This window comes from Oncorhynchus mykiss, chromosome 15 (assembly GCF_013265735.2).
Source record: "Oncorhynchus mykiss isolate Arlee chromosome 15, USDA_OmykA_1.1, whole genome shotgun sequence".
Lineage (NCBI taxonomy): Eukaryota > Metazoa > Chordata > Actinopteri > Salmoniformes > Salmonidae > Oncorhynchus > Oncorhynchus mykiss.
Window position 1 is genome coordinate 41,719,189 of NC_048579.1, and position 63,933 is coordinate 41,783,121.

Consider the following 63,933-nt stretch of genomic DNA (forward strand, 5'->3'; position numbering starts at 1 on the left):
GAGAAGTACTGTACCTGAGTGTATGAGATTTTACTGCAGAAGAGTTAATGGGGCGGTGATATTATTTGTATGAAATAGTGATAAATAGGTGTAGGGTTAATTGTTGGTGCAAGTTTTTCTTTTTAGGAACAGGACAGGCCTACCTAGTACAGTAGGTGGCGGTATACCCAATCCCAAAGAAGAAGAAGAAGAAGACATAAGTTGTGTTCGAATACCCATACTAACATACTGTGTACTACATACTTAATGAGTATATACTACATACTATTAGTTCATTTTAGTATACTGTAAATGCATGTCTACCGGAAGTTGATGCTGTTGCTATGCAACCTCTTGCTAGCTAGTTAGCATAACAAATTACTAGTTAGACATTTTACGACTTTGGGTGTGATCTTAAATACAATCTGGAGTGCCTGAGTGCGCTCGGAAATTCAGAGCATTGTCAGATTGTCCGTTTGTAAATTCAGAGTGTTTCGCAATGTCCATTGAGAATGCACAATGACTATACCATATAGCTAAGCTAAGAATGACGGGAATAATCAAGTCAATAAACATTGTGTAGTTAGTTAGCCTATAGTCCATATACTGGCAATTTGATGTATAAGTAGCCAACTAACATTAGGTAGCTAACAACATACTGCTGGAATGATATGCTATACGGTTCGTAAGGACAGCGTAGCTAACAAATTGTCAGCCAATATAACGTGTAAGGTAACTTATTTGAAAAGTTATTACTTTATTACATTGCTCAACATTTTCTTAACGTTTGTCATAGTTAGTTAAAGCAATGAATCTGTAGCTGCTCTCATTGTACTTCGACTGCATATTTTCCACCATTTTCTTCAAATCTGGAAATGATGTGAAGCCACGCCCATTTTCTGAAGAATTGCATTACAGGCCCTAAAGTATGGGAATAGTGTCCATGTCCCGCCCTGGCCTTATTATTCTTTGTTTTCTTTATTATTTTGGTTAGTTCAGGGTGTGACATGGGTGATGTATGTGTTTTTCCTCCTGTCTATGGGTTTTGTATGTCTATGGGTGTTTACTAGTCTAGGGGTTTTGTATGTCTATGGGTGTTTACTAGTCTAGGTGTTATGTTTGTCTATGGTTGCCTAGATTGGTTCTCAATTAGAGGCAGCTGTTTATCGTTGTCTCTGATTGGGAACCATATTTAGTCAGCCATATTCCTAGGGTATTTCATGGGTTATTGTCTATGGTTAGTTGCCTGTGTCTGCACTTGTTTATATATAGCGTCACATTCGTTTTGTAAGTTTGTTTAAGTGTTCTTTGTTTCATTAAATAAGAAGATGTATTCGTCTCATCCATACAAAGAAAGTGACAGTCCACTGCGTGTATACTTCATATTTTGGCAAATTTAGTACGACATCCGGGAACTATATCCACACTATGACCAATAAGCATACTATATACTCAATTCACATCACAAATAGTATGGTTAGTGCAGTTAGTTAGAGTATACGAACACAGCTATAGTGAAGTCAGCACATCCCTAATTCAGAGGACAAGCTCCTTGCAGAAAAAGAGCCCAGACAGACCATGTTTTGCCGAGTTATCAACAAAAAGTGGTTTTGAGCGATGCAAGTTAATAAACGGACCCTGTGAAGGGTGTTTAGGGTTGTACAGTTACGTTTAGTTTGAGGTTCCAAAAATATTTCATTTTCTTAACCCATCTGTAAATGAAAGCGTAGGTTTCAAGTATCATGCTAGCTAGGCTTGGGTGTTAGTCTGGGAGAAGTTACAGAGGAGACGGGTGGGACGAAAGTAACATAACGTTAATTGATGACCTGGAATAAAATGTAAAAGACATTTAAGGACAGGCCATCCTATAGTTCATATTGCTTTTATAATGTTAGCAAAATATCAAAGTGACAGAATGTTTGAAAATGATATATGACATCATTAGAATGATGCCTTAATCAATTGACATGATGGATCAGCTTATCACAAGCTTTTATGGACAGGTTAGTGGTTAAAACATATATCTTTATGATTCTGGGGGTCAATTACCTTGTGTCAAGCCATGGAAATGTGATGAGCATGATGAGAATAAAAACGTTTATTCTATCAAGACATGAGGAGCACGCATGACATGGACAGCTGGAGCACCTGATTGGTAGGGCTAAGCATGACATGGACAGCTGGAGCACCTGATTGGTAGGGCTAAGCATGACATGGACAGCTGGAGCACCTGATTGGTAGGGCTAAGCATGACATGGACAGCTGGAGCACCTGATTGGTAGGGCTAAGCATGACACGCACAGCTGGAGCACCTGATTGGTAGGGCTAAGCATGACATGGACAGCTGGAGCACCTGATTGGTAGGGCTAAGCATGAATAGTTATTGAAAATTGTGAAAAACATCTACTACATTCCCATTGAAGTGAGATGAGAAAACTGTGGTTAATATAGCTAATATGTAATGCATTTTAGTCTGATTAACATTGTAAGGCAAAATATTGTGGTTGCGCAATGTTGTGATGTTGACGCATGGTTCATTTTCATAAATTTAGAACCTATAGCATACAAAAAAAAATGTATTTAGACAGCCACCAATTGTGCAAGTTCTCCCACTTAAAAAGGTGAGAGAGGCCTGTAATTTTCATCATAGTTACACTTCAACTATGACAGACAAAATGAGAAAAAAATCCAGAAAATCACATTGTAGGATTTTTAATGAATTTATTTGCAAATTATGGTGGAAAATAAGTATTTGGTCACCTACAAACAAGCAAGATTTCTGGCTCTCACAGACCTGTAATTTCTTCTTTAAGAAACTCCTCTGTCCTCCACTCGTTACCTGTATTAATGGCGCCTGTTTGAACTTGTTATCAGTATGAAAGACACCTGTCCACAACCTCAAACAGTCCCACTCCAAACTCCACTATGGCCAAGACCAAAGGACACCAGAAAAAAAATTGTAGACCTGCACCAGGCTGGGAAGACTGAATCTGCAATAGGTAAGCAGATTGGTTTGAAGAAATCAACTGTGGGAGCAATTATTAGGAAATGTTAGTTAGGTCAGGGTGTGACTTGGGTGGGCAATCTAGTTTTCCTATTTCTTTGTTTGGCCTGGTATGGTTCCCAATCAGAGGCAGCTGTCTATTGTTGTCTCTGATTGGGGATCATACTTAGGCAGCCTTTTTCCCACCTTAGTTTGTGGGATCTTGATTTTGTATAGTTACTGTGTAGTCTGCAGAACGTTACGTTCATTTATTTTTTGGTGTTCATCTAATAAAGAAAGATGTACGCTTACCATGCTGCACCTTGGTCTCCTCATTCAAACGACGAGCGTAACATGGACACTTTATAAGTGTAAGGGTGTAGCAAGGATCGGACCAAGATGCAGCGTGGTAAGTGTCCATAATGTATTTAATGAAGACAAAATGAACACTAGAACAAAAACAATAAATGATGACGTGAATTACAAAAGCCGAAACAGTACCGTATGGTGAAAAGCACAGACACGGAAACAATCACCCACAAACCCGAACACAAAACAAGCTACCTAAATATGGTTCCCAATCAGAGACAATGACTAACACCTGCCTCTGATTGAGAACCATATCAGGCCATACATAGAAACGGACAAACTAGACACACAACATAGAATGCCCACCCAGCTCACGTCCTGACCAACACTAAAACAAGGAAAACACAACAGAACTATGGTCAGAACGTGACAATAAGTGATAAAAAAATGTTTTTTTGCTGATACAGAATAAAGATATCACAGGATATGATCAGATGATAAATTGGCTTTATTCAGTGCCAAATGCATGGATCATGAATTACATCCAAATTCAGGATAGGAATCTTGTTTTTTAAAAGGTTGGTGCCATTGAATTTCTCCCAAAATGTAAGTTTTAGCTAAATAAAATTCCCCTTAAATTATCCAATTTCCATAAGCAAGTGTTACTATCCTGGTTATGTATGCAACAAAAGTTAAACATTCATCTTCTGCTACCATTTCTGTCAAGCCGTCTATGCATAGTTTGATGCATATGTTATATAAATCCAACATATGCACCACACAGAATGCACTGCGACTGCCTTGGCAATGCAATGCTGCAAGGCCAACTCATAATGTACTTCTGGTGGACCAAAATGCAAAGACAGTGTTGGTGTGACCTAGGTGTTATATTTTGACACGAGGCATTAGTTCTATTTTTGAAGCGTGATGTGCTGCTAGTCCCGTCTCTCCCATCTCCTCATTGGTTTTTAGTTGCATATACCCACGTGGGTGATTGAAAGATGAACTGAGATCCACACTCCAGTCCAGTTGGTGGTGGTATGCACCTTAAAGTTTCGCCATATAAAGTCCACAGAAGAAGAAGACTGAAGGAGGAGTGATCAAGATAAAAAAAAAATAATAATAAAAATAATTACTAGAAACTAACTAGGATTCCCCTTTCATCTGTGGATTACTTGAGAACACATGATTTTGTGACTCAAAATGGGTCAAAATTCTACAAAGATCCAGGAAAAAGGACATTGTATATTTCAGTTAAAATAACCCAATGTTTATATCTCAGGACAAATTAGCTAGCAACAGAAGGCTAGCTAGCTAAATGGCCATCAACTTATTATGTATTTCGACCTGTCCCCAAATTAATATAGTTTGGTCAGAGTTTGTTTTGATATTTCAACCTGCGTGTCCTGATCGCATCTGGTGTGGGGGGACAAAATCAACATGCGTACGATGGCGCACGCATGCGTGTGCCTGGTCTAGTCAGCATGTAAGAATAGGGCTCGAAATGGATGTTGATGATGAAAAAGACAATAACATATCGCAATGTACCAAGAGAGATATGGAGAAAGAGATGGAAAGAGATTGGGGCAACATGCTTCTCAAATTTCCTTTACTAAAATGCTGGATGTCACAAAATGCCCCTGTGTCATGCAGGGTTGGGGTGATGGGGTCAAGTCAGGAAGTAAATTGAAATTCCCATTCCCATTTTTTCCTCAGAGGAGCTTTGATTTCAGTTTACTTTCAGAATTGAAAAGGAATTGACTCCAACCCTGGTGTCGTGTAATATATTGGTGCAAGGTTCAGCTCGTATACTCTTCATCTTCCAGTATTAATTGCACTGATTGGTTAGAGCGTTATCTGAGATTATGATCACAATTAACATGACTGCTACTGAGTGTAAAGCAATGAGAAGTAATTTACTCCCTCTTAATACCTTTTCATCTATGCTCTCTAACCTTCTCCATCTCTCTCCCTGTCTACATATAACTTTTGTGGAGAAACTCAACCCTGTCCACAGTATAAAATTAGGAATTATAATAAAAAAAATTCAGAACAGTAATTTAATAGGATCTCTATGGTCCACAGTCTCTCTCTATCGCTCTCTCTCTTTCTGAGCCTTCTCCCATCTAGTATGGACTGTGTTGATTTTTAAAGAGGGTTTGCAATGGAGGGTCCACAGAGATTTGAACACAGTTGAATGGGACACATGTAGAGGAAAAGGGAGAAAATGACAAAAAGAAAACATTCAATTCCAACAACATATTCACTCACTCATATACACACACAGGCACACACACTCAAACTGATGTGGAAAAGAACATATGAACAAAATTGTCTATTTAATGGGGATCAAGAGGAGAGAGAGCTGCATCCACACTGATTTTCTTCACTGAAGAAAGTACAGGCGCCACAACACTGGCGACAGACAGACAGAAGGAGAGCTATGCAGTTACAACCATATCCCTCTCAGCACCACCGGTCTTTCTCTTAGCCTCTACCTCCTTTCCTCCTACTCCACCACCCTCCAGAACACCTGCAGTGAGGATCAGCCCTCTGGATAACACATCACATGACATCAACGAAGAACTCACTGGGGTTGCCCATGGCCATGCGGAATGATTGTCGTGAGGCGGTGAGTTCAGGGGGCACGGAGGCTAGGTCTCGGCCCGGGGGCGACCCAGGGGGGGCCGTGATGGGGAGGGAGGGCGGCGGCTGGGCTGGCAGGCCGGGGGGTCCGTACACCAGGCTACCGCTGTGGGAATGGGTGCTGTGGACACTGTGGGCCAAGCTGATCAGGCTGTGCATGCTGTGCTCGTTAGGGGGCACCGCCACTGAGCGATCACTGGGGGCATTTTCCTTCCTCAGCTCTGATTCGCTGCCACTCCCTGTGTGGCCTGTGGACTTGGACTCGCCACCACCAGCACCACCGCCTGCCCCCCCAGCAGCCTCTTCCTTCTTACTGCCACTGCAGTTGGACCCGCTGCTACGACTCTCTGCAAAGGAGAGAGAGAAAGGTTGAGAGTTAAAGGTGTATAGTCTACACAGAGTATTAAGGTGTGTACCCTGCATTCGGAAAGTATTCAGACCTGGTAACTTTTTCTTCATCAATGTACACACAGTACCCCATTATGACAAAGCGAAAAACGTTTTTTAGAAATGTTTGCAAATTAAAAAAACAGAAATACCTTATTTACATAAGTATTCAGACCCTTTGCTATGAGACTCGATATTGAGCTCAGATGCATCCGCTTTCCATTGATCATACTTGAGATGTTTCTACAACTTGGAGTCCACCTGTGGTAAATTCAATTGATTGGACATGATTTGGAAAGGCCAAACTGAGCAGTCGGGGGCAAAGGGCCTTGGTCAGGGAGGTGACCAAGAAACCAGTGGTCACTCTGACAGAGCTCCAGAGTTCCTCTGTGGAGATGGAAGGACAACCATCTCTGCAGTACTTCACCATTCAGGCCTTTATGGTAGAGTGGCCAGCCGGAAGCAACTCCTCAGCAAAAGTGATTAATCGGATGACTGTTATTTATTTTATCAACTAACTATGTTTAATTGTTATCTGATTAAATTAATCATGTAACAATTTATTCCTTATGAGTTTGGGGTGTAACGGATGTGAAACGGCTAGCTTAGTTAGCGTGGGCGCTAAATAGCGTTTCAATCAGTGACGTCACTTGCTCTGAGACCTTGAAGTAGTAGTTCCCCTTGCTCTGCAAGGGCCGCGGCTTTTGTGGAGCGATGGGTAACGATGCTTCGAGGGTGACTGTTGATGTGTGCAGAAGGTACCTAGTTCGCGCCCGGGTATGGGCGAGGGGACGGTCTAAATTTGTACTGTTACATTGATGCTGTTGACCCGGATTACTGGTTGCTGCGGAAAAAGAGGAGGAAGGTCAAAAGGGGGGTGAGTGTAACGGATGTGAAACGGCTAGCTTAGTTAGCGTGGGCGCTAAATAGCGTTTCAATCAGTGACGTCACTTGCTCTGAGACCTTGAAGTAGTACCCCTTGCTCTGCAAGGGCTGCGGCTTTTGTGGAGCGATGGGTAACGATGCTTCGAGGGTGACTGTTGATGTGTGCAGAAGGTCCCTAGTTCGCGCCCGGGTATGGGCGAGGGGACGGTCTAAAATTATACTGTTACAGGGGCACCACGGGAAAAGTTGTTTAATGAGTTACTATCTCCTGACTTAAACTCTAAAGATATCTGTATATCTCTTACATCAATAACAGTCACTTATGAATCATTATTACCTCATATCAGTCTCATTTTGAACGTAGCATAGTCCTTGATATCTGCAAGAACCCTAACCTTATTGAGGAATCAGCAATACACAAATGATTTATTTACTAACTAACTTAATAATAACACAGAATACATAAACACACACACGGTATCGGTTATTGATTACTAACGTAATACAATGAAAACAGGTCCCTAGTGGACTAACAAAAGCATGGCCGTTTGGTTATAAAAGATGGAGGGATGGAAAGAGAGGGAAAGAGAGAGACAAAGAGAGTCAACAATCGTTGTTACATTTGGAAGCTACGCTCACGGAAATACGAATACTTAGCACCCTAACCACCGCTCATTCGGATTAGAAATGCAATATATATTTATGCGTCGCTGTCTATCTCTGTTTAACTAGATGGGTCCTATGGTGAAGTTGTTGAGGGATGTAAGACTCTGGTTTATCCACTAGAGGTCACAATGTCCTTTGTAGAGCTTCTCTGGTAGTGGAGTGTTTTTTAGACAGATACATCAGATGTACCAATGGTTGTCATAGAGCCGTGGTTCCCAAACTTTTTATAGTCCCGTACCCCAAACATTCAACTTCCAGCTGCGTACCCCCTCTAGCACCAGGGTCAGCCACACACACAGTTTATTGCCATCAGTGTAAGCCTGCCACACACACACACTATACAATACAGTTATTAAACATAAGAATGAGTGTGATTTTTTGTCACAACCCGGCTCATGGGAAGTGACAACAAGCTCTTATAGGACCAGGGCACAAATAATAATAATAATATAATAATAATTTTGCTCTTTATTTAACCATCTTATGTATAAAATCTTATTTGTTCATCGAAAATTATGAATAACTCACCACAGGTTATGAGAAGGGTGTGCTTATTAATAGGATGCACATAACTCTGTAATGTTGGGTTGTATTGGAGAGAGTCTGTCTTGAATCATTTCCCACACACAGTCTGTGCCTGTATTTAATTTTCATGCTAGTGAGGGCCGAGAATCCACTCTCACATAGGTACGTGGATGCAAAGTGCATCAGTGTCTTAACAGCGCGATTTGCCAAGGCAAAGATACTCTGAGCACAGCCCTATCCAAATATCTAGCAGTGGCTTCTGTACTTCTTAAGGCTAGGTAGCAGTACTTTGACGTCTGGATGAAAAGCACGCCCAAAGTAAACTGCCTGTTACTCAGGCCCAGAAGCTAGGATATGGGATGTAATTGGTAGATTTGGATTGAAAACACTCTAAAGTTTCTAAAACTGTTAAGATAATGTCTGTGAGTATAACAGAACTGATTTGGCAGGCGAAACCCCGAGGACAAACCAGCCAGGGAAAATGAAATTTGAGGTCATAGGATTTCCCAATTGTTTTCTATGGGAAGCCCTATTTATGAGGAACCTGGTTGCAGTTCATTTGGCTTCCACTAGATGTCAACAATCTTTAGAAATTGGTCAATGTTTTTCTTTTGAGAAATGAAGAAGTAGTGCTATTCATTCCATGTGTCACTCTGAAGGTCCCTACTATTTTGGTTCGCGTGAACAGGAATTGGAAACAGATTATCCCGTCTTAAATTATATTGATTATTTACATTTTAGGATACCTGAGGTTGGATTAGGAACGTTGTTTGAAATGTTTGGACCAAGTTTACAGGTAACTTATTAGATAATTTGTAGTCATGTTGGGCGAGTTGGAACCAGTGTATTTCTGAATCAAACACGCCAAATAAATTGACATTTTGGGGATATAAAGAAGGAATTTATCGAACAAAACAACCATTCATTGAGTCAACGAGACATTTGGGATTGCAAAAAGAAGATCTTCAAAGGTAAGGCATTTATTATATCGTTCTTTCTGACTATTCAACCTGCCTGGTTGAAAAAGCCTTTTTGAAATCTAACACAGCGGCTGGATTAACAAGAAGTTAAGCTTTATTTTGATGTATTACACAGATATTTTTGTGAATGTTGAATATTAATATTCTTGTTGTTTGAATTTGGTGCTCTGCAATTTCACTGGATGTTGTCAAATCGATCCCGCTAAAGGGATTGGCGCGTGAAGGGATCACTAAGAGGTATTAACAAAGTTAACCATTTTCACTGTAGTGTCCAAAACGTCTTTCAAGCTGTCAGGCATTCCCTTGGCAGCAAGAGCCTCTCGGTGGATGCTGCAGTGTACCCAAGTGGCATCGGGAGCAACTGCTTGTAAGCGCGTTACCACTCTACCATGTCTCCCTGTCATGGCGTTTGCGCCATCAGTGCAGAAAACAACACATCTTGACCACTAAAGTCCATTTGATGTCACAAAGCTGCCCAGTACTATAAAAATATCCTCTCATGTTGTCCTGGTTTCCAGTGGTTCGCAGAAGTGGATGTCTTTCTTAATTGACCCCCCATAAACCTAACGGACATTTACCAGGAGCTGTGCCAGGCCCGCCCTGCCTGTTGACTCATCCAGCTGTAATGCATATAATTCACTGGCTTGTATGTGAAGCAGTAATTTACATTTACATATATTTAAGATATTGACATATATGTAATTCATTAACAGGGGTCTGACTTTATAGTAAGTACAGCATCCTATGATACAAGGCATTTATGTAATAAATTACAATGGGTCTGACTCCAAGGAATGAGTGTTACACTGAGGCCTGTACTCTGGAGCGGGATCGATTTGGAGGTGGAGGGTCCGTCATGGTCTGGGGCGGTGTGTCACAGCATCATCGGACTGAGCTTGTCGTCATTGCAGGCAATCTCAACGCTGTGCGTTACAGGGAAGGCATCCTCTTCCATCATGTGGTACCCTTCCTGCAGGCTCATCCTGACATGAACTCCCAGCATGATAATGCCACCAGCCATACTGCTCGTTCTGTGCGTGATTTCCTGTAAGACAGGAATGTCAGTGTTCTGCCATGGCCAGTGAAGTGCACGGATCTCAATCCCATTGAGCACGTCTGGGACCTGTTGGATCGGAGGGTGAGGGCTAGGGCCATTCCCCTTAGAAATGTCCGGGAAATGGCAGGTGTCTTGGTGGAAGAGTGGGGTAACATCTCACAGCAAGAACTGGCAAATCTGGTGCACTGCAGTACTTAATGCAGCTGGTGGCCACACCAGATACTGACTGTTACTTTTGATTTTCAGCCCCCTCCCCCTTTGTTCAGGGAAACATTCCATTCCTGTTAGTCACATGTCAGTGGAACTTGTTCAGTTTATGTCTCAGTTGCTGAATCTTGTTATGTTCATACAAATAATGTATGGACTAACATCCCACGTTTTCTGGCCTGTAGAGTTTAAACCATTTGTCATGTTCAGCCCATGCTGTACATTGGCTGGTCCCGTAGTGGTCTCAAGGTTTATTATTCAGGTTCAGGTTCCCGACAACTATACACACCATCATAAAAAAAGTAGATCTGTAACAAAGAGGTTTCAGTCTGCCCATACTGGAGAGTTTCTGCAAACTATTTATGACTGGCTGTTAAGTCATAAAACCGGCCCAACAACTGCCTCTCTCCTAACCTGTGGGAGCGAGGGGGGTCTGACTATCTGTCAGCCACTGCCAGGTGATCTGGCACCTTTGATCATCACCAAGGAGAGAGAGTCATGAAACCGCTTGGAGTTTGCCAAAAGGCCCCTAAAGACTCTCAGACCAGGAAACCTGGCACCATCCTTACGGTGAAGCATGGTGGTGGCAGCATCATGCTGTGGGAATGTTTTTCAGCGGAAGGGATTGAGGGAAAGATAAACTGAGCAAAGTACAGAGATATCCTTGATGAAAACCTGCTTAGGACCTCAGACTGGGGTGAAGGTGAACCTTCTAGTAGGACAACGACCCTAAGTACACAGCCAAGAAAACGCACCAGTGGCTTCCGGACAAGTCTCTGAATATCCTTGAGTGGCCTAGCCAGAGCATAGACTTGAACCCGATCGAACATATCTGGAGAGACCTGAAAATAGCTGTGCAGCAAGCTCACCATCCAACCTGACAGAGCTTGAGAGGATCTGCAGAGAAAAATGGGGGAAACTCCCAAATACAGGTGTGCCAAGCTTGTAGCGTCAAATCCAAAAAGACTCGAGGCTGTAATCACTGCCAAAGGTGCTTCTACAATGTACAGAGTAAAGGGTCTGAAAACGTATGTAAATGTGATGTTTCCGTTTTTCTATTTTTTTTATTATACATTTGCAAAGAATTTGAGAAACCTCTTTTTCTTTGTACTTATGGGGTCCTTATTGTGTGTAGATTGATGAGGAAAAACAATGAATCCATTTTAGAATAAGGCTGTAATGTAACAAAATGTGGAAAAAGTCAGTCCAGTCATTTGGTTTGCCTTTCTGTGTGTGTCTCTCTGTTAGTTTGCGTGTATGTGTAGCGGAGCATCTCACCTTCGCTGTGCTGGCTGCCTGCACTCCCCCCCCTTCCAGGTTGGCTTTGGGGAGGCTCGTGCAGAGGGTGTGGGTTGTAGGGCTGTGGGATGGGGTACTGGTAAGGGAAAGCCAGGGGCCAGGGGGCAGCCCCAGGGCGGGGCAGGGGAGCAAGGGTGTCTTGGTCGGACGCCCCACTCGACCAATCGTGGTCTCCCAGTGAGAGGTTAGCCATATCTGAGAGAGAGGGGAGGAGAGGAGAGAAAATGGGAGGAAGGGAAGGGAGAGAGTGGAGGAGAAGGGGAAGGAGTGGAAAGGGACAAACGTGTTAAAGAAGAAAGAGTAAAGGAGAGGTGAAGAGTCATAAAGAAAGCTATCTTGTGGAAGACAAAGGGATAATAAGACTCATTGCCACAGAGGTCTCCGAAGATGGAGAGGTGAAGAGTCATAAGGAAAGCTATCTTGTGGAAGACAGAGATAATAAGACTCACTGCCACAGAGGTCTCCGAAGATGGAGAGGTGAAGAGTCATAAAGAAAGCTATCTTGTGGAAGACAGAGATAATAAGACTCACTGCCACAGAGGTCTCCGAAGATGGAGAGGTGAAGAGTCATAAAGAAAGCTATCTTGTGGAAGACAAAGAGATAATAAGACTCATTGCCACAGAGGTCTCCGAAGATGGAGAGGTGAAGAGTCATAAAGAAAGCTATCTTGTGGAAGACAAAGGGATTATAAGACTCACTGCCACAGAGGTCTCCGAAGATGGAGAGGTGAAGAGTCATAAAGAAAGCTATCTTGTGGAAGAGATAATAAGACTCACTGCCACAGAGGTCTCCGAAGATGTAGTAGCACTGCTCAGAGAAGGTGATCTTGTTGACGGTGTGCCGGATGTAGCCGGCCTTCAGCAGGTTGCTGGCGTACTTCCTGGCCTCACGGCGGTCAGTGAAGCCCTCTATGTGATGGTAGAGCCAGTCCACCACGTCCGAGCCTGGGACAGAGACAGACAGATGGAGAGGGTGAGAGAGACCTTAACAATAGTCCCTATGAAAGCGAGACAATACAGACAGAAGAGCGAGTGAAGAGAGCAAAGTAAAGAGAGAAAGAATACCTATGAAGGCGGAGGGGATTGTGATCTTGAGCCACATCCTGTCTCGCACCTCCAGGCCAGACTCTGGATTGGCCATCGCTTTGGCAATTGCTGCCATGTCGCTGTGAATGGATAAATGAAAGTCATCGAGCCCTGGGAGGGAAAGAAGGAAAGAGCAACAGTCAGATAGCTGCAGCAGTGAAACAACCCAGCAGGCAAAACTGTAAAAAACTGGTTGAAATGACATCCTAACAACATTATTTCAACCAGTTTCTGGTTGTAATAATAATTTCACCCAGTCTTGCCCACTGGGAAACACCAAGGGAGCCATTCATTCATTCATTCAGCAGCAAGCGGGAAATGAAGTAAGCAGAAGTGGCAGTCGTGCAGCAACCCACTAGGGAAAATGTATCGACAAGATGGCAGGATTGACTTTTCTGTCATCAGGGTCAAGTTATACGGACTAAAATAGGACACATTTTTCTACACGTCTTTTTAGAGACCAGAAAATTACGTGTTTGCCTGGTTGTAATCTGGGACGTTGCTTCGACCAGAATACAAACCCAAATGATGTTATTTTCTATCAGATGTCTTGATGTCGTCACAACCAGATTTCGACCACAAACTTTTGTCATTGGGTTGTCCCATGCCAACTTTTGCCCGCTGGGGATGGTGGAGAGGGAACGGGAGGGGTGACTTACGCTCAATCTCAGGGATGGAGCTTGTGATGGAGGAGCTGGTGGAGGTGATGGTGGTCAAAGAAGGGCTCATACCATACACTGGGTACGCCCCCGTCATTGCTGCGGTGTGGGACACCCAGGCAGCAGGGTCTATGGGACGGATCGGCTCACCTACACAGAGAAAGAGTTGTTTTGTCTCTGTGGAACATGGTAAAACACATTTACATCGATTCCCCCCCCCCATAAAAGCAAATTAAATGTCAAATCTTAGAGGTGACATTTGATCCTCCCAAGAAGAAAATATATCCATCTGAGGAAGTTTTTACAAAGTCATTACGTCTAATTACATGATGCTGTGTGTGAGTACTCACTTCTCGGCAGTGTGAAGCATCCTCGGGGGTTAGGATCCCAGCACTTAGCCACAGTCAGAGTAATAGGGCTGTCAACAATTACACACAGCAAACACTCAGTTTACACACAGTTTATACACACACAAACCAGCAGCAATGTGTGATACTCAGCACGTATCAGTGTGTAGGTTTCAGTGTGTGTGAGACTGCTCCTTACCCTGGCTTATTCACAATCCCCCTCAGTACTCTTACTGCATCATCACTGTGTGATACTCAGCACGTATCAGTGTGTAGGTTTCAGTGTGTGTGAGACTGCTTCTTACCCTGGCTTATGCACAATCTCCCTCAGTACTCTTACTGCATCATCACTGTGTGATACTCAGCACGTATCAGTGTGTAGGTATCAGTGGGTAGGTTTCAGTGTGTGTGAGACTGCTCCTTACCCTGGCTTATTCACAATCTCCCTCAGTACTCTTACTGCATCATCACTGTGTGATACTCAGCACGTATCAGTGTGTAGGTTTCAGTGTGTGTGAGACTGCTCCTTACCCTGGCTTATTCACAATCTCCCTCAGTACTCTTACTGCATCATCACTGTGTGATACTCAGCACGTATCAGTGTGTAGGTTTCAGTGTGTGTGAGACTGCTCCTTACCCTGGCTTATTCACAATCTCCTTCAGTACTCTTACTGCATCATCACTGTGTGATACTCAGTAGGTTTCAGTGTGAGAGAGACTGCTCCTTACCCTGGCTTATTCACAATCTCCCTCAGTACTCTTACTGCATCATCACTGTGTGATACTCAGTAGGTTTCAGTGTGTAGGCTTCAGTGTGTGAGAGACTGCTCCTTACCCTGGTTTATGGACAATCTCCCTCAGGACTCTGACTGCATCATCATTGCTCATGTTTTCAAAGTTAATGTCGTTCACCTGGAGAAGAGGGGATGAGAGATGGGGTGATGTAGAAAAGGGAGAGAAAGAAACCAGGAAATCCTACCAACCAAGTCCAATTAAAGACCCCAAAACCATTCCTCTTATTCTCACTTTCTTTGCCACTTAAAAATACTTTAAAGCACGACTTAAGTCATTTTTTGGGGTATCTGTATTTCACTATTTATATTTTTAGAACATTTTACTTTTTACTCCATACATTTTCCACTGACACCCAAAAGTACCCAAAATATTTTGAATTCTTAGCAGGACAGGAAAATGGTACAATTCACACACTTATCAAGAGAACATCCCTCAAAATCCCTACTGCCACTGATCTGGCGGACTCACTTAATTTGTAAATTATGTCTGAGTTCTGGAGTGTGCCTCAGAAATTACAGCCCAAATAAATGCTTCACAGAGTTCAAGTAACAGACACATCTCAACATCAATTGTTCAGAGGAGACTGCGTGAATCAGGCCTTCATGATCAAATTGCTGCAAAGAAACCACCAGGTCACCAGGTGCACGGTGTTTCCTCCGACACATTGGTGCGGCTGGCTTCCGGATTAAGTGGCCATCATGTCAAGATGCAGTGCAGCTTGGTTGGGTTGTGTTTCGGAGGATGCACAGCTCTCGACCTTCGCCTCTCCATACGGGAGTTGCAGCAATGAGACAAGACTGTAACTACCAATTGGATACCACGAAATTGGGGAGAAAAAGGGGTAAAAGTTTAAAAAAAGACAACAAAAAAAGAATAAGACTTGCGTGGGCCAAGAACAATAGAGCAATAGACATTAGACCGGTGGAAATGTTTCCTTTGGTCTGGAGTCCAAATTGGAGATTTTTTGTTCCAACCGCCGTGTCTTTGTGAGATGCGGTGTGGGTGAACAGACGATCTCTGCATGTGTATTTCCCACCATAAAGCATGGAGGAGGTGTTATGGTGTGATGGAGCTTTGCTGTTGACACTGTCTGTAATTTATTTAGAATTCAAGGCACACTTAACCAGCATGGCTACCACAGCATTCTGCAGAAATACGCCATCCCATCTGGTTTGGGCTTATTGGGACTATCATTTGTTTTTCAACAGGACAATGAGTGATAACGTGCTGCATCAGATGACCTGGCTCCACAATCCCCCGAGCTCAAGCAAATTGAGATGGTTTGGGATGAGTCGGACCGCAGAGTGAAGGAAAAGCAGCCAACAAGTGTTCGGCATATGTAGGAACTCCTTCAAGACTGTTGGAAAATCATTCCAGGGGAAGCTGGTTGAGAGAATGCCAAGAGTGTGCAAAGCTGTCAACAAGACAAAGGGTGGCAATTTGAAGAATATCAAATATAAAATATATTTGGATTTGTTTAACACTTTTTTGGTAACTACATGATTCCATATGTTATTTAAATATAATTTCAGCAATTACATTAACTTTTGATACTTATGTATATTTAAATCAAATACTTTTAGACTTTTACTCAAGTAGTATTTTACATGATCACTTTCAATTTTAAGTAAGTCATTTTCTATTGGTATCTTTACTTTTATTCAAGTATGACAATTGGGTACTTTTTCCACCAATGTTAAACACAAACGCTCAACAAACACCTGCAACAGCATGTCTCCAGGCTCGATGCGTCCGTCGGCGGCCACCGCCCCTCCCTTCATGATAGAGCCAATGTAGATTCCTCCATCTCCTTTCTCGTTACTCTGACCTACAATACTGATGCCCAGGAAGTTATACTTCTCTGCATGAAGGGAGGGAGGAGGAGGAGAGGAGGAAGGAAGAGTAATGACAAGAGAAAGAAAGAGTGTTGAACAAAACAAAGGATACCTTCCCTACAGATGTAAACCAATAGCCAGAGTGAAGGATACATATGAATCCCTCTGAAAGGGGAGTCTTTGGCCTCTGATGTAAACCAATAGCCAGAGTGAAGGATACATATGAATCCCTCTTTGAAAAGGGAGTCTTTGGCCTCTGATGTAAACCAATAGCCAGAGTGAAGGATACATATGAATCCCTCTTTGAAAAGGGAGTCTTTGGCCTCTGATGTAAACCAATAGCCAGAGTGAAGGATACATATGAATACCTCCTTGAAAAGGGAGTCTTTGGCCTCTGGGCTCGTATACACAAAGCGTCTCAGAGAAGTTCCGATCTACTGGTTGAATCAACGTTGTTTCCACATCATTTCAACCCCAAAAAACAATGCGATAGCGTTGAAGCAAAGGGGGAAACTAACTGGATTTGCAAAAAGTCATCAACGTCAGGGCATTTCATATTTTTTTCACCAGACTTTTAACCTAAATCCAATGGCATGGTGAAATGTTTTGTTGATTTCAAGTGGAATTCACGATAGTTGACAACTCATCCAAATGTAAATCCAAATTAGACGTTGAGCTGACTTCTGTGCCCAGTGGGTGGTCTCTGAATCTTGAAGTCAATCCATAAATCACCAATGATATATAAAATATCATATAGATGTAAAGTTATATACATTACACAGATATAGATGAACAGTACCACTCACCCATATTTAAAGTGACAGTGATGATGTTCAGTGACATGGTGGAATCTGTGACGCTGCTGAAAGAGGACGACTGGACAGGAGGAGAGGGAGGAGTAGAGGAATGACTGAAAGAGATAGAGGTGAGGACATGCACAAGGACCACTGAACACAAAGCAAACTGGCATCTGTGTGGTCTGTGTGTGTGTGTGTGTCTTACCCTCTCCATCCGTGGAGCTTTGGGTTTCCGCCGCCGCCGCCGATGTCGTCTCATGAGCCTCGACGAAGTGCTCTGCTCCGTGGAGCCACTGAACCTGCGGGTGATGACATCTCAGCGGCGATACAACTCACTGTGGTGTCATGACACACAATGCACACTCATCTGCCAGTGGTTGATTGGCCACATGTGACTCCATCCATTTGAGCCAATCTTAGCTGTGGCCATTGAGCTCAAAGGGAAAAGCAACAGTCTTTTGTATGGCTTTTCTAGAGCATATGATTTGTGGGCACTTGAATAACAGTAGATAGCGATCACGTAGAGTGGATACATCAAATGGATTATGTCATGTTTTCATGTGATAGGACACCTTTTTAGTGTCTTGGGTAAATGTACACTACATGACCAAAGTATTCGGCCACATGCTCATCAAACATCTCATTCCAAAAATCATGGCCATTAATATGGAGTTGGTCCCCCCTTTGCTGCTATAAACAGCCTTCACTCTTCTAAGAAGGCTTTCCACTAGAAGTTGGAACATTGTTGCGGGGACTTTCTTCCATTCAGCCACAAGAGCTTTAGTGAGGTCAGGCACCGATGTTGGGCGATTAGGCCTGGCTCGCAGTCGGTGTTCGCATTTCATCCCAAAGTTGTTAGGTGGGGTTGAGGTCAGGGTTCTGTGCAGGCGAGTCAAGTTCTTCCACACCGATCTCGACAAACCATTTCTGTACGGACCTCGCTTTATGCACGGGGCCATTGTGATGCTGAAACAGGAAAGGGCTTTCCACAAATTGTGACCACAAAGTTGAAAGCACAGAATCGTCTAGAATGTAAGTGTACACTGTAGTGTTAATATTTCCCTTCACTGGAACTAAGGGGCCTAGCCCAAACCATTATTTCTCCTCCACCAAACTTTACAGTTGGCAATATGCATTGAGGCAGTTAGTGTTCTCCTGGTATCCGCCAAACCCAGATTCATCCGTCGGACTGCCAGATGGTGAAGCATGACTCATCACTCCAGAGAACGTGTTTCTACTGCTCCAAAGGCGGCGAGCATTACACCACTCCAGTCGATGCTTGGCATTGCACATGGTGATCCCAATGAACCCATTTCATGAAGCTCCCAATGAAAACCATTTCATGAAGCTCCCAATGAAAACCATTTCATGAAGCTCCCGATAAACAGTTATTGTGCTGACGTTGCTTTCAGAGGCAGTTTGGAATTCGGTAGTGAGTGTTGCAACCGAGGACAGATGATTTATTTACACGCCAAGCGCTTCAGCACTCGCTGGTCCTGTTCTGTGAGATTGTGTGGCCTACCAATTCACGGCTGAACCGTTGTTGCTCCTAGACGTTTCCGTTTCACAATAACAGCACCTACATTTGACCGGGGCAGCTCTAGCAAGCCAGAAATTTGACGAGCTGACTTGTTGGAAAGGTGGCATCCTATGACGGTGCCACGTTGAAAGTCACTGAGCTCTTCAGTAAGGTCATTCTACTGCCAATGTTTGTCTATGGAGATCACATGGCTTTGTGCTCGATTTTATACCTGTCAGCAATGGGTGTGGCTGAAATAGACAAATCCACTAATTTGAAGGGGTGTCCAAATACTTGTATATACAGTGTACGTGAGTGTGAGTGTAATTGGTCCTAACCCGTCAAGTCCTATTTACAACCAACACTGGCAGCAATGAATGAGGTGATCTCTTCGTATTTAAGGGATGTTCCACTCAAATGACAACTTAACCCGATTTTTCCATTTATCATACTAGCTGTAGTTGTTTTGGGATATTTAGTCCCCTCACTGAGATAATTAAAAGCCATTTTTCTGTTGATCCGTGTGTGTGTGTGTATGTATGTGTGTGTGTGTGTGCGTGTGCGCGTTTGTTTGTGTGTGTGTGTGTATGTGTGTGTGTGTGTGTGTGGTGCTCACCGACTAGATGCATCATCGTCTTCAGAGTTGAAAAAGCTTGTTGTCTCCAGCTCAGAACTCATCAGCGTGGATGAGCTCTCGTACCCCGCCAGCTCCGGTCGCCGCGTCTCCCGCTCTGGACGCGTGTGACCATTCAGCCTGCCACCTGAGGAGGACGCCAGGCAAGCGGAAGAGAGGAAAAGTCAACCGAATAGTGTTCAGTAGAAACAAATCGGAAGAACAGAGACATGGGAAGGGAATACCTGAATGCAAATTTTCATTTTCAAAACACCAGTTTTTTGTAAGCAAAATGTTTTGCCATGGTATGCTCTAATAAGAGTATGAATACTAATCATTATGAATACTACATAATTACCTTTTCATACTATGTGCCAACCCAACCGAACTGTGCTGGTTCCGATATTTTCTTTTCAGCACGGTTCAACTACGGTCTAACCAGGCAATCTCAGTATAGCTTGGCTTCGCTTGGCCCAGCTAGGTTCAGAATATACAGTGCATTCAGAAAGTATTCAGACCTCTTGACTTTTTCCACATTTTGTTACGTTACAGCCTTATTCTAAACTTGATTAAAAAAAACATTTTTTTTCTCATCAATCGACACACAATACCCCATAATGACAAAGCGAAAACAGGTTTTTAGAAATTCCTTATTTACATAGTTATTCAGACCCTTTTCTATGAGACTCGAAATTGAGCTGCGGTGCATCCTGTTTCCATTGATCATCCTTGAGATGTTTCAACAACTTGATTGGAGTCCACCTGGAGAAAATTCAATTGTTCGGACATGATTTGGAAAAGTACACACCTGTCTATATAAGGTCCCACAGTTAACAATGCATGTCAGAGCAAAAACCAAGCCATGAGGTCAAAGGAATTGTCCGTAGAGCTCAGAGACAGGATTGTGTTGATGCACAGATCTGGGGAAGGGTACCAAAACATTTCTGGAGCATTGAAGGTCCCCAAGAACACAGCAGCCTCCATCATTCTTAAATGGAAGAGGTTTGGAACCACCAAGACTCTTCTTAGAGCTGGCCGCCCGGCCAAACTGAGCAATCAGGGGAGAAGGGCCTTGGTCAGGGAGGTGACCAAGAACCCGATGGTCACTCTGACAGAGCTCCAGGGTTCCTCTGTGGAGATGGGAGAACCTTCCAAAAGGACAACCATCTCTGCAGCACTCCACCAATCAGGCCTTTATGGTAGTGGCCAGATGGAAGCCACTCCTCAGTAAAATGCACATGAGAGCCCAAATTGAGTTTGCCAAAAGGCACCTAAAGGACACACAGACCATGAGAAACAAGATTATCTGGTGTGACGAAACCAAGATTGAACTCTTTGGTCTGAATGCCAAGCATCATGTCTGGAGGAAACCTGGCACCATCCCTACGGTGAAGCATGGTGGTGGCAGCATCATGCTGTGGGGATGTTTGTCAGCGGCAGGGACTGGGAGACTTGTCAGAATCGAGGGAAAGATGAACGGAGCAAAGTACAGTGAGATCCTTCATGAAAACCTGCTCTAGAATGCTCAAGACCTGGCGTGAAGGTTCACCATCCAACAGGACAACGACAGGTGTGCCAAGCTTGTAGCATCATACCCAAGAAGACTTGAGGCTGTAATTGCTGCCAAAGGTGCTTCAACAAAGTACTGAGTAAAGGGTCTGAATACTTATGTAAATGTGATATTTCAGTGTTTTATTTGAATGCATTTGCAAACATTTCTAAAAACCTGTTTTTGCTTTGTCATTAAGGGGTATTGTGTGTTAATTGATGAGGGAAAAAAACAATTGAATTCATTTTAGCTGTAACGTAACAAAAGGTGGAAAGGGTCAAGGGGTCTGAATACTTTCCCACTGTAGTGTACATATTTTTTATTCCTAACATCCTCTCTCTTCGACTCCTTCTCAGTGTCAGAGAGAATCATACAGGGCATTGGAGGAGAAGACCCCCACCCCCCCCCTGACATTTTGATAAGGAATCAAGGTGATTTTGAGGTTCACCCATTGACTCTTTGGGGTTGGGTGGACTGGACCGTCGGCATCAAATGAACACACATGGGCACCCATGATTCAAACCCTGCCATTAGGCACAGATCTAGGATCAGGTTACTCCCCCTACGTCCTTTAAGGGAGAATGCAAAAAATGACTAGATCAGCATCCATGGGCAACTTCCTCCTATTCCTCCAATAATGGCTAAATGTGGTTATCACTGCATTATATGTTATGACTCCTATGCAGTTAGTACATTTATATATCATTAACTTCATAATACAACACAAAGTAAGGTATGAATCAATTGAATTCTTAATGACATCTCTATGGACCCACCTTGGTGGTTCAAATGTAATACATGTATGCATTTTGGGGTACATCGAGACAGAATAGGCAGTATTGGGATGCACTCTTGTCACATGGTACCCTACATGTTAACGACACCACATTTCACACAGAACAAGGCACTCACTGGGCAAGTTTCTTTTGCCATATAGTCATCCCAGCAGCCTATTTTCAAGATGGCCGCCATTAACTTCAATGGGGAGGAACTGTATTGATTTTGCATGACCATAACTGAATAAGTAATTGGTGTAATAAGACAGAAAATGGCTTCAAATATTTGTTACAATGAGGGTAACACAAAATCGGCCCAAGTATGTAACTTTCTAGCAAAATATTACCAGAATAGTAGTAAAAATATGCCAAAAAAAGCAGTCTGAATTTTGCAGCCATTTCAAATATTTGACATTAAAACACTTAGAAAATGTTTTAGGAGCATTCACTGTTGTCTATTTATAAAAATTATATATGATTCTATAAATTGTGTTAACATCAAGAAATGCGATGTGAAACCTGCCCAGTACATGGCAACCTGTATAAAATCCCAGCAAAGAGGTACAGGTAACCCATTTTTGCAAAATGCATTCATTATGAGTGCACCAAACTTTACATGAAGCTGGGAAATGTCTAAACAATGTTGCCTAGCTATTGGTTATTTATTCATTGGGTACACATTTTCCAATATGGCCATCAACAGGCTCTATTGGTTTTAATTGGATTGGTCTGACATTTCCACAACTCACAATAGGTGGAATACTCCCTAATGATAATACCAAAAATATTATAGTTATGGAGATAATGCAACCAATTTAGCCAGGTTTGCAAAATACTGTATATAATCTTTGTAAAATTACAATCATAATTTTTCCCCAAAATATGCCAAAAACGCTATTCATATAACTGTTTGTGATCAGTATTTGGATCTCTTATTTCTATATTTTATTTTCAAAAAATTAAAAATGTATCTATAATATTCCTAAAGGGATCTTTCACTCATTTGAAGTGATTTTAATGATAGACAATATTGAATCCATATACACTAGATTCCAACATAACATTCTAACAAACTGCCTTACGATGAGGGCATCAACTTACATAGCTGGTAAAGTATTAAAGCCTTCGGTTTACAACCTTTATAGATTGTGTCTAGTTACACTATTTATGGATTTGTTTTTATATTTAAGCAATAAGGCCTGAAGTGATGTGGTATATAGCCAATATACCATAGCTAAGGGCTGTTCTTACGCACAACACAATGCGGAGCGCCTGGAAACAGCCCTTAGCTTTGGTATATTGGCAATATACCACAAACCCCCAAGGTGCATTATTGCTATTAGAAATTGATTACCAACTTAAATAGAGCAGTAAAAATAAATGTCTTGTCATACCCGTGGTATACGGTCTGATATACCACGGCTGTCAGACAATCAGCATTCAGGGCTCGAACCAACCAGTTTTAGGTTGGTTTAGGCAATCACTGAACTGATCAATTACAAAGATTATGGATATACTGACAAGATTCATGTCTCTCCGCTGTAACAATGGGAGTCGTTGTCCACAAAGCGGCATGGCGGTCTGTCTAGCTCCCGCTTATCCTTTCTTTGGATTGGTGGATACATCTCATCAGGGGTGCAACTTTCACTGGGGACGGGGAGGACATGTCCCCACAACATTCTGAATTTGCATTTTTTTGTCCCTGCAGTTTTATCATCGGAATATGATGCAAAACAAGGCAACGGTTTGCTTTAGGACCATGCGGGGATGCCCCCGAGTGGTCGAGTAGGCTGTTTGAAGTGTTTATCTGACTGGATTAAAACTAAAATGCCCCTCCCCCCACCACACACTTCTTAAACAAAAGTTGCGCCCCTGCATCTCATTATTGTAATCCTTTTTAAAATATTAGATGAGGGTTGTTGACATCAACCACCTGTATTCAATGGAGAGAGATGCTTTGCTACTCGCCTCAGGCCATGAATATGCCTAGCCATCTCGAGACAACTCCAATATGAAATGTTTTTTTTTTCTCAAAGTTGCCGGGATGTCATGTGTCCTACTTATATCAGGGCACTCGTGTCAACTTAAGCATCACAAAACTTCCATTTGATCAAATAAACATCACATAGCAAATAAGCCATTCATTTTTACCTCCACACAAAAACTCCTTGAAAGAAACACCAAATGCTGGAGGGAGACAGATTTTCTATCGAGTTTGGGCCTCTTCCTCTTCCTCTCTGTCAATTAGCTCAGCTGGTCAGGTGTAGTGCCTAGTTGGAACAAAATCCAGCAGTACCTGTGGTACTCCAGGAACAGAGTTGCTTAACATTGGTATAGGGCCTACTGAATTGTATTGGTTAGTGGCTGCTGAGGGTTGTCGAGGGCATCAGCAATAGCTCAATTGCTAAAATATTGGATTTTTTCTAATCACCAATTGCATAATTTCAATAAAATGGGACTGAGTCACTGGCTTACTGGTGTTCTTCCATGCCGTCCATAGGAGGGGTGCGTCACTTGAGTGGGTTGAGTCACTGACGTGATCTTCCTGTCCGGGTTGGCGCCCCCCCCCCCTTGGGTTGTGCCGTGGTGGAGATTTTTGTGGGCTATACTCAGCCTTGTCTCAGGATGGTAAGTTGGTGATTGAAGATATCCCTCTAGTGGTGTGGGGGCTATGCTTTGGCAAAGTGGGTGGGGTTATTTCCTGCCTGTTTGTCCCTGTCCGGGGTTATCGTCGGACGGGGCCAGACTGTCTCCCGACCCCTCCTGTCTCAGCCTCCAGTATTTATGCTGCAGTAGTTTATGTGTCGGGGGGCTAGGGTCAGTTTGTTATATCTGGAGTACTTCTCTTGTCCTATCCGGTGTCCTGTGTGAATTTAAGTATGCGTTCTCTAATTCTCTCTTTCTCTCTTTCTTTCTCTCTCTCGGAGGACCTGAGCCCTAGGACCATGCCTCAGGACTACCTGACATGATGACTCCGTGCTGTGCCCACTCCACCTGGCCATGCTACTGCTCCAGTTTCAACCCTGACCTGTTCACCGGACGTCCTACCTGTTCCAGACCTGTTGTTTTCAACTCTCTAGAGACAGCCGGAGCGGTAGAGATACTGACATTTCCTCCTGAGGTGCTGACCTGTTGCACCCTCGACAACCACTGTGATTATTCATATTTGACCCTGCTGGTCATCTATGAACATTTGAACATCTTGGCCATGTTCTGTTATCTCCACCCGGCACAGCAAGAAGAGGACTGGCCACCTGTCACGGGTGAGCGCTACTGGAGGAGAAGTCAGGTGCAGGAGAGCAGAGAGTTGTGAACAGGCGCACACTTTATTTAGACAGGAGCAAACAGCAGACGGATGCTACTGCGTCAAAACCTCCAGCAAAAATGGCAAATGTGCAAAGCGCGAAAACAGTCACAAAAGCTATAGTTTACCAAATAAACATACCTTCGTGAAATAAACACGAAACATGGAAACCCAGCCTGGCGCAACACATAAAACACGTAACAAAACAATTCCACACAAAGACATGGGGGGGGGACAGAAGAATATACAGCAATGTAATTAAGGAATGTAAACCAGGTATGTAGGGAACAAGACAAAACAAATGGAACAATGATAAATGGAGTGGCGATGGCTAGAAGGCCGGTGACGCCGAACGTGGAAGTCGTGACACCACCCCTCATAGCCTGGTTCCTCTCTTGGTTTATTCCTAGGTTCTGGCCTTTCTAGGGAGTTTTTCCTAGCCACCGTGCTTCTACACCTGCATTGCTTGCTGTTTGGGGTTTTAGGCTGGGTTTCTGTACAGCACTTTGTGACTTCAGCTGATGTAAGAAGGGCTTTATAAATACATTTGATTGATTTGTAGGTCATTCTCCCTGACCTCCATAACAGGTATATTTATTACATTATTTCAATAAAGAGTGGGAGCATGCTTTTGGTGTCTTATGGTACCCTGTAGGTTTTCTACGGTCTGAGAGTTTAAAAAAAAAACAAGAAACGGGAAGAACCAGGGAGAAAATACGACTCTTTCAGATCTTGAAAGGAACGAAGCCCTTGCAGGTTGAAAATATCCTTAAAAATAGACCAATGAGCGAATGTAAAGCACATAGAGGCCAGATAAAATAAAATTGTTATTCCAAATAGGAGATAACTCGTGAAAAGTACAGGTTTTGCCCAGATAATTATTGACTTGGAAACAAACCGTCAATAAATATTTCCCCCCAGTAGATCCCATAAAAAGATTAGGCAGTTTTTGCTTTATCCCAGAAGGAAGGTCCTGAATTCTAATTGAGTGGGACTTGCCCTCCTCTATTATTTCCCAGTACGACCAATATCCCGAAAACAAATACAGTTGAAGTCGGAAGTTTACATCCACTTAGGTTAGAGTCATTACAACTTGTATATCAACCACTCCACAAATTTCTTGTTAACAAACTATAGTTTTAGCAAGTTGGTTAGGACATCTACTTTGTGCATGACACAAGTAATTTTTCCAACAATTGTTTACAGACAGATAATTTCACTTATAATTCACTGTATCACAATTCCAGTGGGTCAGAAGTTTACATACACTAAGTTGACTGTGCCTTTAAAACAGCTTGGAAAATTCCAGACAATGATGTCATGGCTTTAGAAGCTTCTGATTGACATAATTTGAGTCAATTGACTGTGGATGTATTTGAAGGCCTACCTTCAAACTCAGTGCCTCTTTGCTTGACATCATGGGAAAATCAAAAGAAATCAGCCAAGACCTCAGAAAAAACATTGTAGTCTGGTCTATCTTTGGGAGCAATTTCCAAATGCCTTAAGATACCACGTTCATCTGTACAAACAATAGTGCGCAGGTATAAACACCGTGGTACCACGCTGCTGCCATACCGCTCAGGAAGGAGACGCGTTCTGTCTCCTAGAGATTAATGTACTTTGGTGCAAAAAGTGAAAATCAATCCCAGAACAACAGCAAAGAACCATATGAAGATGCTGGAGGAAACAGGTACAAATGTATCTATATCCACAGTAAAACAAGTCCTATATCGACATAACCTGAAAGGCCACTCAGCAAGGAAGAAGCCACTGCTCCAAAACCACCATAAAAAAGCCAGACTACGGTTTGCAACTGCACATGGGGACAAAGATCGTACTTTTTGGAGAAATGCCTCCTGGTCTGATGAAACAAAAATAGAACTGTTTGGCCATAATGACCGTTGTTATGTTTGGAGGAAAAAGGGGGAGGCCTGCAAGCCGAAGAACACCATCCCAACTGTGAAGCACGGGGGTGGCAGGATCATGTTGTGGGGGTGCTTTGCTGCAGGAGGGACTGGTGCACTTCACAAAATAGATGGCATCATTGGGCAGGAAAATGATGTTGATATATTGAAGAAACATCTCAAGACATCAGTCTGGAAGTTAAAGCTTGGTCGCAAATGAGTCTTCCAAATGGACAATGACGCCAAGCATACTTCCAAAGTTGTGGACAAGCCCTGACCTCAATTCGACAGAAAATTTGTGGGGAGATCTGAAGAAGCCTGTGCGAGCAAGGAGGCCTACAACTCTGACTCAGTTACACCAGTCCTGCCAGGAGGAATAGGCCAAAATTCACCCAACTTATTGTGGGAAGCTTTTGGAAGGCTACCCATAACGTTTGACCCAAGTTAAACAATTTAAAGACAATTCTACCAAATACTAATTGAGTGTATGTAAACTTCTGACCCACTGGGAATGTGATGAAAGAAATAAAAGCTGAAATAAATAATTCTCTCGACTATTATTCTGACACTTCACATTCTCTAAATAAAGTGGTGATCCTAACTGACCTAAGACAGGGAATTTTTACTAGGATTAAATGTCAACAACAAGATATATAAAAGGTGTTAAAAACATAGAAAGCGGTTATCATATATCAATTTGATCAGGGGCTTGTGGGGAACAATTTAATACCATCAAACCTTTGCCACACCAAATTGGACACATGTTTCTGCTGGCCCATGGACTATAAGTGGGATAGGCTGTGACATGAAGGCAGATGGACAGACACTAAGACTTACCATGGTCATGAGTGTCTTTCTCTTTCCTTCGCGGCCTCTCCCTCTCCCTGCCCCGGTCTCTCTCCCGCTCCCTCTCTCTCTCTAGCAACACGACTGACTCAGTCTCTGTCTCATTGTCCTGAATGCCGGCAGCGTTCGCACTGATGGGAAGGTTAAATAAAAGGGGGAGTAAAAGAGACGAAAGAGAAAGAAAATAAATGAATTCAAAGAGAAGGGATTATATTTATTTTCCCTTCTCCTACACACAACTGTCTGACAGACACACAAAGGCAAGTCTTTGTTGCAGACCCATGCCGTTTAAGTGTCAAGTGCTGCTATCAGAATGTCAGTATGTTTTAGTGTCAGCCTCACCAGAGAGGAGCTAGCTACAAAGAGAACGTGAGCGCCAGTCTGTCTGTAACTGCTGCATGCATGTGCACACCATGTATGTGTGGTTATGTACATGCATACACGGACACACACGCGCATATGTGTGTATTATGCATGAGGATGAGCATATGGGTGTGTACATTTGAGAGCTGCAGTGGGCAAAATGGCATTAACCAGTTCTGACCAGCAGAGGGAAAGGGGTGTTCTCTCTGTGTGTGTGTGTGTGTGTGTGTATGTTGTGGGTGTCTGATTAAGACCTTCCCAGCTGGCTGATTTAATATTGACCCCGAGCTCCCAGGGGGTAGGCAGAGAGAGACACAGACATACAGATAATAGATATGATTTCAATAAAATACAAAAAATCACACACAGAGACACAGAAACACACACAGTATTTAGCTCTACACCTCACCATAGCTAAGTCAAGGCCACTTCCACAACACACGAGAGGGAGGAGGGGGGAGGGGGGGGGGGGGTTAGGTTAGATGGTCAACTAGAGTCACACACATGCATACACAAACACACACTTTGCAGATACTGACTGAAAAGAGGGGGGTCTTGAGTCTCCGATGCCACCGGTCCTCTCCAAAGGAGGTGGCAGCTCTGCCTGGCTATCTGCACACACAGAACCCCCATCGGAACCCCCATGAGAACCATCTGCTGACACCAACTGGGGAGAGAGAGAGAGAATGACAGAGAAAGTATTATTATTGCTTGTGCTTACTTTGGCACTGTAAGTGATTTCACTTTCCATGTCCAAAAAGTATATTGAATTGAGAGAGAGAACGTGAATGAGTGAGTGAGATAATGATGGCGAGAGAGAGAGGTGAAGGGGACTTAGACAAACCTCAAGGAAAACCCTTTTCCCTATTATATTGCACTACTTAATACCAGAGTCCTATGTTTGTCATTATACTACTAACTTTATTCTCTGTCTAGGGCTTTATTGAAAAGTAGTGCTCTATAAGAGGAACCGGGGAATCCTTCGAGACACAGACACAGTGAGACACATACAGATAGTGAGTAACAAAGTCAGTCATGATTTTGAGTATAAGTGTGTATGCGTGACAGTCTGTCGGAATTGTAAATGTGCTTATTGACTAGGTGGACACAAGACAGACACACATACAGTCCTCCATTGACAAACACACACACATGCCCCCTTTTCTCAGATTCAATAAGTAAGGCCCAGGATATTTCAGGAGCGTTGTGGAGCATCCTGTGATTCCAGTTAGCTAATCTAATCAGCTGGGGAAGTAGGGAGACGTGTTCTGGTCTGCCTCCTAAGCATCCACCAACATAGTGCAGGACGAAAGCACTGGGGAGCAGCTTTATACTATGTGCGGGGCTAATTATTATTTTATTTTTTATATATACACTACCAGTCAAATGTTTGGACACACCTACTCATTCATTTTTACTATTTTCTACATTGCAGAATAATAGTGAAGACATCAAAACTATGAAATAACACATATGGAATCATGTATTGTAGTAACCAAAAAAGTGTTAAATCAAAAATATATTTTAGATTTTGGATTCTTCAAAGTAGCCACCCTTTGCCTTGATGACAGATTTGCACACGCTTGACATTCTCTCAACCAGCTTCATGAGGTAGTCACCTGGAATGCATTTCAATTAACAGGTGTGCCTTGTTAAAAGTTAATTTGTGGAATTTCTTTCCTTAATGCCTTTGAGCCAAACAGTTGTTTTGTGACAAGGTAGGGGTGGTATACAGGAGATTGCCTATTTGGTAAAAGACCAAGTCCATATTATGGCAAGAACAGCTCAAATAAGTAAAGAGAAATGACAGTACATTAATAAGACATGAAGGTCAGTCAATACGGAAAATGTCAAGAACTTTGAAAGTTTCTTCAAGTACTGTCGCAAAAACCATTAAGCACTATGAAGAAACTGGCTCTCATAAGGACTGCCACAGGAAAGGAAGACTCAAATGTACTTCTGCTGCAGAGCATAAGTTAGTTTCTAGCCTGTAAAGAAGGTATCTGTTTTTTAATTTTTAATACATTTGCAAACATTTTGGAAAACCTGTTTTTGATTTGTCATTATGGGGTATTGTGTATAGATTGATTGCTGAGGAGGGAAAAATGTATTTAATCCATTTTAGAAGAAGGCTGTAACGTAACAAAATGTGGAAAAAGTCAAGAGGTCTGAATACTTTCTGAATGCACTGTAGCTGGTCTTGGCTGAGTCATTCCATCTCAGACAGCGATGGACTTTGGTTTCTAGAGCACAACCGAGAGTACACAAATTAATGACAAAAACCAACCAACTACACACACAGCTCTCAAATGCACACACAAAATCATCATCACACACAGTTGCAAACACACAGCAGGAGAGACACACAGACACACAGCTCCCAAATGAGCGAACCATCTGAAGCCAAAACAGATCCCACCAAAACCCAATTAAACAAGTGTGTTAACTGTTGCCTAGCTAGTAAACAGTCACACACACACACACACACACACACACACACACACACACACACACACTGTTCATCTCATTCCATAATTCCACACATGCATCCTATCAAGTAGTGTTTTACAGCTGAATTCTGATAATAATTGTGAGTTATACCGTCATGTGACCTTTACATAGAGTAACACCACGGTGTGATGCATTTCAAAAGTGTTAGGAGTGTTAACATACACAGGCCTCTCTCTTCCAGACCTCCTGATGAGGGACGCCTGCATACAGAGGGTTCATGCAGACATACGGAGAGAGAGAGGGAGCAAGAGAGACCGAGAGACCGATGGAGAGAGAACGAAGAACCGGGCTGTGGTTGAAATGAGTGAGAGAGAAACACGGAACTGCGGTGGAATTGAGAGAGGGCATAGGTGATGACGGTGATAAACATGAAGAACAGTTGCTCACCCATGACACGACCCGGCCGTTGAAACAGGGAAGTTTGGCATTGTCGTCTGAGATCTCCTCCTTCACCACCCTGAGGGGAGAAAGGAGGGAGTCAAAAATCCACCGGGTTACACACATCACAACATTAAAGGCAACCTAATATATATATATATATATATATATATATACTATACAGTGGGTTCCGAAATTATTGACACATTTGATAAAGATGAGCAAAAAGGAATGTATACCTAATAAACTGGCCACTGAGTGTGTGTGTGTGTATATATATATATATACATACACTGCTCAAAAAAATAAAGGGAACACTTAAACAACACAATGTAACTCCAAGTCAATCACACTTCTGTGAAGGTGTCATATTGAAAGGTATTGAAAACAGAACTTCCGGTTCCGGTGGCATGCAACATAACTATGAGTTAACTGACATATTTTCAAATAATTGTCAACATATAACACCACATTAAGGTTTGGGACGTTCACTGTATTACAAGGAGCAACAGCAGCTCTATTTCACTCCAGCAGGTAGCATAATCTGTCCATTCACAGTTCACCTGTGGGAAACATGTCAGCTATCAACACCCGACAACAGAAAGAGTTGGCCGCTACTATCAGGAAATTACCTCTGCCCTCGACTCGCAATTATATCCGGTAAATGAATATCTTGCACTGCTTACTTCTAAAGTGGATAACGACTCAACTAAAGCGGAAAGTTTGGAGACAGCGGTCAATGTGACAGAGGGGGACTCCATGACCTGCAAACAACACAAACTAACCCTTTACAGCCTGAGCGAAATGATCCATTTCTTGCTGGATCATGAGCCCTGTGTGCATTAATGAGCTCTGCGTGCATAATTTGTTGGTGTAAAACCATATATGAAAACATGATACATAATTTGAAAGCTGAGAAACAGCCCTTTCAACTGATATGACATCCCCATCAATAAAATTGTAATCAGTCAAGAAATAACACCTGTGAAAATGTATCTTATATAAAAATCAATACTTTCCCCCCCCCAACCAACTGCCATTTACACAACTGTATAATGAAGATAGAGAAAACCTTATTGAGTCTTCCTTGTTTTGTAATGATTGAACATCTGCAATCAGAATAGAAATACCTTTTACTGTGAACACGTTACAGCTGTTTTAGTGACCGATCGCATTTTCTATGTAATGTTCCTTGATCAGACACTTTATCTGGATAGTATATTAAACAAAAATCTGCACCAAAAATAATTACAAATAGCATTTAGTCTTACATTTGACAAAGACAAACAAGTACTATAATATTAATAAAATATGAACTTTATTGAAAGAACAAGGTTAGGGGGATACATTGTCTCATTCACACCTGTAAAAAAAAAAAAAAAAGGTACAAGTTATCTCCATCATAGCCATAACGTTACAGTATATACAACATTCATCTCAGGGATATTGCAATCAACATTGATCTGACCGAGGATCGACGCTGGGCAGCATCTTAGACCTGGAGGGTGGGGGAGGGGGACAGGCATCAGTTGGCATGGAATCAAGCATTTCTAGAACTTCCCTAAACCAGTGTGAGCACAGTGGTCGATCTATTTTATTCAACATCAATATGGAGTATAATCTTTAATATTTGCATCATGTGTCTGGACATACTGAGCCATCTGCTCGTGGGATGCCTTCCTCAAGTTCTCAGTCTGTTTGACAGCCAGACCTCTGCCACGACCCAGCTCCTGTAGTAGAGAGATTTATTCCTAAGGTAACAAAGAGGGAATTCTTGCATGAAATTGATGAGTACCTTCGGGGGCTGCCCTACACTCCTCTGTCAGCTTAGTGTAGGCCAATGCCAGGTTCCGCCTGAACAGGAGGAACAATAGTTTATCATCTTTCAATGCTAGGGATGCGTTCCAAATGGTACCTTATTTCTTAGATGGGGCATCAGTGTAGACATCTCTAATAGTAACCGGATTCAAACTACCTGGAGTGCCTCAACCTAAAACAATTTTGGTCCTCTGCTATGCATAACCGCTTGTCCTCGCATTCAGGTGCTACTCAAACAAACCACATCCTATTCTCCTTTCTATCTATCCTGTAACAACACCAACATATTCTAAAGTAGTCCTCCAGTACATTGAAGTTTCATTCTTTCTGTTCAGCCAAATGTTAGTGTGGTGCCATTTAGCCAACTCCTATGTATAGCCAACTTCGATGGTAACATGGCATGACAACATTCATTCAATAGGATAAACAGATCTTAGTCAAGGCTAGCCAAATGTTGATTCTCTGCCAGTCAATGTTCAACTTTCTGTCCTGTCCTGTGTGTGTGTTCTGTTACCCTGGCTTATTGTATTGTGCTCACTTGGGCAGTGAGGGTGTGTCCTGTGAGGGTGTGTCCTGTGAGGGTGTGATTGTCCCTCAGCCCTTTCTTCAGGATCAGCATGTTGTCCAGTCTCTGCCTGTCCTTGTCACCGTGGGGACAGCTTCTACAGTGTCCTCCTCACAAAGGTCTGAGAGCTGACAGTCCACCACACTGTCCTACAGAAAGAGAGAGTATTTAAAAATCATAGACCTGCGATAGAGAGATAGGAGAGAGAGATATATAGAGAGACGTACCAGTCAAAAGTTGAGACACCTACTGATTAAAGGGTTTTTCTATATTTTTACTATATAGAATAATAGTGAATACATCAAACTACGAAATAACACATATTTCAATCATGTAGTAAGCAAAAAAGTATTAAACAAATCAAAATATATTTTAGACTCTTCAAAGTAGCCACGCCTTGATGACAGCTTTGCACACACTTGGCATTCTCTCAACCAGCTTCAACTGGAATGCTTTTCCAACAGTCTTGAAGGAGTTCCCACATATACTGAGCACTTGTTGGCTGTCCAACTCATCCCAAACCATCTCAATTGGGTTGAGGTCAGGTGATTGTGGAGGCCAGGTCATCTGATGCAGCACTCCATCATTCTCATTCTTGCTCAAATAGCCCTTACACAGCCTGGAGGTGTGTTGGGTCATTGTCCTGTTGAAAAACAAATGATAGTCCCACTAAGCGCAAACCAGATGGGATGGCGTATCGCTGCAGAATGCTGTGGTAGCCATGCTGGTTAAGTGTGCCTTGAATTCTAAATAAAATCACAGACAGTGTCACCAGCAAAGCACCCCCACACCATCACATCTCCTCCTCCATGCTTCATGGTGGGAACCACACATGCGGCGACACGGCGGTTGTAACCAAAAATCTCAATGTCCATTGTTCGTGTTTCTTGGCCCAAGCAAGTCTCTTCTTATTATTGGTGTCCTTTAGTAGTGATTTCTTAGCAGCAATTCAACCATGAAGGCCTGATTCACGCAGTCTCCTCTGAACAGTTGATGTTGAGATGTATATTTTACTTGAACTCTGTGAAGCATTTATTTGGGCTGCAATTTCTGAGGCTGGTAACTCTAATGAACTTATCCTCTGCAGCAGAGGTAACTCTGGGTCTTCCTTTCCTGTGGCGGTTCTCATATGACAGACAGTTTCATCATAACGCTTGATGGTTTTTGCGACTGCACTTGAAGAAACTTTCAAAGTTCTTGAAATGTTCCGTATTGACTGACCTTCATGTCGTACGGTAATGATGGACTGCTGTCCCCCCCCCCCCCCCCCTTGTCACAACACAACTGATATGCTCAAATGCATTACGGAAAGAAATTCCAAAAATGTACTTTTAACAAGGCACACCTGTTCATTGAAATGCATTCCAGGTGAATACCTCATGAAGCTGGTTGAGAAAATGCCAAGAGTGTGCAAAGCTGTCATCAAGGCAAGGGGTATATATTATATACATACATACATACGCATGCACGGGAAGTATTCAGACCCCTTCCCCTTTTCCACATTTTGTTACATAACAGACTTTTCTGAAATGGATTCAATTTAAAAACTCCTCATCAATCTACACACAGTGCTCCATAATGACAAAGCAGAAACATGTTTTCAGATTTTATGGCAAATACCTTATTTACATCAGTATTCAGACCCTTTACTATGAGCCTCTCAATTGAGCTCATGTGCATCCTGTTTCCATTGATCATCCTTGAGATGTTTCTACAACTTGATTTGGACTCCACCTGTGGGAAAATCCATTGATTGGACATGATTTGGAAAGGCACACACCTATCTACAGTTGAAGTCAGAAGTTTACATACACTTGGAGTCATTAAAACTCATTAATAACATGTTGGGGCTAGGGGGTACAAGGAGTTCCCTAAAGGGAACACCCCCCCCCCCCCCCCCCCCCATTCAGCTGAAGAAAATATTATTTAGAAATATTTAACTTTCACACATTAACAAGTCCAATACAGCAAATGAAAGATAAACATCTTGTTAATCTACCCATCGTGTCCGATTTTTAAAATGTTTTACAGTGAAGACACAACATATATTTATGTTAGATGACCACCAAATTCAGAAACATACACATCGATTTTATAGTCACAAAAGCATAAATATAGATAAAATGAATTACTAACCTATGATTATCGCCATCAGATGACACCTATAGGACATCATGTTATACATGTATTGTGTGTTTTGTTCGATAATGTGCATATATATATATATAAAAAAAAATCTCAGTTTACATTGGCATGTTAAGTGCAGTAATGTTTTGATTCCAAAACATCCGGTGATTTTGCAGAAATACTCACAATAAACATTGATAAAAGATGCAAGTGTTATTCACAGAATTAAAGATAAACGTATTCTCTATGCAACCGCTGTGTCCGATTTCAAAAAAACTTTATAGAAAAAGAATAATCTGAGAACCGCGCTCAGAACCCAAAGAAATAGCTGCCATTTTGGCGTCAACAGAAGCTACAAAAAACACCATAAATATTCACTTACCTTTGAATATCTTCATCAGAAGGCAGTTCCAGGAATCCCAGTTCGACAATAAATGTGTTTGTTCCATTTGTTCCATAAAGTTCCAAAAAGCCCATAATTTAGCCACTTGTTGTTAGCTTGTTCAGCACGGAATTCAATCCTCAAAAAGCACGAGCAATTCCTCCAGACAAAAACTTAAAAAGTTCCGTTACAGGTCGTAGAAACAAGTCAAATGATGTATGCAATCCATATTTAGGATGTTTTAAACATTAATCAGCAATAAGGTTCCAACCGGAAAATTTCATTGTCTGAAGAAAGGCATTTGAATGCAAGAACACTCTCTCGTGACCGCGCGCAATGAGACCACCGACTCAAAGAGCTATTTGAGCCCCTCCTTTATAGTAGAATCATACAACCAGAATCTAAAGACGGTGACATCTTGTGGAAGCCCTAGGAAGTGCATGCTCATCCATATCTAAGATGGACATCAAATGGCACTGTTTTCAAAATTGAGTTCACACTTCCTGTTTGGATTTCTTCTCAGGTTTTTGTCTGCCATATGAGTTCTGTTATACTCACAGACATAATTCAAACAGTTTTAGAAACTTCAGAGTGTTTTCTATCCACCAGTAATAATAATAATATGCATATATTCCCATCTGGGAAAGAGTAGGAGGCAGTTTATTCTGGGCACGCCTTTCATCCAAAAGTGAAAATGCTGCCGCCTAGCCCCAACAGGTTTTAAAGTCATTAAAACTTTTCAACCACTCCACAAATTCCTTGTTATCAAACTATAGTTCTGGTTCTCTAGTAAACTGGTTCTCTAGTAAATTGGTAGGAATGTCTCATGTTATGTTCAAGAAGGGCCTTTTTCCCTTTATTCAGATTATACCGGCCCAATTTCGATTGTTTGAAAAGGAACAAATGTTTTAAACAAGCCTTAGAAAGTTGGTTGCAATTTCAGTTTAATCCACCTGAAAAGACAGAACAAATAATACAACAAATATTGTGGTTAAATTCAAATATACTTTTGATTTAAAAAAAATGTATTTTTTGAAGAAATGTTTAAAAAAGGTATAATTTTAGTGAATGATATCATAAATAGGACTGGTGGAGTTATGTCACACATGCAGCTAACACAGACATATGGAAATGTCTGCTCTACCCAAAATTACAACCAATTAATTGCAGCATTACCACAAAAATGGAAGAGGCAAGTAGAAGGGGAAAAAAGTAAGGAACTTGTATGTCGGCCCTGTATTAAAGAACATAAATGGTTAAAGAAAAATAAACGATATAATGACTCTGCCTCCTCACAGCAGAATCTGCAGAGCTGGGAAGATTGTATCTCCCATATACAGTGGGGCAAAAAAGTATTTAGTCAGCCACCAATGCACTACACAAAATAGATGGCATCAGGTGGTAGGAAAATTATGTGGATATATTGAAGCAACATCTCAAGACATCAGTCAGGAAGTTAAAGCTTGGTCGCATATGGGTCTTCCAAATGGACAATGACCCCAAGCATACTTCCAAAGTTGTGGCAAAATGGCTTAAGGACAACAAAGTCAAGGTATTGGAATGGCCATCACAAAGCCCTGACCTCAATCCTATAGAAAATTTGCAGGCAGAACTGAAAAAGCGTGTGTGAGCAAGGAGGCCTACAAACCTGACTCAGTTACACCAGCTCTGTCAGGAGGAATGGGCCAAAATTCACCCAACTTATTGTGGGAAGTTTGTGAAAGGATACCCGAAACAATTAAAAGGCAATGTTACCAAATACTAATTGAGTGTATGTAAACTTCTGACCCACTGGGAATATGATGAAAGAAATAAAAGCTGAAAAAAAATAATTCTCTCTAGTACTATTCTGACATTTCACATTGTTAAAATAAAGTGGTGATCCTAACTGACCTAAGACAGCAAATTTTTACTAGGATTAAATGTCAGGAATTGTAAAAAAAAAAAATAATAAATAAGTTTAAATGTATTTGGCTAATGTTTATGTAGTAAGCAAAAAAGTGTTAAAAAATGGATTAAATAATTCCAGGTGAAGCTGGTTGAGAGAATGCCAAGTGTGTGCAAAGCTGTCATCAAGGAAAAGGGTGGCTTTTTGAAGAAATATATTTTTGATTTGTTTAACACTTTTTTGCTTACTACATGATTCCATATGTGTTCATAGTTTTGATGTCTTCACTATTATTATACAATGTAGAAAATAGTAAAAATAAAGAAAAACCCTTGAAATGAGAAGGTGTTCTAAAACTTTTGACCGGTAGTGTATTTTTTCTTCAATCTACCCAATACCCCGTAATGACACAGCAATAACAGTTTTTTTGCAAATAGATAATTAAATATCACATTTACATAAGTATTCAGACCCTTTACTCAGTACTTTGTTGAAGCACATTTGGCAGAGATTACAGCCTCGAATCTTCTTGGGTATGAGACCATGAGAAACAAGAATCTCTGGTCCGATGAAACCAAGATTGAACTATTTGCCCTGAATGCCAAGCGTCACGTCTGGAGGAAACCTGGCATCATCCCTATAGTGAAGCATGGTGGTGGCAGCATCATGCTGTGGGGATAGTTTTCAGCGGCAGAGACTGGGAGACTAGTCAGGATCAAGGGAAAGATTAACAGAGCAAAGTACAGAGAGATCCTTGCTCCAGAGTGCTAAGGACCTCAGACTGGGGCAAAGGTTCACCATCCAACAGGACAACAACCCTAAGCACACAGCCAAGACAACGCAGGAGTGGTTTCAGGACATGTCTCTGAATGTCCTTAAGTAGCCCAGCCAGAGCCCGAACTTGAATCCGAATGAACATCTCTGGAGAGACCTGAAAATAGCTGTGCAGCAACACTCCTCACCCAACCTGACAGAGCTTGAGTGGATCGGCAGAGCAGAATGGGAGAAACTCCCCAAATACAGGTTTGCCAAGCTTGTAGTGTCATACCCAAGAAGATTCGAGGCTGTAATCTCTGCCAAATGTGCTTCAACAAAGTACAACAAAAAGTACAAAGTACAACAAAATACATTTATATACATACATTTTTTCATTTCACCTTTATTTAGCCAGGTAGGCTAGTTGAGAACAAGTTCTCATTTACATCTGCGACCTGGCCAAAATAAAGCAAAGCAGTGCGACACAAACAACAACACAGAGTTACACATGGAGTAAACAAACATACAGTGTGTGCAAATGGAGTGAGGAGGTAAAGCAATAAATAGGCCATAGTAGCAAGTAATTACAATTCAAAATGGTATTGAAAAAAGGGATGTCAACAATTTAGACAGAGCTGGTCATGGGTGCACCTCAGCCACTCTCAAGGTCCTAAACGATATCATAACCGCCATCGATAAAAGACATTACTGTGCAGCTCTATTCATCGACCTGGCCAAGGCTTTTGACTCTGTCAATCACCACATTCTTATCGGCAAACTCAACAACCTTGGTTTCTCAAAAGACTGTCTCGCCTGGTTCACCAACTACTTCTCAGACAGAGTTCAGTGTGTCAAATCGGAGGGCCTGTTGTCCGGACCTCTGGCAGTCTCCTAGGCGGGTGCCACAGGGTTCAAGCCTCGGGCGGACTCTCTTCTCTGTATCAATGATGGCGCTCTTGCTGCTGGTGATTCTCTGATCCACCTCTACGCAGACGACACCATTCTGTATACTTCTGGTCCTTCTTTGGACACTGTGCTAAGAAACCTCCAGACAAGCTTCAATGCCATACAACTCTCCTTCCGTGGCCTCCAACTGCTCTGAAATGCTAGTAAAACTAAGTGTATGCTCTTAAACCGATCACTGCCCGCCCATCCAGCATCACTACTCTGGACGGTTCTGACATGTGGACAACTACAAATACCTAGGTGTCTGGCTAGACTGTAAACTCTCCTTCCAGACTCACATTAAGCATCTCCAATCCAAAATTAAATCTAGAATCGGCTTCCTCTTTCGCAACAAAGCATCCTTCACTCATGCTGCCAAATATACCCTCGTAAAACCTCGTATTTCACTGGTCACCGCCAAAGCCAATTCCTCTTTTGGCTGCCTTTCCTTCCAGTTCTCTGCTGCCAATGACTGGAATGAACTGCAAAAATCACTGAAGCTGGAGACTCATATCTCCCTCACTAACTTTAAGCACCAACTGTCAGAGCAGCTCACAGATCACTGCACCTGTACATAGATGGGCTGTTTACAGATGGGCTATCTACCTCATCCCCATACTGTATCTATTTATTTATCTTGCTCCTTTGCACCCCAGTATCTCTATTTGCACATTCATCTTCTGCACATCTATCAGCAGTTTTTAATTGCTATATTGTAATTACTTTGCCACTATGGCCTATTTTTTGCCTTACCTCCCTTATCTTACCTCATTTTCACACACTGTATATAGACTTTTCCTACTGTATTATTGACTGTATGTGTGTTTATTCCATGTGTAACTCTGTGTTGTTATATGTGTCGAACTGCTTTGCTTTATCTCTGAATGGCACACATACACAATCCATGTCTGAATTCTTTCAAGTCTTAAAAATTATTCTTTAACCTGCCTCCTCCCCTTCATCTACACTGACTGAAGTGGATTTAACAAGTGACATCAATATGGGATCATAACTTTCACCTGGTCAGTCTGTCATGTTTTATCCTCAGTGAATATTTCCACACTATGAGGTTGGAATAGTAGTGCGGAAATGATAATGCCCTTTTAGTGTAAGAGCTTTTCGAAAAGACTGAAATTTCAGCCTCTTTTGATGGGATGGAGTTTTGGCCTGCCTGGTGACACACCAGACATTAAAGGAGTTAATAGACCAATAAGAAAGAGAGTTCCAAATCTCTCTGCCAATAACAGATAGTTTTCCCCTCTCAACTAGTTTTCCCCTCCTAGCAAAATTCTTGCTTGAGAAATTGCTCTTTTTTAATTGCTCTCTCTTTTTGTTTATTTTTGAGCATTTTAATTGAAAAACAAATATTTGACAGAAAGGTACTTAACTGTTACAGAGAAATTATTTGATATTGAGATAAAAACATCTGCATTGGACCTTTAATACCAACAAATGTGCCTGTATGTGGGGCATTTTTTTTTTTTTTAAGTGGTTGTGTGGGGCAAATAAATACATGAAATGACAACAGCCAGATGAAAACAATACACTACAGGCTCTACAATATCACACATTTTTCTCAGTGCGTCTCACAACCATTAACACAAAAAGTTGCTCACGCCACTAGCCCCTCCCCAGCTGCTCCCTGAAAAAGTGCTGACCTCAAGTGAACCCTGTTGCCATAGAAACCACCAAGAGGAAGGGGACAGAGACACAGACAGACAGACAGACAGACAGATGTTTAGAGCGTTGTTAGAGGTGAAGAGCATAACATATATGGAAAATAAAAAATAAGCATAGAAAGAAATATGGCTGGTTTAATACATCACTTAAAATGTCTTCCTTTACACAAACATTTACCCATGAGTACAAACACGAGCAGACAATCATGAGCAGTGAGTAGACATTTACCTTATGTATTTACCTGACCTAGTTTTGTCCTGCTCCTGAGCCACGTTTGGATGTGTGTAAAGATACTGGACAGATTTTTAATTTGATGACTGTTGTGCCGCAGCGAATTTTCCTGCGCAGCATGACATGCTAACTTCTACTGTATTCAAGGTTTAAAAAGGATTCTGTAGTTTGTAATTTCCACTTAAAAATGTCAGACTTGATTTTCCCTAACGAAAAATGTATTAGCCCCTAGACAAATGTCCATTAATTATTATCCGCGTAATAACTGTAATCAAATTCACATTGGTTGTTGCTGCAGGATTACTTTCCTGCTGTGAGAACCTGTTCAAATGAAGATAGCACATCTGTATTTTCTTTTCATGAGTAAGAGAAGTCACGCACACACAAAGACACACTAGAAATCTGTCAGGAACTCTCCTCTATCATACACACACACCTGGCGATGCATTCAGACACAAAGATGCTTTGAATAATGACTTTACCATTTGTCCTGGCGGACGAAGAGCCAGAGAGAAGAGGAGGAGTCTCCTGTTCCCTGTCGCTGTGTGTGTGTGTGTGTGTGTACTGTGGAAACTCAGGGGTTGAGTCCTAAATGGCACCCTATTCCCTACATAGTTCACTACTTTTGAGGGCTCTTGTCAAATGTAGTGCACTATGAAAGGAATACGGTGCCATTTAGGATGCATAGTGTGGCAGTCCCAAGCCCTGCGGCTGATTTTATTTAGCACATTAAAAACAATAATAATCTCTCTCACTCTCTCTTTCTGCATCTCAATCCATCCCTCCCTCTACGTCTCTTACTCTTCTAAGCATCAAATCAAATGTATTTATACAGCCCTTCTTACATCAGCTGATATCTCAAAGTGCTGTAGAGAAACCCAGCCTAAAACCCCAGTAAGTTTCGATTGCGGGGCAAGTCCAAAAGATATGAGAGTGGTCCTCCCTCAATAGACCGCATTCTCTCCAAAAAGGGTGTAGGGAGCCTATCTGTTTTGATTTCAGTTTAGGTGTTATGAAGAAACGTATAACATTCTTCCAACAGAATTCTCTCCATGACCTTGAGTTGGTGGAGCTTTGTTGAGTCTCTAATATGTTCAACCATGTTTCATCAGTTATTTCAATGTTAAGTTCCTCCTCCCATTTATGTTTAATATAGTTTGTAGAATGTTTCTTTGAGGCTTGAATACCCAAGTAGAGATTTGAAATAGTTTTTTTGTTACTCCCCAAGATGTATGCGTTAGTGAATACTTGGATTAATATTGGAGGTGCTCGAGGGTTAGTCACTTTTATCTCCCTTAAGAAATAGTGTCAAACTTGTAGGTATCTGTAAAAATCTTGTTTATCTAAGCCATGTTTTTTTACTTGGGTCCTGGAAGTTATCTAGGTTCCCATTCCTTATAATTGTACTGACTGATGTGATGCCTTTCTGCGTCCATTGTTTAAGCTCATATATCCTTGTTCCAAAGACACCTACAGTACTATCCTTGTTCCAAAGACACCTACAGTAGCTCATGCATCCTTGTTCCAAAGACACCTACAGTAGCTCATGCATCCTTGTTCCAAAGACACCTACAGTAGCTCATTCATCCTTGTTCCAAGGACACCTACAGTAGCTCATGCATCCTTGTTCCAAGGACACCTACAGTAGCTCATGCATCCTTGTTCCAAGGACACCTACAGTAGCTCATGCATCCTTGTTCCAAAGACACCTACAGTAGCTCATGCATCCTTGTTCCAAGGACACCTACAGTAGCTCATTTATCCTTGTTCCAAGGACACCTACAGTAGCTCATGCATCCTTGTTCCAAAGACACCTACAGTAGCTCATGCATCCTTGTTCCAAAGACACCTACAGTAGCTCATGCATCCTTGTTCCAAAGACACCTACAGTAGCTCATGCATCCTTGTTCCAAAGACACCTACAGTAGCTCATGCATCCTTGTTCCAAAGACACCTACAGTACTACATCCATCCTTGTTCCAAAGACACCTACAGTAGCTCATGCATCCTTGTTCCAAAGACACCTACAGTAGCTCATGCATCCTTGTTCCAAGGACACCTACAGTAGCTCATGCATCCTTGTTCCAAAGACACCTGCAGTAGCTCATTCATCCTTGTTCCAAGGACACCTACAGTAGCTCATGCATCCTTGTTCCAAGGACACCTACAGTAGCTCATGCATCCTTGTTCCAAAGACACCTACAGTAGCTCATGCATCCTTGTTCCAAAGACACCTACAGTAGCTCATGCATCCTTGTTCCAAAGACACCTACAGTAGCTCATGCATCCTTGTTCCAAAGACACCTACAGTAGCTCATTCATCCTTGTTCCAAGGACACCTACAGTAGCTCATGTATCCCTGTTCCAAAGACACCTACAGTAGCTCATGCATCCTTGTTCCAAAGACAAATACAGTAGCTCATGCATCCCTGTTCCAAAGACAAATACAGTAGCTCATTCATCCTTGTTCCAAAGACAAATACAGTAGCTCATTCATCCTTGTTCCAAAGACAAATACAGTAGCTCATGCATCCTTGTTCCAAGGACACCTACAGTAGCTCATGCATCCTTGTTCCAAAGACACCTGCAGTAGCTCATTCATCCTTGTTCCAAGGACACCTACAGTAGCTCATGCATCCTTGTTCCAAGGACACCTACAGTAGCTCATGCATCCTTGTTCCAAAGACACCTACAGTAGCTCATGCATCCTTGTTCCAAGGACACCTACAGTAGCTCATTTATCCTTGTTCCAAGGACACCTACAGTAGCTCATGCATCCTTGTTCCAAAGACACCTACAGTAGCTCATGCATCCTTGTTCCAAAGACACCTACAGTAGCTCATGCATCCTTGTTCCAAAGACACCTACAGTAGCTCATGCATCCTTGTTCCAAAGACACCTACAGTAGCTCATTCATCCTTGTTCCAAGGACACCTACAGTAGCTCATGTATCCCTGTTCCAAAGACACCTACAGTAGCTCATGCATCCTTGTTCCAAAGACAAATACAGTAGCTCATGCATCCCTGTTCCAAAGACAAATACAGTAGCTCATTCATCCTTGTTCCAAAGACAAATACAGTAGCTCATTCATCCTTGTTCCAAAGACAAATACAGTAGCTCATGCATCCTTGTTCCAAAGACACCTACAGTAGCTCATGCATCCCTGTTCCAAAGACAAATACAGTAGCTTGTGCATACTCTTTTGTATTTGGTGGCCCCAGCAGGAATCGAAAATACGATCCTGGCTTTACAAGCGCCATGTTTTACCAACTGAGCCTCACAGGACAGCATGATATGGGTTGTTGGACTGGTTAATATATCCAGGCCTGCAGGTGCAGACTACTCCACTGATGTGGAAAAGCAGTGAAGCACTCCCTGATCAGATTTACTACGGACAAATAAGACGGATGCTGCTCTGGACACACACGGATGGAGGGAGGGAGGAGGGAAGAGCTATGAAAAAGAGGGAGGATGAAAAAGAGGGACAGGAGGGATGGAAAAGAGAGGGGGGAAGGGACAGAGGTGAAAGGGGGGAGGGAGGGTAATAATCTCTGAGGTTCAGAGTCGGCATCCTTTTTTCTTCCCAGCCATAAACAACACAAATAGGACAGAGAGACCGATTAAAAAACCACAGGAGGCCAGAGACAAAGACAGCTAATCTATTCCCCAGTACATGCACACACATCTAATATGCAAATAGTCTCAAGTCGACAGAGAAGAGGGGAAGACAGGAAAATAAAACAGGAAGAAGGGAGGAAAGTAGGTCAGCTTCCTAAGAGACAGAGCGAGCACTCTGCTCCACTACACACACACACACAGTATCCACTACTATAGAAACAGATGTACCCGGTTGGGGGTCTAGAGCAGTAGGGTGAGGTTCTAGTGGTCCACACCAGGCTTTTGCTTACATACATTTTTGTATTTATTTAACATACCATCCTCCAATGCATCCTTCAGTCCTTCCTCACTATTCTAACACGATTGGATAGGTAAGCGCAAGGATATCACTCCATAGCCTCCACCAATCCGCCCATGCCCGTAAGGTCAGTAATTACTGCAAGGAAGGGAGGAATAGCACATCAAATAATTCTGACTGATCAGCTACAGGTCTGCAGCAGAAGCAGCACCAAACTTGAAATGTGTTGTTTCAAATGTGAAATGGCTGTTTTCACATGTTGAGCTTTAATTTCACGTGAAACCATATTTTCACATGTATTAAATAGAATTGACACCACCTTTTCTCATGTGAGGAGAATAACATGTTGTTTTCACCTCACACGTGAATTGTAGTTTGACACGTGAAATCACAAGTTCACATGTGAAAATCTAACTTTCAAATGTGGAATTGTATGTTCACATGTGGGGGTGAAATAGTGTTATTCCCCTCACATGTGAAAAGGTGGTGTTAACATGTTGCAGTAGCAATGTTCCCACATGTGGAACTGCAATTCTTTAATGCCGTTCTGTAAAAAGGTTATCTGAGTAATAATTCAAGTGCAATATTTTGATTTCTGAGCCACTTCATTATTATTGTATTCCTCCATGGTGTTACATTGATATACATGTACAGTGCATTTGGAAAGTATTCAGACCCCTTGACTTTTTACACATTTTGTTATGTTACAGCCTTATTCTAAAATTGATTACATTGTTTTTTTCCCCTCATCAATCTACACACAATACCCCATAATGACAAAGAAAATGTATTTAAAAAAATAAAAAACGGAAATATAACACTTACATAAGTATTCAGACCCTTTACTCAGTTCTTTGCTGAAGCACCTTTGCCAGTGATTACAGCCTTGAGTCTACTTGGGTATGATGTTACAAGCTTGGCACACATGTATTTGGGGAGTTTCTCCCATTCTTCTCTGCAGATCCTCTCAAGCTCTGTCAGGTTGGACGGGGAGTGTCGCTGCACAGCTATTTTCAGGTCTCTCCAGAGATGTTCGATCAGGTTCAAGTCCAGGCTCTGGCTGGGCCCCTGAAGGACATTCAAAGACTTGTCCCGAAGCCACTCCTGCATTGTCTTGGCTGTGTGCTTAGGGTTGTTGTCCTGTTGAAGGTGAACCTTCGCCCCAGTCTGAGGTCCTGAGCGCTCGGGAGCAGTTTTTCATCAAGGATCTCTCTGTACTCTGCTCCATTCATCTTTCCCTCGATCCTAACTAGTCTCCCAGTCCCTGCCGCTGAAAAACATCCCCACAGCATGATGCTGCCACCACCATGCTTCATCGTAGGGATGGTGCCAGGTTTCCTTCAGACGTGACGCTTGGCATTTCAGGTCAAAGAGTTCAATCTTGTTTCTCATGGTCTGAGTACTTTAGGTGCCTTTTGGCAAACTCCAAGCGGGCTGTCATGTGCCTTTTACTGAGGAATGGCTTCCGTCTGGCCACTCTACCATAAAGGCCTGATTGGTGGAGTGCTGCAGAGATGGTTGTCCTTCTGGAAGGTTCTCCCATCTCCACAGAGGAACTCTGGAGCTCTGTCAGAGTGACCACTGGGTTCTTGGTCACCTCCCTGACCAAGGCCCTTCTACCCTTGTTGCTCAGTTTGGCCAGATGGCCAGCTCTAGGAAGAGTCTTGGTGGTTCCAAACTTCTTCCATTTAAGAATGATGGAGGCCACTGTGTTCTTGGGGACCTTCAATGCTGCAGAAACGTTTACCCTTCCCCAGATCTGTGCCTCGACACAATCCGTTCTCGGAGCTCTAAGGACAATTCCTTCGACCTCATGGCTTGGTTTTTGCTCTGACATGCACTGTCAACTGTGGGACATTATATAGACAGGTGTGTGCCTTTCCAAATCATGTCCAATCAAATGAACTTACCACAAGAGGATCAATGGAAACAGGATGCACCTGAGCTCAATTTTGTGCCTCAGAGCAAAGGATCGGAAAACGTATGTAAGAAAGGTATCTGTTTTACATTTTTAATACATTTCCAAAAAGTCTAAAAACCTTTTTTTGCTTTGTCATTATGGGGTATTGTGTGTAGATTGATGAGGATTTTTATTTTATTTCATCCATTTTATTTCATCCATTAAGGCTGTAACGTAACAAAATGTGGAAAAAGTCAAGGGGTCTGAACACTTTCCGAATGCAGTGTACACTGCTGGCCAGAAGGAGGATGAAACCATACCACTTGCAGACCACACTTTGTCTAGCCTGTGTGTATGTTTGGTATCAACCATGAATAGGGTATTCCCAATCCCTGTCCACAATATTTCAAGTCCAGCTTTCTAGATAGCCATAAGCACAGAACACAAAATGTATTTTATCTTTCTCCAACACATTCAAGCTAAGCTCTCTCTCTCTCTCTCTCTCTCTCTCACACACACACACACACACACACACTAATGACGGTTGAATTTATGAGGGCAAGGAGATTAACCTAATTTTCTATTGATCACAAAAGAGAAACCTTCTCCATGGTCCCTTTCCAGTCTCCATTTTCAAGAATGGAGCCTCCATTTTCAAGAAAAACTAAGACATTGGGAATGGACATTATCAAGTTCATCCTCTTCCAAGCATTTTGTTTTGACAACTGTTAAATCAGTCTCTACAGAGCACGAACAGTAAAATCCACCAGCTCAGACACAGACAAAACCCTCAGTAAATCAGAGTATGGAGAGAACTAGGATTTCCACTAGATAGCACAGTCAAGGTCAAAATTCTTAAAACTTAATGAAAACAAAAATCTGCTTTTTAGTATTAAGGATAGGCTTAGGCATACGGTTAGCACTGTGGTTAAGGTTAGGTTTACAATCACATTTGAAGAAAATTGTAGAATAGGCGGAGTTTATGCCTTTGTGGCTGTGGTAACTAGTGACCACCGAGGACTACAGTCTAGTGCGCATGATGGAGTTGCCCTGTAAACTATCGAATTTAGGGAAATTCCAAGCACAAAGTTTCGTTATTTCGTCAAATCCTTTTTACGCTCGAAAATGATCACAACGGACGGCCGCTCTTCTGAGAAGACGCAAAGCCGTGCGCTTTAGTAACTCACCATTAAAAGCTGTCGATTGACCCGTTTTTCCCTCTAGCCTCCCCAAAGCATAGTGTGTTTTTTAGGGGGTGGGAGGGGAGACTTGGAAACCATCAACACTTCTTTTGTGGCATTAACAGAAAAGCAAGCGTTTGGAACAACTCCGTCCCTCATAAAAACATCTGACTTCCAACAGCACCCCCCACCCAGTATCCTCAGTGATGCCAATAACCGGAGTCCTCCATTTCCAAAATGGACGCTCTTGATAAATGAAATAAACTACAATCTATCCCAATTGATCAGATCGGATTACACATGTGTAGTCTATTCAAAACACTGATGGGAAACCTATTTACTGTATTTTAGCAATGCGCTCTAAAAGTCCTAGGCTATCAAGTGACATTGACAGGAGAGGCGGGGCGCAGAGAATGCGTACGGGAATGTAAAATCTCAGTGTCTATCCAACAGTATCAATAACAGGAAAAATAAATACACCACTTCTACACCCCATATTTATATGGAAGAGCAGCAAAGTAAGTTACTTTGCCCAATGGTCTTACCCGAAATCATCGTCCATAGATTTAAAGAAAAATGTATAGTTGGGTTTATTGAGGGCATTTTTGAAGTCGGCAAGAGTAACCCTGTCGGCAGCGATGGGCAACTTGACCAGGTAGGGAGTTTCCTGGTCGTCCAGATGATAGATAATTTTGGTCTCCCCCATGGCGAACCGCTGGGGAGGGTAAATCCGGTTACATCCAGCCCGGTTTCCGCTTTCTCCCTCCCTGGCGCTGGATATTCCAGTGTCTCCTCTAGCCTGTTTTCCCGGCTGTTGTCAACTCTTCGCTCCACTTCGTGAGACGGACCCTGCACGACGCCAAATGCGGACAGATGTGTCCAAATAAAACACGTGAAAACGTGGTATTATTTCTGTCCGTTGCAGTCACTCATCACAAAATAACGTAATTGGGTTCATTTGCCCCTGTCATGAGCCTCGGATTGCGCTCCACATCGGTGGACACCGACACCCTGCTCATTGTAACATCTGTCCGCCGATGTGGGACAATAGCCCCTCCTATCGACATTCCAATGAAACTCCCTCTAGAGGACTGGGAATGAAATGAACAAGACATTTCATTTGAACTCTTGAAGAGGTAGGAAAATACGGACAGATTTGTATCACGTAGACTATAAGGAAACACGTCTTAGCCTACAAGTAACGGCCATTCGTCTGTCTGTTGTTAGATCATATGCAATGCATTTGGTGTCAATGCTTAGTTTAGGTTGGCATCCCTCTCATCATTATAGACCAGGGCCCTTTCCCGATAGCACGGAACATGCTTACGAGTGTTTTAAACACACGGTTCCAACAACAGCCGAGGATGTAACGTTCGTTTCCCAAAACACCACGGAGAGAGAGCGTTTGCTAAGTGCGTCTTTGGAGCATGTGTCGATACTGAAAAGGATCGAAAGAAATCCAGCGCTGCTCTCAGATAAATGTTCTATATTAAAATCTTTCTATATAAAAAATATATATTTCACAATACTGACGACGGATCAGTTAATATAGAGCAGTAGGGATGCGTGGGTAAAATCACTGGGGAAGCCAAGCCCCCCCAAAAAGCCATATTACATCAACCTATGTGTTGTGATAATTGCCTCGTTTGCTCTATAACCCTATGTCTTGTGACCGTGATATATACACTACATGCTCTTCGAACATCTCGTTCCAAAATCATAGGCATTAATATGGAGTTGCCCCCCCCCCCCACCCCCACCTATATAACAGCCTCCACTCTTCTGGGAAGGCTTTCTACTAGAAGTTGGAATATTGTTGAGGGGACTTTCTTCTGTTCAGCCACAAGAGCATTAGTGAGGTCAGGCACTGATGTTGGCCGATTACGCCTGGCTCGCAGTCGGCATTCCAATTCATTCCAAAGGTGTCATATGTGGTTGAGGTCAGGGCGCTGGCCAATCAATTTCTTCCACACCAACCTCGACAAACCATGTCTGTTTGGACCTCGCTTTGTGCACAGAGGCAATGTCATGCTGAAACCATGAAAAACAGCCCCAGACCATTATTCCTCCTCCACCAAACTTTACAGTTGGCACTTTGCATTGGGGCAGGTAGCGTTCTCCTGGCGTCCGCCAAACCCAGAGTCATCTATCGGACTGCCAGATGGTGAAGCATGATTCATCACTCCAGAGAACGCGTTTCCACGGGACACACCTGTTAGCAACGGGTGTGGCTGAAATAGCGAAATCTACTAATTTGAAGGGGTGTCCACATACTTTTGTATATATAGGATGGGCCTAAGGCCGAGACAATAAGAAGACACAGTGAAGAATAAAATCAACCACACCTTTGTTTCATCACAAAACTGGAGAGCAACCTCTGTCTGGTGAAGTCCTCAAAGCATAAGGCATGTAACAAACAGTTACATGACCTACAGCCTGGTCAAGGAAGTTAATGCTTCTGACATTTTCGGACCACTAAACAACTATTGATTTAGAACCCGAGTTACCGCAAGACGCAAAGAAAACAGGAGCTGCCTCCACTATTCCAGCACCATTTCAACTTCAACATCATCAACTCACCAATGCTTAGTCTAATACATTGACACCAAAAAGATAACAAAAACTATTTAGTCCAATCAGCATAAGCTAAATATGATGTGGCTGTCCATGGTTCTGATGTATGTGTGTGTGTGTGTGTGTCTCCCTATCCCAGTCTGCTGTCCCCACATGCTTCAAGATGTCCACCAGTCTTCCTGTACCCAAGAAGTCAAAGGTAACTGAACTTAATGACTATCGCCCTGTAGCACTCACCTCTGTCATCATTAAGTGCTTTGAGAGACTAGTCAAGGATCATATCACCTCTACCTTACCTGATACCCTAGACCCACTCCAATTTTCTTACCGCCCCAATAGATCCACAGACGATGCAATCGCCATCACGCTGCACACTGACCTGTCCCATCTGGAGAAGAGGAATACCTATGTAAGAATGCTGTTTATTGACTATAGCTCAGCATTCAACACCATAGTAATCTCCAAGCTCATCATTAAGCTCGAGGCCCTGGGTCTGAACCCCGCCCTGTACAACTGGGTCCTGGACTCCCTTACGGGTCGCCCCCAGATGGTGAAGGTAGGAAACATCACCTTCACTCCGCTGATCCTCAACACTGGGGCCCCACAAGGGTGCGCGCCCAGCCCCCTCCTGTACTCCCTGTTCACCCATGACTGCGTGGCCATGCACGCCTCCAACTCAATCATCAAGTTTGCAGACGACACAACAGTAGTAGGCTTGATAGTAGTAGTAGGCTTGATTACCAACGATGACGAGACAGCGTACAGGGAGGAGGTGAGGCCACTCGGAGTGTGGTGTCTGGAAAACAACCTCTCACTCAACGTCAACAAAATTAAGGAGATGATCGTGGACTTCAGGAAACAGCAGAGGGTGCACCCCCCTATCTACATCGACGGGACCACAGTGGAGAAGGTGGAAAGTTTCAAGTTCCTTGGCGTACACATCACTGACAAACTGAAATGGACCACACAGACAGTGTGGTGAAGAAGGTGCAACAGAGCCTCTTCAACCTCAGCAGGCTAAATACATTTGTCTTGTCACCTAAACTTTTACAGAAGCACAATTGAAAGCATCCATTCGGAATGTATCACCACCTGGTACGGCAACTACACAGCCCGCAACCACAGGGCTCTCCAGAGGGTGGTGCGGTCTGCATAACGCATTACCGGGGGCAAATTACATGTAATAATGTTTACATATCTGGCATTACTCATCTCATATGTATATACTGTTTTCTATACTATTCTACGGTATCTTAGTCACCTAATAATGTTTACATATCTGGCATTACTCATCTCATATGTATATACTGTATTCTATACTATTCTACTGTATCTTAGTCAATGTATTACTCATCTCATATGTATATACTGTTTTCTATACTATTCTACTGTATCTTAGTCTATGTATTACTCATCTCATATGTATATACTGTATTATATACTATTCTACTGTATCTTAGTCACTTAATAATGTTTACATATCTGGCATTACTCATCTCATGTGTATATACTGTTTTCTATACTATTCTACTGTATCTTAGTCTATGTATTACTCATCTCATTTGTATATATAGTATTCTATACTATCCTACTGTATCTTAGTCACTTAATAATGTTTACATATCTGGCATTACTCATCTCATTTGTATATATAGTATTCTATACTATTCTACTGTATCTTAGTCAGTTCCGCTCGGACATCGCTCTTCCATGTGTATATAGTCTTAATTCATTCCTACGTGTATGTAACCAATAACATCTTACTTTATGTGTGTGTATGTAACCAATAACATCTTACTTTATGTGTGTGTATGTAACCAATAACATCTTACTTTATGTGTGTGTATGTAACCAATAACATTTGACTTTATGTGTGTGTATGTAACCAATAACATCTTACTTTGTGTGTGTGTATGTAACCAATAACATCTTACTTTATGTGTGTGTATGTAACCAATAAAATGTTACTTTATGTGTGTGTATGTAACCAATAACATCTGACTTTATGTGTGTGTATGTAACCAATAACATCTTACTTTATGTGTGTGTATGTAACCAATAACATCTTACTTTATGTGTGTGTATGTAACCAATAACATCTTACTTTATGTGTGTGTATGTAACCAATAACATCTTACTTTATGTGTGTGTATGTAACCAATAACATTTGACTTTATGTGTGTATGTAACCAATACAATTTTACTTTATGTGTGTGTATGTAACCAATAACATCTTACCTCTGTCTAGGAGCGGTAACATACACTAACCCTCTACCTGTAGACCCCCTCTGTCTAGGAGCAGTAACACACATTAACCCCACTACCTGTAGACCCCCTCTGTCTAGGAGCAGTAACACACATTAACCCACTACCTGTAGACCCCCTTTGTCTAGGAGCAGTAACATACTAACCCACTACCTGTAGACCCCCTCTGTCTAGGAGCAGTAACACACACTAACCCATTACCTGTAGACCCCCTCTGTCTAGGAGCAGTAACACACACTAACCCTCTACCTGTAGACCCCCTCTGTCTAGGAGCATTAACACACACTAACCCATTACCTGTAGACCCCCTCTGTCTAGGAGCAGTAACACACACTAACCCACTACCTGTAGACCCCAAGAACCCAGGCATGTCAACAACCCAGATGGGGCAGGCATGTTAAGAACCCAGGCATGTCAACAACCCAGATGGGACAGGCATGTTAAGAACCCAGGCATGTCAACAACCCAGATGGGGCATGCATGTTAAGAACCCAGGCATGTTAATAACCCAGATGGGGCAGGCATGTTAAGAACCCAGGCATGTCAACAACCCAGATGGGGCAGGCATGTTAAGAACCCAGGCATGTCAACAACCCAGATGGGACAGGCATGTTAAGAACCCAGGCATGTCAACAACCCAGATGGGACAGGCATGTTAAGAACCCAGGCATGTCAACAACCCAGATGGGGCAGGCATGTTAAGAACCCAGGCATGTCAACAACCCAGATGGGGCATGCATGTTAAGAACCCAGGCATGTTAAGAACCCAGATGGGGCAGGCATGTTAAGAACCCAGGCATGTCAACAACCCAGATGTGGCAGGCATGTTAAGAACCCAGGCATGTTAAGAACCCAGGCATGTCAACAACCCAGATGGGGCAGGCATGTTAAGAACCCAGGCATGTCAACAACCCAGATGGGGCAGGCATGTTAAGAACCCAGGCATGTTAAGAACCCAGGCATGTTATGAACCCAGGCATGTCAACAACCCAGATGGGGCAGGCATGTTAAGAACCCAGGCATGTCAACAACCCAGATGGGGCAGGCATGTTAAGAACCCAGGCATGTCAACAACCCAGATGGGGCAGGCATGTTAAGAACCCAGGCATGTCAACAACCCAGATGGGGCAGGCATGTTAAGAACCCAGGCATGTTATGAACCCAGGCATGTCAACAACCCAGATGGGGCAGGCATGTTAAGAACCCAGGCATGTCAACAACCCAGATGGGGCAGGCATGTTAAGAACCCAGGCATGTTATGAACCCAGGCATGTCAACAACCCAGATGGGGCAGGCATGTTAAGAACCCAGGCATGTCAACAACCCAGATGGGGCAGGCATGTTAAGAACCCAGGCATGTTAAGAATCCAGATGGGGCAGGCATGTTAAGAACCCAGATGGGGCAGGCATGTTAAGAACCCAGGCATGTCAACCACCAAGATGGGACAGGCATGTTAAGAACCCAGGCATAACTAATATCCACTTTTACCCAGCGATGACTTGCACTTAAATCTACCTTAAATCTATTGACATGGAACTGCCATGGTCTAGGTCATGCAATAAAACGGAAAAAGATACTATGTGCTCTAAAAAAGGAAAAAGCAGACATCGCGCTATTACAAGAGACACACCTCTGTGATGCTGAACATGCCAAACTCTGCAGAGTTTAGGTGGGACAGGTGTATATCTCATCTTTCAAATCAAACAGTAGAGGCACAGCCATACTTATCCATAAGAACGTTCCATTCATAATTGACAAAAACATATCTGATCCGGAGGGGAGATTTATTTTGATAACTGGGTCACTATAGGTCAACCAATTACTATCTTAAACATATACGCCCCTAACACAGATACTCCTGCCTTCATGTCAAAAATGATAACCCTGTTCAATGAGCATTGTGTTTCCTTTGGCGTTGTGGCCGGAGATTTTAATTGTAAAGAGATGGGATTGATAGATATCTGGAGAGAGAATAATAGCTCATCTATGGACTATACATACTATTCTAATGTCCATTAGGCACTTTCCGATCACGCCTTTGTCCACCTCCGCTTTGACCTCTGCAAAAACATCCCGAGGTCAAAGAGCTGGAAATTCAACACCTCCATGTTATCAAACGAAGCGTTCCATACATTGGTAACTACATGGATAGACAACTACACACAAGACAACAAAGATTGTCCTGTTTCTCCGGCCACAATGTGGGACGCTGCTAAAGCCACACTAAGAGGCCATCTAATCGCATATGCTTCCTCTAAGAAAAAAGCAATGGAAGCACACAGGCTAGATATTGAGAGGGAGCTGGAATGCTGTGAAACAATACATAAACAATCCCCAGACAGCACCTCCTGGAGTCAACTTAAAGCAGCCAAAGCCAAGCTGAATTTGGACTACACTCGGGAGATAAAAAAAAAAGTTTTCTTTACTAAACAGAAATACCATGAGTATAGCAATAGGCCCAGTAGATTGCTTGCTTACCAATTAAAAAATGAGCAGTCAGAGTGTACAATCATGGCTATCCGAACAGCAGAGTACGAGGTCACATATGACCCAAAAAAGATACGTTTAACTTTTCATGATTTTTACTGCAAACTATATACCTCTGAGAGAAAACACACGGAGGCGAGAATCTCGCTACCTAAACTATCAGAGACCGACCAAGAAGATCTCAACTCCCCCTTCACTCCTGAGGAGATGCTGGAGGCAATTACCTCAATGCCACCTAATAAGTCCCCAGGCCCAGATGGATTCCCCAGAGAGTTCTACAGAGCTTTTTGGCCCCAGCTCAGCCCTATCTTCATGCCAATGCTGGAGGATTTTTGCAAAAACAGAGTTCTGCCAGGCTCAATGCACACAGCTCCCATTACAGTGTTGCTCAAAAAGGACAAGGACCCCCTATCCTGCTCGTCCTTCCGGCCCATAAGCTTGTTGGATTTCGACTACTAAACACTCTTCTTCCCAAAACAATAAAAGTGGACCAAACTGGATTTATTAGAGACAGATACTCTTCTGATAACATTCGCTGTCTTTTTGATATTATTGATCAAGTAAACGCACAAAAGACCCCTGTCCTGCTGGCTTCACCGGATGCTGAGAAGGAGTTCGACAGGATGGAGTGGAGCTTTCTGTTCTCAGTCTTAGAAAAGTTCAATATGGGCACAAACTTTATTAAATGGATCAAATCACTATACTCTCATCCAAATGCCATGGTGACTACTAATGGACAGATTCCCTTTGGGACGGGGCACAAGACAAGACAAGGGTGCTCGCTGTCCCCCCTGCTCTACTTGTTGGGGGCGGAGCCGCTGGCAGAGTTGATACGGAGCAATCCAAGCGGCCTGCAGCACAAGATTTCGCTCTACGCGGATGATGTCTTGCTCTACATATCCAAACTTGAGAAATCCCTTCCATTTTAGACACAATTGCTTAATATGGCAAGTTTTCTGTCACGATTGTCGTAAGAAGCGGACCAAAATGCAGCGTGGTATGTGTTCATGATGATACTTTAATTAAAGAAAGCACTGAATACAAAACAATAACGACCGTGAAGCTATAATAAGAACTGTGCTGACACAAGCAACTAACATAGACAATCACCCACAACCCAAAATGACAAAACAGGCTACCTAAATATGGTTCCCAATCAGAGACAACGACTAACACCTGCCTCTGATTGAGAACCATTGGGATCTTCGTAACACCAGATCTGAATTGTCTTTTCAAGGAAAATTATCTCCCACTCCTGGAACAAATCAAGAACGATCTCCAAACCTGGATCTCCCTCCCAATTAGCTTAGTAGGAAGAATTAATGTCATCCTTATGAACATCCTCCCTAGACTGAACTATATATTTCAGATGCTCCCATGCTATCTCCCAGTTTCCTTTTTCAAAACAACTGACCAAGTATCACCAAATTTTTATGGGGCAATAAAAAACCCTAGGATCGAAACCTCCTCTTTTACTCCTTTGAAAATAATCTGGGAAAAGGACCTTGGTCTGACTATCAGTGATGAGTTATGGGCGGAGGTTTGTGACAGGGTATACTGCTCCTCTACTAATGTAAAAATTAATTACACATTTTTGTACACATTTTAGTACACCCCAATGAGACTCCATAGAATGAAAACAGACATTTCTCCAAACTGTAAAATATGCACCTCTGAAAGTGGAACCTATATGCATGTATTTTGGAGTTGTAGAGATTGCCAGATTCTGGCAATCTATACATAATGCTGCACAGAAAATACTAGATGTCCAGTTTGATATGACCCCCTCCCTGTATCTATCTTCTTAAATGCCCAGCAGGACTTTGTTCTTGCTCCTGGCAGAGAAAATTTGCTTATGACTATTACATACTTTGCTAAGAAATGTATTATTCTAATTGTGGGCCTCTAATACCCCTCCTACATTTAAAATGTGGATTGACCAGATTGTTGACCTTCTTTCCTCTTGAAAAGCTCACTTTTGACCTCCGCAAGTGACTGCCCAAATTTGATAGACTGGTCTCCACTACTCAACTATATTTCAAATTGGACAGAGTGAATGGGGTGATTAGGGAAATGTTGTGTAAGGTGCTGTAAAAACAAATTATTTGCTCATCGTCTCAGCTAAGGCTGTAAATAGCTAATAAGAACCTTGATAGTGCTGCTGCAAGGTTATAATGTTTTTTGTTATTTTTATGTACGGATAGCCAGGTAGGACCACGTGTTCTTCTTGATAAGAGCATGAATTTGACAATGTTCCTGTCCTGCTGAGCATTCAAAATGTAATGAGTACTTTCGGTTGTCAGGGAAAATGTACGGAGTAAAAAGTACCATGTTTGCTTTATGAATGTAGGGAAGTAAAAGTAGTCAAAATTATAAATAGTTAAGTACAGATACCCCAAAAAACTACTTAAGTAGTACTTTAAAGTATGTTTTACTTAAGTACTTTACACCACTGACTATATGATTGCGATGTAACCAATTAAAAAGTTTACATACACTTAGGTTGGAGTCATTAAAACTTGTTTTTCAACCACTCCACAAATTTCTTGTTAACAAACTATAGTTTTGGAAAGTCGGTTAGGACATCTACTTTGCACATGACACAAGTCATTTTTCCAACAATTGTTTACAGACAGATTATTTAACTTATAATCACTTATAACTGTATCACAATTCCAGTGGATCAGAAGTTTACATACACTAAGTTGACTGTGCATTTAAACAGCTGGGAAAATTCCAGAAAATTATGTCATGGCTTTAGAAGCTTCTGATAGGCTAATTGACATCATTTTGAGTCAATTGGAGGTGTATCTATGGATGTATTTCAAGGCCTACCTTCAAACTCAGTGCCACTTTGCTTGACATCATGGGAAAATCAAAAGAAATCAGCCAAGACCGCAGAAAAAAAATTGCAGACCTCCACAAGTCTGGTTCATCCTTGGGAGCAATTTCCAAATGCCTGAAGGTACCACGTTCATCTATACAAACAATAGTATGCAAGTATAAACGCCATGGGCCCACGCAGCCATCATAACACTCAAAGGAGAACACGACTTTGAGAACACACATACATATATATTTTTTAATTGACTGCCTGATTGGTTGGGCCATTATTCAATCTGGCAGGGCCGGTGACCCACCAGACCCAGCTGTGTCTTCACCTCTGATTGTATAACATGTGTAGGTCACATGTTCTCCTTTGAGAACAATCATAGCCTTCCACCCCCTCTCCCACATCCAACCTTTTTTCACTGTCATTGCCAAGATCTTCTGTTTGTGTTTAAGTTAGTATTGCCAATTGTAATATTCAAACGTTAGTTGTTCTTCCAATTAAGCAGGTTGCTGCCACTTGAAAAACATTTTTTCTCCCTTTCTCATCAACAACACTGACAAAGAACACACAGGTAAAGCTGAAATAGTTTTATGACAGAATATTTCAAAGCGATCCCTTTCCACCTCATCCTACCCTGCTAGCAAGGCAATAGTTACGTCACGCTAATGCTATAAAAAGTAATAGGGAAAGACACAGACTGACATTCTGCAAGACTTGCCGAGGTGATTCCTAATTACAGTATTATAGCATCACCTCCATACTGAAAAGACAGGACACAGAGGTTCCCTACTTACTACAACTAGTGCAGGAGTGTTATAATCTGTGTGGTTCTGGTGCAAACAGTGTCAATGAGTGGACCGACGACACACATTTAAGCACACACAAAGATTCACTGGGTCAGGGCAAAGAGAATGCAATCTTGAGACCTAGTGCTCCACAAGCATCTTTTGTGTCGCCATAATAATAACGTACAGTGAGGGAAAAAAGTATTTGATCCCCTGCTGATTTTGTACGTTTGCCCACGGACAAAGAAATGATCAGTCTATAATTTTAATGGTAGGGTTATTTGAACAGTGAGAGACAGAATAACAACAACAAAAATCCAGAAAAACACATGACAAAAATGTTATAAATTGATTTGCATTTTAATGAGGGAAATAAGTATTTGACCCCCTCTCAATCAGAAAGATTTCTGGCCCCCGGGTGTCTTTTATACAGGTAACGAGCTGAGATTAGGAGCACACTCTTAAAGGGAGTGCTCCTAATCTCAGTTTGTTACCTACATAAAAGACACCTGTCCACAGAAGCAATCAATCAGTCAGATTCCAAACTCTCCACCATAGCCAAGACCAAAGAGCTCTCCAAGGATGTCAGGGACAAGATTTTAGACCTACACAAGGCTAGAATGGGCTACAAGACCATCGCCAAGCAGCTTGGTGACAAGGTGACAAGGTGCGATTATTCACAAATGGAAGAGAAACAAAATAACTGTCAATCTCCCTCGGCCTGGGGCTTCATGCAAGATCTCACCTCGTGGAGTTGCAATGATCATGAGAACGGTGAGGAATCAGCCCAGAACTACACGGGAGGATCTTGTCAATGATCTCAAGGCAGCTGGGAATATAGTCACCAAGAAAACAATTGGTAACGCACTACGCTGTGAAGGACTGAAATCCTGCAGCACCCGCAAGGTCCCCCTGCTCAAGAAAGCACATATACATGCCCTTCTGAAGTTTGCCAATGAACATCTGAATGATTCAGAGGACAACTGGGTGAAAGTGTTGTGTTCAGATGAGAACAAAATTGAGCTCTTTGGCATCAACTCAACTGCCGTGTTTAAAGAAGTAATGCTGCCTATGACCTCAAGAACACCATCCCTACCGTCAAACATGGAGGTGGAAACATTATGCTTTGGGGGTGTTTTTCTGCTAAGGAGACAGGAGAACTTCACCGCATCAAAGGTACGATGGACGGGGCCATGAACCGTCAAATCTTGGGTGAGAACCTCCTTCCCTCAGCCAGGTGGCCAACTACAAGAAACGTCTGTCCTCTGTGATTGCCAACAAGGGTTTTGCCACCAAATACTAAGTAATGTATTGCAGAGGGGTCAAATACTTATTTCCCTCATAAAAATGCAAATCAATTTATAACATTTTTGACATGCGTTTTTCTGGATTTTTTTGTTGTTATTCTGTCTCTAACTGTTCAAATAAACCTACCATTAAAATTATAGACCGATCATTTCTTTGTCAGTGGGCAAACGTACAAAATCAGCAGGGGATCAAATACTTTTTTTCCTCACTGTATGTAGAACGGTTGCAGGACCTCCCCACCAGCAGATGGCACTAGCTTTACCATCAGTGTAAAGGAGCTGTGACAAACAGCAACGACAAACTGAAGTTAACGGCAATCAAAAGAATCATGGTAATAAAGTCTGAAATGTACTACAGGAAGTGAGTTAAGAGGGACTATTAGGCTGTAGACATGAGGCCTTTAAGCAGGTGTGATACCCTCTACCTTTAAGCAGGGTTCTTTCTACCTTTAAGCTGGCGTGATACCCTCTACCTTTAAGCAGGTGTGATACCCTCTACCTTTAATGCAGGGTTCTTTCTACCTTTAAGCAGGCGTGATACCCTCTACCTTTAAGCAGGGTTCTTTCTACCTTTAAGCAGGTGTGATACCCTCTACCTTTAAGCAGGTGTGATACCCTCTACCTTTAAGCAGGTGTGATACCCTCTACCTTTAAGCAGGGTTCTTTCTACCTTTAAGCAGGTGTGATACCCTCTACCTTTAAGCAGGGTTCTTTCTACCTTTAAGCTGGCGTGATACCCTCTACCTTTAAGCAGGTGTGATACCCTCTACCTTTAATGCAGGGTTCTTTCTACCTTTAAGCAGGCGTGATACCCTCTACCTTTAAGCAGGGTTCTTTCTACCTTTAAGCAGGTGTGATACCCTCTACCTTTAAGCAGGTGTGATACCCTCTACCTTTAAGCAGGTGTGATACCCTCTACCTTTAAGCAGGGTTCTTTCTACCTTTAAGCAGGTGTGATACCCTCTACCTTTAAGCAGGGTTCTTTCTACCTTTAAGCAGGTGTGATACCCTCTACCTTTAAGCAGGGTTCTTTCTACCTTTAAGCAGGGTTCTTTCTACCTTTAAGCAGGCGTGATACCCTCTACCTTTAAGCAGGGTTCTTTCTACCTTTAAGCAGGTGTGATACCCTCTACCTTTAAGCAGGGTTCTTTCTACCTTTAAGCAGGGTTCTTTCTACCTTTAAGCAGGGTTCTTTCTACCTTTAAGCAGGGTTCTTTCTACCTTTAAGCAGGTGTGATACCCTCTACCTTTAAGCAGGGTTCTTTCTACCTTTAAGCAGGGTTCTTTCTACCTTTAAGCAGGCGTGATACCCTCTACCTTTAAGCAGGGTTCTTTCTACCTTTAAGCAGGCGTGATACCCTCTACCTTTAAGCAGGGTTCTTTCTACCTTTAAGCAGGGTTCTTTCTACCTTTAAGCAGGGTTCTTTCTACCTTTAAGCAGGCGTGATACCCTCTACCTTTAAGCAGGGTTCTTTTTACCTTTAAGCAGGCGTGATACCCTCTACCTTTAAGCAGGGTTCTTTCTACCTTTAAGCAGGCGTGATACCCTCTACCTTTAAGCAGGGTTCTTTCTACCTTTAAGCAGGGTTCTTTTTTTACCTTTAAGCAGGTGTGATACCCTCTACCTTTAAGCAGGGTTCTTTCTACCTTTAAGCAGGTGTGATACCCTCTACCTTTAAGCAGGGTTCTTTCTACCTTTAAGCAGGTGTGATACCCTCTACCTTTAAGCAGGGTTCTTTCTACCTTTAAGCAGGTGTGATACCCTCTACCTTTAAGCAGGTTCTTTCTACCTTTAAGCAGGCGTGATACCCTTTACCTTTAAGCAGGTGTGATAGCCTCTACCTTTAAGCAGGGTTCTTTTTACCTTTAAGCAGGTGTGATACCCTCTACCTTTAAGCAGGGTTCTTTCTACCTTTAAGCAGGTGTGATACCCTCTACCTTTAAGCAGGGTTATTTCTACCTTTAAGCAGGTGTGATACCCTCTACCTTTAAGCAGGGTTATTTCTACCTTTAAGCAGGTGTGATACCCTCTACATTTAAGCAGGTGTGATACCCTCTACCTTTAAGCAGGGTTCTTTCTACATTTAAGCAGGTGTGATACCCTTTACCTTTAAGCAGGGTTCTTTCTACATTTAAGCAGGTGTGATACCCTCTACCTTTAAGCAGGGTTCTTTCTACCTTTAAGCAGGTGTGATACCCTCTACATTTAAGCAGGTGTGATACCCTCTACCTTTAAGCAGGGTTCTTTCTACCTTTAAGCAGGTGTGATACCCTTTACCTTTAAGCAGGGTTCTTTCTACATTTAAGCAGGTGTGATACCCTCTACCTTTAAGCAGGTTCTTTCTACCTTTAAGCAGGCGTGATACCCTTTACCTTTAAGCAGGTGTGATAGCCTCTACCTTTAAGCAGGGTTCTTTCTACCTTTAAGCAGGCGTGATACCCTGTACCTTTAAGCAGGGTTCTTTCTACCTTTAAGCAGGGTTCTTTCTACCTTTAAGCAGGCGTGATACCCTCTACCTTTAAGCAGGGTTCTTTTTACCTTTAAGCAGGCGTGATACCCTCTACCTTTAAGCAGGGTTCTTTCTACCTTTAAGCAGGCGTGATACCCTCTACCTTTAAGCAGGGTTCTTTCTACCTTTAAGCAGGCGTGATACCCTCTACCTTTAAGCAGGGTTCTTTCTACCTTTAAGCAGGGTTCTTTTTTTTTACCTTTAAGCAGGTGTGATACCCTCTACCTTTAAGCAGGGTTCTTTCTACCTTTAAGCAGGTGTGATACCCTCTACCTTTAAGCAGGGTTCTTTCTACCTTTAAGCAGGTGTGATACCCTCTACCTTTAAGCAGGGTTCTTTCTACCTTTAAGCAGGTGTGATACCCTCTACCTTTAAGCAGGTTCTTTCTACCTTTAAGCAGGCGGGATACCCTTTACCTTTAAGCAGGTGTGATACCCTCTACCTTTAAGCAGGGTTCTGTCAGGATTTGGCCAGGGTTGTTCCGGTTTTTGGTCACTAGATGCCCCCATTGTGCTTTTTGACCTTTTGTTTTCCCTTGATTCCCATTATTATTTGCACCTGTGCCTCGTTTCCCCT

At 42.4% G+C, this 63,933-nt stretch overlaps 1 protein-coding gene and 1 long non-coding RNA gene across 5 annotated transcripts; both read right to left on the reverse strand.

The window, feature by feature from the left end:
- Positions 1–3,761: 3,761 nt before the first annotated feature.
- Positions 3,762–49,670, reverse strand: LOC110490076 (segment polarity protein dishevelled homolog DVL-3). Of its 4 annotated transcripts, none has more exons than XM_021563222.2 (15): positions 49,141–49,668; positions 31,215–31,284; positions 28,856–28,983; positions 27,945–28,084; positions 19,578–19,722; positions 17,648–17,741; positions 17,452–17,521; positions 16,532–16,671; positions 14,851–14,927; positions 14,019–14,086; positions 13,741–13,818; positions 12,989–13,120; positions 12,701–12,868; positions 11,903–12,118; positions 3,762–6,264 (listed from the first exon to the last, which is right to left on the reverse strand). In XM_021563222.2, exons 1-15 carry the CDS (start codon positions 49,299–49,301, stop codon positions 5,837–5,839), a joined length of 2,115 nt encoding a protein of 704 aa, XP_021418897.2. In that variant the 5' UTR covers positions 49,302–49,668; the 3' UTR covers positions 3,762–5,836. The 4 variants fall into 4 exon arrangements, with proteins under 4 accessions (XP_021418897.2, XP_036800266.1, XP_036800265.1 ...); XM_021563221.2 differs by having other exon boundaries at positions 5,837–6,264; positions 13,669–13,818; positions 49,141–49,667; XM_036944371.1 differs by having other exon boundaries at positions 17,452–17,741; positions 49,141–49,670.
- LOC118938800 lies at positions 32,507–35,446 on the reverse strand. Its single transcript, XR_005036091.1, has 2 exons — positions 35,209–35,446; positions 32,507–33,737 (listed from the first exon to the last, which is right to left on the reverse strand). It is a non-coding gene; the product is annotated as an uncharacterized LOC118938800 (long non-coding RNA).
- Positions 49,671–63,933: the final 14,263 nt, after the last annotated feature.

Bases quoted from the DNA above. Each gene is read 5' to 3' on its own strand.
- LOC110490076 (XM_036944370.1), bottom strand. From the start codon at position 49,301: ATGGGGGAGACCAAAATTATCTATCATCTGGACGACCAGGAAACTCCC. The intron at 19,723-27,944 runs GTAAGTCTTAGT...CGTCCTCCTCAG, and splicing joins GAAAGACACTCATGACCATG to GTGGCAGGCTGAATGGTCAC. The intron at 17,742-19,577 runs GTGAGCACCACA...CATCACCCGCAG, and splicing joins GACGATGATGCATCTAGTCG to GTTCAGTGGCTCCACGGAGC.